The sequence below is a fragment of the Diabrotica virgifera genome, chromosome 2 (genome assembly GCF_917563875.1).
Source record: "Diabrotica virgifera virgifera chromosome 2, PGI_DIABVI_V3a".
NCBI lineage: Eukaryota > Metazoa > Arthropoda > Insecta > Coleoptera > Chrysomelidae > Diabrotica > Diabrotica virgifera.
The window spans coordinates 274967170-275035398 of NC_065444.1; the positions used below are offsets into that span (position 1 = coordinate 274967170).

The 68229-nt window shown below is 31.3% G+C and overlaps 2 protein-coding genes across 2 annotated transcripts; both read right to left on the bottom strand.

Annotated features, from left to right (window-relative positions):
• Positions 1 to 7926: 7926 nt before the first annotated feature.
• Positions 7927 to 31316, bottom strand: LOC114340855 (odorant receptor Or1-like). The gene is made up of 7 exons (XM_028291634.2): positions 31061 to 31316; positions 27391 to 27590; positions 23767 to 23965; positions 20177 to 20276; positions 15256 to 15360; positions 10132 to 10287; positions 7927 to 8066 (listed from the first exon to the last, which is right to left on the bottom strand). The coding sequence occupies exons 1-7, from the start codon at positions 31285 to 31287 to the stop codon at positions 8013 to 8015; spliced, it is 1041 nt and encodes a 346-aa protein (XP_028147435.2). The 5' UTR covers positions 31288 to 31316; the 3' UTR covers positions 7927 to 8012.
• Positions 31317 to 52826: 21510 nt separating this feature from the next.
• On the bottom strand, positions 52827 to 67393 carry LOC126880986 (odorant receptor Or1-like). The gene is made up of 6 exons (XM_050645068.1): positions 67341 to 67393; positions 67001 to 67200; positions 63100 to 63292; positions 59302 to 59401; positions 56929 to 57084; positions 52827 to 52981 (listed from the first exon to the last, which is right to left on the bottom strand). The coding sequence occupies exons 1-6, from the start codon at positions 67391 to 67393 to the stop codon at positions 52928 to 52930; spliced, it is 756 nt and encodes a 251-aa protein (XP_050501025.1). The 3' UTR covers positions 52827 to 52927.
• Positions 67394 to 68229: the final 836 nt, after the last annotated feature.

A 68229-nucleotide genomic window follows, 5' to 3' on the forward strand; every position in this document is an offset into this window, starting at 1 on the left:
AACACATAGGTTTCCCGTGCCTAATACATGCGTTTTACCGCATGCTACGTAGAAATTGCCTCGCTTGCACTTGTAGCTACTCTACCTACTCGTTCGATTTTAAATGAGAAATCATAGAAAACATCACTCACATACTAGGTGTTTACTACAGTTTACAGCTTTGTTTAACAATAAAATAATAAATTTTTAGCAATGCAAATAATCAAAACCGATATAATTTGACTTAAACTTTCAAATGCGGTAAGCAGAATTGCTACTTTATTTTTTAATCAAAAGTTATTCGGGTTTAAAATTTACAATTTTTCGATTTTTTGAAAGTTTAACCGCGGTTATCTCGAAAACTATGCATTCTACGAAAAAACTTGTAGGAATATTTTTTGCTTAAAATGACCCAAAAAATACAAAAAGATGTTTTGTTTTGCGAGAAATCGCTGTTATGTAATTCCTCAAGTTCTTTGTCTATAACAATCTTATCGACATCCGGATCAACTGTTACCCAAAAAATTCGTATTCTGCGGGTCAAAATATATAAAAAAAACTTGGGTAAGTCCATCTGAATTAAGGAGGCCGTTGTACCCCCCCTGGCGACAGGACTATTTATAGCGTTTCAACAATTAATAAAAATCTGATATTTAAAAACTGATGCATTGCAAATCTTTTCTGTAATAATAATAATCGTACTGGGAGATCCTTTCGGATTGTTCCGGCGTCAAATGTATATTTAGTCCTGTTTGAAGTAACTTGTGTCGATTGGAGACCGACGGCTTAATGTATCCTCCGAAGCACGGTGAACGGCTCATATTATTTTAGAAATTAAAATGTCGTTGTTGGTGCCAAGATATTTTCTTTAATTCAATACAAATAGATATGAAAAAATTGACTTAAAAGTGATGGAATTTTTTGTTTCCTATTTTCTGCTCAAAAACTTTTCAGGTGCATGTTTTCTCTCTTTTTATTATTCCGATTAAAGGTTTTGGAGAGCAGACATTTAAAAACTGTTTCATCAGTCATATAAATCATTAACACATTTTATTTGCCATTTCCCAGAGTCGAACATAATGCTTGTCATAGTCATTTAAAGGGGACACTATCGCATGTTCTTTTAAAGTCGACGTATCTTGGTTTCTAGCGGATTTTTACATTAGTTCCGTGCCGCAATATAAGTGGTGTATCGCCGATCTTCCGGCTATAAAACCTGCTTGCTCTTCTGCTTCTATATTTTTTACTCTCTTTCTTCTTTTTCTTATATTAGGCCTCTTGACTTGTTCTTAATGGATTTGAGCTTGTATTCGTAGCTATGATGTTGACTGCCAGCTATCTCGCCACCTTTTAAAGGGCCTTTCTATTGGTATCTTGCTGTTGGCTTTGAATCTCTGGTTATACGGGTTATTCTCTCGCTGTCCATTCTCGTCACATGCTGATTCCACTCTCGTCTTCTTTGTCTTCCCCACAGTACTATGTCTTGTATGTTACATTGATCTGTTATTCTGTCGTTCGGTATTCTGTCTCTTAGTGTTTTCGCAGTTATTGACCTCAAGATTCTAATTTCTGATATTCTCAGTATACTCTTACTTTCTGCTCCATCACATATTGTTTCTATCGCGTACGTCATGATCGATATTACACATAATTTGTATATGCGTACTTTACCTTCCAGCCTCATATCTTTATTTCTCCAGATGATATCCCTCGTAATTGGCCTTATTTGCTTGCTTTCGAACGCTCTCTTTAACATCCTCATAACTGCGTATTTCGACATCCAGATATTCTAATCTCGAGACTTGTTCAATTAGTTCGTTGTGTTAATTACTATTTTGCATCTTATGGGTTCCCTTGACACTACCAGGGATTTGGGCTTAGCTGTTGATATTTTCATGCTGTAGTTCTTCGCCACTCTGTATTGAAAGTTTGTGCCATTCGCTGTAGATGGTACTATTCTACAGCGAATGGTACTCTCTTTGATTATATTTTTCAGTATTGTTCCGTACACCACACAACTTAACTTAATGAGCTTGTGACCGTTACCCCGATAATTTTCACAGTTTTTCTTTTTCTTTGTATACATCGGTGAAATGTAAGATTCTTTCAACTCTGCCGACGTTTTAGCTTTGTTAAAAAGACTAAGGGCCCGGATAGCTCAGGCGGTAGTATGTCTGAATTCCACGCAGGTAGGCCAGGGTTCGAAACCCAGCGCCGCGCCGGCGAGAACATCTAGACATTTTTAAATGTCTTTTGGCCTCAGGACGACTCAGTCTGAGCAAAATAAGTACCTTGGGTAAAACCAGGGGCAATAATATGCGTTTGAAGCGTAGAACTGGCCCTGTTACCTTCCTTGTATACCGTAGGTCATATATATATAACAGACTACCCTGCTATAATCCCAAAGCCGCGTCAGCGGTATAAAACGGGAGGCTATTATTAAAAGGACTATTGTTTTTCTTTTTCTTTTCAGGTGCTTTTCCTGTCTTCAACTTCTTACAAATTTCTGTTACTTCACTCAAAAAATTTAGTTCGTAATATTGATTAACAGTGATTATTGAATAGTATTTCTTTGTAACAACAATTTAATTTTTTGTTTCAACAAACTTTTAGACATTGACGAATGTATTTGGTTATTGTCACAATGATTGAATAATAATTGTGAAAATAACTAGAGTACATTAATCAATAACACTTAATTTATTCAGCCAATAACGTAGTTTCGTATATGTAATAAAAAATAATGTTTATTCTGGCAGCAACTCACTTTCTTGATTTCGTAGATGACAAGCAATTACCTTGGTTTATCGTGACAACGTACAGATTTCATTAAAACAATGTACAAATGTTGTTAATATAGAGTAATATATGATTATTGTATAGATGTAAACTGATTGATGTAACAACGAATGCCTTAATCAATCTACTACTGCGTTTAATAACCACAATCAATGCATTCATGGTGACAATAAACGTAGTTGTTGAGACAATAAATGTTTTGCTTGACCATTTGAAATGTAACGGCTTTTCCTTATCGTGATACCCCTAGCTTCTCTGTGTTACCATTGTTTAAAAAAGAATTCTTTGTTAAACAATGCTGTTACCTCTGCCGAAGTGCCGAATAATAATTTCATTTCGTTTCCATTGTAGTCCGTAGTAGAAGGAAGTTTTCGTGTGTCTATTATCGTGAAATTTGGGTCGAATTCTTTTTAAATTTTTTTCGAATCCTAAGAAAACTTATTAGTATTTTTGAAAATTTTAACGCAGAATAAAATATTACAGTATTATCGAGGGTCTGAAGTCCCTGAGAACTTCTATAATGATATTTTAATAAGTAACAGGGGCGAAAAATGAAAATTTAGTATGATTTTTAATTTCAAATATACCATTCAAACTAAGCTTTTTTTTATTCTAAGGAACTTTCAGCCCTCGGTAATAATGTAATATTTTATTCTGCGTCTAAATTTTTCAAAAATACTTATTAGTTTTCTCAGGATTCCAAAAAAAAATGAATGCGTTTAAAACGAATTCGATCGAAATTTTGCACCTGCGCTCCCAAAAATGATTAACGTGATATACATTTTTGGAATCACTATTTCAAACTCTTTTAAACGAGCTGTCACATGATGTACTTTCCCATTTAAAAAATCAAAGTTATGCCTGTCACCTGAAGAGGGATCGTGTAAAGTTCGAAACATTGATGTTATAATATACTTTGATTATTGTAAAAATCGACCTGTCCGAGCGTTTTGCTTATGTGCTAAAAATAAATAAGTTAATAAGGGGAGGGGGGAGTAACACTTATTCCAGCGCACTGTATAAGTGAAATCATAATATGATTTCTCATATTATGAGAAATCGCACAGTGTAAAGTCCATTAGGTTTAGGACAAAAAAGGTGGATTTAAAAAATTATTATTAATCAATATCATACATTGGGCTAATGCATTCAGTAATTGTTAATATAAAATACGTTCATAGTAGGAATTAACGAAACGGATTGTAAGAATGAATAGAGTTGCTTGTAAGAATAACCGTATTTATTGTGGGAATGAACGGAATTAATTGTAAGAAAAAACGGAAATAATTGTAGAAATAAACGAAATACGTTAGGAGAAATAACACTGTTATTGACACAACGAATAGTCTTCGTCGGTCAATTAACGACGTTGTTGTTTCAATGAATAGTGTTCGTTGATTCAATGAACAGAGTTCGTAATATCAATAAAGTGATATTATGGTATACATAATGAATGTTTATCCCTTCAATAAACGTAATACATTGGCTCAACTAACGAAAATAATGAATTGATGAACATCGCTTTCTTGTTCCAATAAAACCAAGAATTGGACAAATTTAAATATTGCGTTTGTTGTCTGAAATAACATTTTTATTAATATTACGTACCTTTTTCGTTGAGTGTTCTGATTCATGTATCCTTATCGTGGAGGCCAGTATCCGTACATTAATGTGTATGTTTTCAGCATTTTTAAATATGTCTCTGGTTTTAATTAGTAAAGTTTTTAATGACTGGTTGCACCAACAAATCTTAAGCTCCAGCTTAGCCCAGCTCAGTTTATAGATAGGGCCGCTTTAAGTGTCACTTACGTTGCACCATAATTTTCGATTCATGTCTATGCAATGCACGTGGCAATCCATTGTGGCAAGCTGAAAATTGATCTTCAATGGTGCAACGCGTATGCTTCATAAGCTGAGCTTCGAGCACGTCTTAAGCTTAAAATCTGTTGGTGCAACCAGGCATAAGTGCTTTTTCCATTTTTCTCTTCTTTCTGGTGATACGATGTGTCTTCCTTTTTCCATCCGGATGTCTTGTATAATTTTCCAGCCATAAATGCTTCTTCTACCAACAATATATGTATTTTATTTTCTTCCAACTCTTCTTGTGTATGATTCTTGCTTTGTATGCGACCGTATAAAAAATAGCGGTTGTTCTGCATTTTCGGGTATTCAACTTTTTTGTAGAACGGATTAATAGATATTTAGATATTTCATTTTTCACGAAATATAAAATTTTTATTTATTGTATCTTTATTATAATAGTTTGTCTTTCCTTGGGTAAAGAACACAAATATATTTAGTGCCAAGGTTTAGTGCTGTACAAGAACTATGGTCATTCCGTTTTCGAGGGTTGATTATTATTATAAATTTCGATGCTGGGTTCTTAACTAGTGAATTCTGTATTAGAACAGAACTAAAATAAATCTTATAACTCAGATTTTATAATAATCTATAAACCGACGATTTTTAGGCTAATGAAAGTAACTGTTTTAAAATAAACTATTTTTTTTGTCTTTTTCTACATTAGTCTAGGCTGATTATCGGAGAATAGGCCAATTCTATTGCTGGAATCGAATCTTATGATTATATATATTAATAATATAGGTATGCAAAGTCCGCACATAGTGTGCTACTTTTTTTATTAACAAAATGGCGCCTACAAACGTGTTTTAATTTTTTCTCCATAACTCCGAACATTTTAACTTTACACCAAAAACAATCTAATAAAAATTCACCGAAATTAAATTCTGCATAAAGAAATGTTTTTCCCGATCTGCTCCGACGAAAATTTTCCTCGGAAAATGCGGTTTGGGAAATGGGTTTTCCCAAAAAAATTTTTAAATTTCAAATAAAGTTTTAGATAAGTAATTATCTACCAATAATTAAATAACTCGGTGACATAAAAGCTTTCTTGGTTTAGATTATAGTTCCAGAAGCTGGTGAAAATTAAACGAATATATTCCGATGGGTGAGTTGCGGAATTTAATTGAAATAAATGTAATAAAAATAAATAAACAACGAACGGTAATAATATTCTATTTATTGTGTGTAAACAAGCAGTGTGTTGTTGACCGAAATAATACCGACGCTCGAAGGGTGTGCCTTATGCAGACGCTGGTAGAAAACTGACCGGCTCGAAACGAACCCCCAACTGTTATGTTAAATGATCTGCGGTTTCTTAGATAAAACAGAGACAGCCATAAATCGACAAGCTTTATGGATTTTAAGAATTTTTGACATTAAGAGGCTGGGACATCGTAATCAATTAAGAAATGTTTCTTTGAAAGCTTATACAATCTGTTCAACGTTTCGTTTAACGTCTGCCCTGTATTTACATGTGAATTTTGTCATTTCGTTTTGCGAAAGGTTATTAAAAAATAAGAATTAAAATTAGCAGAAAATAGTAATTACAGCGTAATGCTATAAATATTTTAGCAACAATTCCATTATTAGTTAATAATTTACGGTAGCAATAATAACCAAAATAATTATGATACACTGATCAAACTTTGAAATCTTATAAAGATGAAATACTTATTTAATATTTTGTCGACAAAATATAAATTTTTAATTGTTTTGAATAATCTTTAAATGTTTAAAAAAATACTTATAAACAAATTAACGTTTCTCAGAAAGTTTTTATTATATTCTAATTTTAAATAATAGGTAAAATGCGTATTTCAAAGATCTTGAAAATGAATGCTTTAAAACTTTTTTGCAACCATTTGCAAAAAAGTTATGAAATAGCAAAAATAAACATACGATTACTACGTTGTTTATAATTTTTTTTTAATTCTTTCAAAGCGTAAAAGTGAGTTTAAAGTACAAGCTAATTACAAAAAATATCGATTAATAATTTAATGGTTATATTTTAATTAAAGATTATATATATTTTTTTTGTAATTTACACGCGCGAAAGTAGACTAATACAGTACCGTAGCTAAATTTTCACTCGAAGCGACGACCGTCGCGCGACGTAGAGTAAGTATTTGTATGCTGCGTGTCAATCGCTTCGAGTGAACATTTTAGCTCCGGCACTGTATCAAGCCTACTTTCGCGCTAAAAATTACAAAAAAACATTTTTATTCTTTGATTAAAATATACCCATTGAACTAATGTTTGATATTTTTTTGAGAGTAATTAGTTTGTACAATAAACTCATTTTTAAGCTTTGAAACAATTAAAACAAATTATAAACATCGGAGTAATCGTATGTTTACTTTGCTGTTTCATAACTTTTTTTGCAAATAGTTGGAAAAATTTTTTAAAGCATTCATTTTCAAGACCTTTCGAAATGCGCATTTTAAGTATTTTTTAAAATTATAATATAATAAACAATTTCTGAGAAAAGTTAATTTGTTTATAACTATTTTTTTAAACATTTAAAGATTATGCAAAAAAATGAAAAATTCATATTTTGTCGACAAAATATTAAATATGCATCACATCTTTATAATCTTCCTAAATTTGATCAATGTCTCATGATTATTTTGGTTGTTATTGCGACTGTAAATTGTTAATTAACAATTGAATTGTTGCTAAAATATTCGTTTAATTTTCACCGGCTTCTGCAGTTACAATCTATACCAAGAAAGCTTTTATTTCACCAAGTTATTTAATTATTGATAAATAATTACTTGCCCAAAAAATTTATTTGAAAATTCGAGATTTTGTTGGGAACACTCACATTTTCCGAGGAAAATTTTCGTCGGAGCAAATCGGGAGAAACATGCCTCTATGTAGAATTAAATTGGGGTGAATTTTTATTTGAGTGTTTTTGGCGTAAAGTTAAAATCTTCGGAGTTATAGACCAATAATTAAAAAAAGCACGATTTGGGGGCCCATTTTGTTAATAAAAAAAGTAGCACACTATCTGCGGACTTTGCATACCTATATTAGTAATATATACAATCATAAGATTCGATTTCAGCAATAAAATTGCTGGTAAATAACTTTTCCATGAATTTTGCTAATTAGCCCAGAATACATGTGAAAATTAAAAGTAGCTGCCCGCAATAAGTATGTAGGTACACAAAACTTAAACACCACAATAAAAATGAAAACCATCAATGCTAGAATGTGGAATATATTTCATTTCAAATTCGAAACAATGTTGGCCTAATTAAGGTGCGATTTTAGTGATTTTATGATTTTATGTGCATATTGATGTTTGAATAATTTAATGCAGGCAGTCAGCAGTTTCCACTTATTACGATTCTTCAATGATGTCACAGCTAGTTGTTAATACTTCGTAGGACAGCGAAAGATGACCATGCTAACTTTACTATCTGTAAATCATGAATAATCTGATAATTAAAGTTGAATATTACGGCTTGTCAATTTTTATAAAAGGAAAATAATATCTGTACCCATAACTTTACAGTACAGTAAAAATAACATAGAAGGGTAGTATAAGTTGTTGAATTACGAGTTATTTTTAATAATAAAATCAAACATATAAATACAACACTATTTTTCTTTATTTTCAACACAATATGTTGAATAAAGTTGAAGTAAATTGAAATATATTTAAAAACATCAACAAAAGTTATTTGCCTATATACGCGCATTTTTCTTCAATTTTTGTTGCCTATATAAATCCTAGCTCCGGTTATAATTTCAGTTATAATTTATATAGTGATGAGCGCGCTAATAACCGGCAAAATAGCACAAAAGATGGAAAAGATGGATACTAACATATAAATTGAAATTATATTGATTGTTTCCCACCGTTAGACGTATCAAAGGAGTATGTCAAATAAAACTGTCACTGTGACAGTGGCATTTCTCAAAATCGTCCGATACGTCTAAAGTTGGGAAACAATAAATGTATTCCGATGGGTGAGTTGCTGGAATTTAATGAAAAATGAATATAATAAAACAAACGGTAATTTTATTGTTGTAACGAAAATGTGTTTTCGTGTAGGTCTCTCGGAGAGGGTCGAGTCGGTGTGTGTGTGTGTGTGTGTGTGTGTGAATCGTTCGAATGCTGTGTAGTGACTAAAGAAAAAAACCACAAACGATAAATATGTTTGTGTTTCTTTTACTTTGACCAGCTGTCAATAAATCACTAGGTCTGGCGTACACTTTCGCAGTTTTAAGAAAACAATTTCGATGCATTCTTTGTTGGCATAATGGTCTGATATGATAACTAATTTATGTGGGCGAGGAAACAGATGTTGACAGAGTAAAGCCATTTCACTCTTAGCATTTTTGTGTTTAATTTAATGTGAATTTCGAATGACTAAGTTGTTTCGCTTTTGAGAAAAAATATTAAAATTAAAATTAGCGAAATAGTAATTAAAGCGTATCGTTATAAATATAATGTCAATTTGTAAGTCACTATCGCTAAATTTAACACCTCCACTAGGTTCATCTCTTTTTATCTCACAACTTAATATGTTTTCCATCTTTTGCGTTATTTTGCCGGTTATATATAGTTATATATTATGCTGTTTGCCCTTTATAGTAGGTTAATTAACTATTTAGATGGGTAATAAGCCACAATTAAATTGAAAAAAATAATTTTATTAACGTTTCGACGCCCAAATCTTTGGGCGGTAAGTTAGTCTTTTAAGGTAAGTTAAGTACATGCAAAACAACATTTCAAAAATATGACAATTTGAACGGGGCGTAAGGAAATGGGTGAGTCACAAAGTTTCACGAGAAAAAAGCGAATATTCCGGGACATGAACGACAGATCGAAAAACTAAAAAATACGTGCTCAATATTTTTCAAAAATGTATCGAATGATACCAAATACAACTTCCCACGGAGAATGGTGGGAGGAAAATTTAATATTTTAAATACGAATTCCGCGATATTTCGCGATATTTCGCGAAATGAACATCAGATCAAAAAACTGAAAAATACACTTATTCAATATTTTCGAAAAATCTATTAAATGGCACCAAACACGACCCCCCACGAGGTGGGATGGGGGTTACTTTAAAATCTTAAATAGGATCCCCAATTTTTTATTCCAGATTAAGATTTTTTACGTAAAAATAAGTAACTTTTATTCGAGACATTTTTTCGAATTATGGAGAAATAACGCTATAATCGGAATAAACGATTGTAGGAAATGGAAACTAAATTAAAAAATGGAAAGTCCCACTAAAATGAGACATAACTTAACTTTTTTTGGTTTTAGGACCTACTCTTCACAACCCAATAGTTCCTTGTAACGCTCGAGTGATTGCACATTTAGCATACTTTCCAACCGTACTATTACTGTGATTTCATGTTCAACAGTATTTTGAAAACAGCTTTATAGAAATTTTTAAAAAACAATTTACATAAATTAAAAACAAATTAACAAACAGATAACTTATTTAGTAAAAGTATACTTACACCAACAAAACTGCCTAAATTTAGAGTAAAAAGTCTACCAGCTAGAATACTGACTGTGACCTGTGTTCGTGTCATAAAATATATTAGGTGTTTCCTAAATAATCTTGACGAATGTATCCAATGGCTGTGATAGGCAGAATATACTAATTTATTACTCTAAAAATACATAACAAAAATTTATATGTTAAAAAATATTCCATGTATGAAATTTATCTATTACTTAAATATAAATATTGTTACACCGCTAGCACAGTATAAAGAGGGACAGTAAAACCACTTCTCTGTCGGCACTTTGACCTCAAGAAGTAATACCGGCAGTACGTAATTGATAATTCACCAGTGGTGGATGCGGGGTTTTCCTGTTAAAACCTGTACGTTTCTATGCGACTAGCAATGCGAGAGTGGGGCAAAAGCGACTAAGAACATTGTGCGGTCGCCTTGCGCGACTACAGATTTTACTTCCAATTTTTCGGAGAGTGGTTCTACTGTCCCTCTTTATACTCTGCCGCTGGCCCATAAATAAAATCCAGAAGACTTGAATGGATGGGACACCTTAGAAGACATTCTGACCAAAGAAGAGTAAGACTGGTGTGGGAGGAAGTCCCAACTGGAAGGAGACCACGCGGACGCCCTCGACTCCGGTGGCGAGATAATATAGCAAGACACCTAAGCGCGATGGGCGTGGAGAATTGGATGGAGGTTGCTCAAGACAGAAAACAGTGGAGGCATGTTGTCGAGTCGGCTAAAACCCACGAAGGGTTGTAACGCCACGGAGTAAGTAAGTAAGCTAGCCCATACCCGATACTCAGCTGCCGAAAAATCGGTCCCATTGTTCGAACTAGGATCGAGGAACGCGTCAGAATATCTTTACAATTTTGTACCAGCTGAAAATGTATTCGAGGACTTCTGGGGCCGTATTTTCGACATTAATCGAATTTTTTCGTATACGAATGTTAATTCGAATGAAAAATTTCGCATACGAATCTAAATGTGTATTTTTGAATGCCATTCGCATACGAGAAGAATTTACACCGGCAACACTGCAAATTCGAACAACCAAAACTCAAATAAAGAAAGAAAAGAAGAATAAAGAAAAAGAGAAGAATAATTGACAGTTTTACTTAACCTACTCGTATTTTATGGTGATTTTTTCATCTAAAATAATTCGATTCTTGTAAATTAGCTGAAAGGAGCAAAAAAGGGCATGAAATATGGCCGTTCAGTATCGGCCGAACAAAGAAAGAGTTGAGCGAATTTATTGAGACGAATCCAATGTTAAAATGTAAGTTCAATTTAAAAATATTGTATAAAAAACGATTACAACCTATCAGCTGAGATCTTATTTTGACGTAAAAGTCAGATAATGACAATTATTACTTTAATTCGTATACGAGCATAAAATTCGAATGGTTTAGATCCATTCGAGCCGTTGTATACGAAATAATTCGTAAACGAAGTACTCGAAAATAGAATAAACTGGATTTCGAGCGAATTTGTTCTAATTTTTGTATGCGAAATGTGCTCGAATGAATTCGAAAATACCACCCCTGTCTCTTTCCGTGCCATTCGAAAATATAGAACCGTAGCATAATAAATTTCTATCATAGATCTATGCACACGCATGTATATTGACGTTGGTCCTTGTTGTCGAAATAGCTATTTGTATAAAAAGGGAGGAAAGTCCTACTTTTCCTCCCGAGAATGAAGTTTACTGCCAGACGCGTAGCGGAGGGCAGTAATCATTCAAGGGAGGAAAAGGCACTTTACTCCCATGTTATACATATGGTTTTTCCACCTTCCTCAAATTAATAACAAGTTATTTTTCATTTTTACTTAATTTATATATGTAACTATTCTTGTTCTCATGATTATTTTTCAGTGCGTCACAGTTTTTCGATTTCTCTCTAATGCATTAAGTTTGATGAGACGGAAAAAGCGGTAGCTCCGTGATTAAACACAAAAATAATGCAGCATTACAATGGTTATATACATAAGATGTCTATTCCTAACCTACGTTTGATTCGTTGATATTTAGAATGCGCGTTTTTTCTAGCCAATCAAATACACGTATTACGAACATTTGACGAAAACTTCGTCCATTTTGACCACTTTTTAGAAGTGTCAAAGAGTCAAGTGACGGTTATTATTCAGGTCAGTATTTTGTGTACCTGTCATTTTGAAATTTCGAATTCGACTTCCCTTGTGTTTCACAACTTTTTTGTGCATTATTTTGTGTTTTGGTTTAGAATTTAGTTCGTTAAAAGTTAGTTTTGTATTTTGGTTTAGAATTTAATTCGTTAGAAGTTAGTTTATACTCCAGGTCATTATGCAAGAAAAATATCCATAGTAAGGAGACGTAACTCATGGCTGAAGAACCTTAGGAACTGGTTTGGATGTAATAACAATGAATTATTTAGAGCCGCGGTTTCAGAAATAAAGATCGCTCTGATGATTACCAACTTTTTAAGCGGAGACAGCACCTAGAGAAGAAGATAAAAACACAGTTTATGGATAGTTTTGTGTCATTTTTTAATGTTTCCATATTTATAAATTTAATTAACAATATTGTTTACTTTTTAATTTTATTCCCCTTTATAAAAAATACCTACATGTTAATATATTGTGTAAAAATCAAATCTACTAAATTACTAATTAGTTTAATTCCACAAGCTTTTCATCTAAAGTACGATTCTGGCATCTCTCAGATTCGTCAATAATTACATGAAATAAGTCTCGACACACCCAATACAGTATATGACGTCATAATTAATGACGCACTGAAAAATGATCATGAGAACAAGAATAACCAACAAAATTTATTAAAACTAAAACTAACAAGTAGGTACAATATAATTGTCAACTGTCAAATATAAGTCAAATTATTAATGTAAACATTGTTAAATGAAAATAACAATTTACTGTTTTTTACCATCCTGCAAAATACAGGGTGTTTTATAAATAGACGTTTAAATGTATATATACTTACGTAATAGAAAATAGATATTGTACAGGGCGTCAATAAGTTATATTTCATGAATGAAATACCATGACGTCACTTTTACTTTTCCTCCCTAGGGAGGAAAATATTTTTCCTCTCTAGGGAGGAAAAGTACAACTTTGCTCCCTACAATCAGGTCCGGAAAAGTATACTTTCGGTAGAGGTAGGTGGAAAAATGTGTTGTCTATTCTAAGTTTGCTATTCTTATATGCTAGAATTTTGCTTGAAAATGTTTTCAATACCGTGAATTTCAAATAGCAAGGGACGTTCATCACCAATTAATAATCTAAAGTTCTGGTGGTCAAATTTCTTCAAAGGTAGGAATCATATGCCCTACTTCTGTATACAATATTATCACAGACTATTTAAAATAATAATAATAGTCTCCCTTTTATATCGCCAACGCGGTTTTAAGATTATAGCAGGCTAGTCCGCTACCTCTAGGGTCTACGATATACCTGTAAGGGAACAGGGTCAGTGCTAGGCTTCAGCCGCCCATTATTACCCCTCGTTTTACCCAAGGTACCTATTTTTTTTCTCATGAGCATCTTTCAGTGCGTCACAGTTTTTCGATTTCTTTCTAACCCACTAAATTGTATGTGACAGAAAAAAAGGCACGTCTGTGATTAGAGACATTTATAACATTTATTCTAGTTGTCGATAGATGGCGCTATAATCGAAAAAACATTATTTACGAATTATATAATATATCTACGAATATAATCTGTACATTTTATAAGACTATACACATCAAAGAAAATACCATTTTATAAATGCAATAAACACAATTGATTTGTTTTTATGCCAAATTGCAAATAAAATGTGACAACTGTCAAATTATCATATTATCACGGACTTACCTTTTTTTTCTATCATTTGTAACGCACTGAAAAATGCTCATGAAAAGGACTTTACTCATAATATTCAGGCTGAGTTGACCTGGAAATGTATACATTTTTAAAAATATCTAGATGTTCTCGCTGGCGCTGGGATTCGATCCCTGGCTTTCTGCGTGGAGGTCAGATATCCTACCGCCTCACAGTGGTTCCAAATGCCGAAAACGTGGTCATGAACCTTTAAAGCGTATATTGTTTATACATTTCGGAATTACTTTCGTTCTTAGGGGTTTCTGGCATCGCTGATTACGAATATGACATTATTTTTTCTGAAAAACAAAATGGCGGATCCAACATGGCGGAAAGAAATTGAAAGTATCAATCAAAACGCAAATTTTTTTGTCAAATTTGGTAATTTAAGGTCGTTGATTACAAATCTAACATTACTTTTTATTAAAACAAAATGGCGGATCCAATATAGCCGAAAGAATTTCGAAAATTTTATTTTAAATGCATGTGATTAAAAATTTATATTATAAAGGGTTTTTAAAATTGCTGATCACCAATACATTCTGATTATAAAGTACAATATTCAGAATCTATTACTTATGTACAACCACCCATAAATACTCCAGAATCGCCAGAATCATGTAATATGCGTCATTTTCCACTTTTGTATTCAAACAACTGCCAGCAATGCATAGGCAGTTATAGGCAGCTAAACCAAAGTGATTATGTATCTTCTCATTATATATTTTAAGACTAATAAACATTAGTCGCAGAATTATACAGAATTTTGTACTTTTTAAATGTATCTTTACAAAATTTTGATTATTTCAAGTATATTTTCACTATTTATGTAGTGACAAATTTAAGGCATTTATTGTTACTAAAACTTAAGCCAACTTACATCTTACATTACTACATACTTAAAAAAGAAGAATCTGCTTTATAGCGATAAAATTGATAAACCACAAAACGTTTTACAGCGTTTTCAATATACGTGTTCTTTTAGACTTTCTCTGCCGGCCAAAATAACCTCGAACATGGCTCACTTGTTCCTGAGCTGTGAACCACAATACATCCAGTCTGATCCGTATACCTGCGTATTACGACTTTACGATAGTATGAGAAAACAACTGTAAACATGAAAATCCCTAGATAGGGACTTTTTTCTTCGCCTCATGACCACGTTTTGAGCATTTGGAACCACTGTGCGCCTGAGGCATCTTACCCAGATATTTAAATTAATTAGTATTAAGTCAAAATAAATTAAATCTTAATAATTACCTGAATTGTAACTTCATTTCCATAGTAACACATCAGGAATATCTCATAAAGAAAACAAAACTGATAGCCTACCCTTGAAAAGAACTGCACACTACCTAGTTCTGTCTAAAAATTATATAGTAAAAGTAATTTAACTCAAAGGCCTTTGATAATAATAAATGTAATAATATACATAATATATACAATAAGGGTCAGAGACTCAAATTAAGCCCTAAATCGAAATTTTATTAATAGTCCAGTAAATGATGATATTTGGTTCCGAATTTCGTCCTAATATACATCAATTTACTTGATATTTTCAAAGTAAGTAAGGAATTACTTCACGAGACAAAGTCTACCCTATGCCAAAATATTATTTGATCTTGGGGGTGGTTTCCACTCCTTCTCTGGGGAAGATATTTTTTTAGTCAAAGTAACTCCGAGAGTCGTTAGAGGACCACCTAATTCTAAGCAAAAAATGTCATAAAATTCTTTTTTGAAAAATCTCAATAATTATCCACTTAACTTAACAACTAGCCTATGAAGAAACAAAAAAAAAGAGATTCGTTTTTTCAGAAATCTTCTAGATCCGATAAAAAGCGAGATATGGTAGGTGAAAGGAGACTTTCTTGTGCATGCTGGAATCGATGCATTCATGAATCGATTTTATGGATATAGTGATACGAACACTTTTTGTACTGCTTAAAAATACCTTTAAAATGAGTACTGGTACATGTCGATTGCAATTGAATTGAGCCATCATCACTCTTATATTTTAAGAAAAAAATGAGCAGTATATTAAACCACGCATCCACCAGAATTTAAATACATCTAACTCCTTCTACAATACCTTTTATTTTAGTGTTAGTTCTATGCTCAAAAAGTTGGACTGGTTGAAAATGCATGGTTTTTGAAAAAAAAAAAAATCAAATTATAGAGCACTTTTTAAAGTTATCTTAAAAATCTGCCTTTTTCATCGTGTAACTAAAAATGATAAAATATGCGAAAAAAATGATTGGGCACAAAAATGTAAGTTTTCTTTTGACGAAAATTTTGACTTTCTAATTACTGTTGCATAAAAACTGTCAGAGATACATAAAAATTAACTTTACCATTTAAAAATCAAAGATCAATGTGATCTTTTTATTTTTGAATGAATTGGTATCTTTAAAATAAACGCAGTTTTTTTCCAACCAAACAACTTTTTATTTTCAATTTTGGAGCATATACGAATTTTGGAGCAGATGTAAATGGGATCTCGGTATAAAGACTACTCATTTTTCACAGCTGCTGGTGAAAGCTGGAGTTTATATTAAACATGCATGTGGGGGGTTACAATGTGTACAATTCCTATTTGAAAAATTAAAGAAATTTCAAAGAAGGAAAAATGAAAAATACATTTTTATTGTAAATGACAAAAAATTATCAATGTCATGTAAATAAAAAGATAAATAAATGATAATGTTATTATAAGTGTATTTTTTATTTTTCTTTATTTTATAAAGGTCTCTTTAAAAGGTCTCTTTAAATAAAAAGTCTCTTTTTTACACTTGTATTATCAAAGGGGGTGGATTATAAGTAAATAAATGATAATGTTATTATAAGTGTATTTTTTATTTTTCTTTATTTTATAAAGATAGGATTTGTTTTTATGATTGATAAAATTGATTTAAATGAGATAATCAATTAATTAAAAATAATAACAAGTCTCCTTTTTACACATGTATTATCAAAGGGGGTGGATTATAAGGGTTAAATTATCCAGTCAACCAACACTAATGTCTTAAAGTATAAAAAACTTTTATTTAACTTCATCAAACGCTAGTAAAGCCTAACAAGTACTTTGATTGTATTACCATATATCGTCATTGAGTATACTTTGAATTAGGAAGGCTAAAAGTAGAGCCTATTCCCAAAATGTCTTCAAAATACATCTATTAGGATAGAAATCGGAGATAACCTCTTATATTTGCTTTTATTGACTGGCATATAAACCAGCAAATTCCACACAACGACCATAAATGACAATTTTGATTAAAGCATAATTTTGTGATAATAGCTGAAAGCGTTCCATGTTTGTGTAATCAATATACCTGTGTAGATTAGTTAGTGTTTGTTATTTACACAAACTAGATATTTATTAGTTTTTAAAACCAAACGCAGCCACCGATAAATTCAACCGAATTTATGTTATATTTCAATCAAAATTTAGCGTTTGTAACAAAAAGACAAAAATTGACTGTTAGTAATAATTCAACGAGTACGTAATTAAAATTAGAGAATTATAGGAATGTGAATGTATGGGTAATATAAGGAATTCCAAATCCGGGATAAATACAAGTTTATTAATATTAGCAATCATATCATAGAGCCATAGAAAAAATGCTAGTACCTCAGGAAATGAAGCCTGAAGAAAAAGAAGAAACAAAGAAAAATTTCAAAATTTCTGGCCTCAATTCTTCAACTGGAATACCTGAGAAAATTCAACGCGTTATGGTTTTTATTTAATATTTAAGACGATAGGAACAAAATTTCGGCTCCAATGATTTTAAAATGCATTCATTTTTTTCGAATACTCATTAGAAACTTTTAGAAAACTAATAAGTATTTTTAAAAAATGTAAACGCAGAATGAAAGATTTTCTACGTAGTCTAGGGTAATAAGGTTTTTTCCATGACACTTGAACAGTCAGGGTACTGAAGCGTTTTTTCGACAGGTTATACATATAAGAGCAAATTGTAACTATTTCCTGCCTAGGATCTGGCGGACATTTTTATTTATAAACAAGTGTGAAAAAATGACACTTTTCCCTTTTTTTTCAAATCAATGGAAAACAGAGGAACATGTGGTTCTTTTAGTACAAATATCTTCGAGATTATAGAAAAAGCTTAAAAATGACGTAGGTATTACAAAGTTTGATATACTCATTTATTGTTAATATAATTGCGAAAAAAGGTCGGAATTGCAAAAAAGATTATTTTCGCAATAACTGTTGTAAAAATTAGTGTACAGCTTTGAAATTTTTGTCAAATAAGGGTTGTTTGGTGATTAATATGTGATAAAAATTTCAAAGCGATTCATTTAATTGTTTAAATTTTATTCAAATTGTTTATCCCAGGGAGCATTTTTTTGCAATAACATAAGTCAGAAAAAAATGACGTTAGAACCATTTCACAGGTGTCAAATAAAAGAGCATGAGCTATATTTTCAACTTTGTTTAAAAAAAGTGAACAAAATATGCATTTATTAGTAATAAATAATTATGCAAAAGTATCGTAAATCTTTCCTTATAAACTTTTTATTTTGTTATATAAGAAATTATAGGTATATATTTATTACAATTTTTTATCAATTATGATATAAATAACATTACTTGGTAGTTTTACACTTAAAACAGGGTAAAACAGATAATTTTTTTGGAAAAAGTTATTAAAAAATTTATAAAGAAAAATTGACGATACTTTTGCATAATTATTGTTACTAATAAATGCATTTTTATTCACTTTTTTAAACCATGTTGAAAATGTAGGTCATGCTGTTTCATTTGACGCCTGTGGAATGTTTCTAACGTCATTTTTTTTTAACTTATATGACTGAAAAAAAAAATGCTCTCTGGGATAAAAAAATTAAATAAAATTTAAACAATTGAATGAATCGCTTTGAAATTTTTATCATACATTATTAAGCACCAAAGAACCCTCATTTGATAAAAATTTCAAAGCTGTACACTAATTTTTACAACAGTTATTGCAAAAATAATTTTTTTTGCAATTCCGAACTTTTTTCGCAATTATATTACAAGAAATGAGTATATCAAACTTTGTAGTACGTCATTTTAAAGCTTTTTGCATAATCTCGAAGATATTTGTACTAAAAAAATCATAAGTTTCACTGTTTTCCGGTGATTTGAAGAAAAAAGGGAAAATGCCATTTTTTGACAGTTAATTGTTTATAAATAAAAATGGCCGCCAGATCCTACGCAGGAAATAGTTACAATTTGTTCCTATAGGTATTACCTGTCGATACAACGCTTCAGTACTCTGGCTGCTGAAGTGTCACGAACAGGGTATATTTTTGTCTTATTATCCTGGCCTAACGTTATTATGGAGGTCCGAAAGTCCCTGAAAATTTCTATAGTGTTTATTTTAGTTACAGGAATGATAAAGAAAAAAGAAAAATTTAATCTGATTTTTAATTTCAAGTATATCATTCAAAAGAAACTTTTTGTTTATTCTAAAGAACTTTCGGCCCTGGGCAATAATGTAATCTTTCACTTTGCGTTTAAATGGTTCAAAAAACTTAGTTTTCTCAGAATTCGGAAAAATGAATGCGTTTAAAAATTATTGGAGCCGAAATTTTGCGCCTACGCCCTTAAGCAAAAAAAAATTACATTTATCATTAATTTCAGTATCGTGAATAAATTACGCATTGCAGATGAAAACGACCAACAGAAATACTTGCTTTTTGTGATGAGATTTTCTGAATTAAAATGTTTATAAACAAAAAAGGTTTTAAAAAAAATATGTTTTATATGTGAGTTTTTACGTAATTACCATATGTGTACCATATGCGTTATGTCGTCTTAGAGAGGTGGTTCATTTTTAATTCATGAGATATGGTCTCGAAAGGACTGGAGCAAAAGGCGCCAAGGCATAAACAGATCTACAGGCAGAGGAACAGATAAAGTTATCGTAGTCCAATTTAGATCTTACTTCATAAAGAAGTTGCATCGGGACCCCAAATGAAGATGAATAAGGGCTTTAAGAACGTTTAGGCTTTTAAAGTATGTACTTGGGATTAAGTGCACATACATATGTAATTTTACCAATTTAATCTGGAGTCAAAAATCATACCGAGAATTTTACATTCATTAACAACAGATAGTGAGGAATTGTGTTCAAGATTTTTTTAAAACAAACAATTTTTTACTAGTTTAACTTACCTGTGCTAATTCAAACAATCCAACACATATAATATTCACACTACTTACGAATTGGACCAATAGGCAGTAAGTGAACATGTTCTGATATTCATCAAGAAATCTAAAAGATACATTTTTTAAAGAATGAAGTATTAATTTAAATGTGCATTTATGTTTTTCAATGCTCATACAGCTCGGCGAAATAAGATTTCTCTTGGGTTATCGTAAATCCTGGATTAAAATAAAATCGAAATAAGCAAAAAAGACCCTGTTTGGAACCATGATAAATACAGATACATGAAAATTAGTAATTTCAAATACGTAGATTTGTCTCAGTTCTGTGCCGAACAGAGTATTTTTTACTTATTATCCTCTACTATCACTGGTATTAGACAAAAAAAGACTGTGTGTACTTTGTACGCACGTAAGAAGTTATACTTCTATTATTATGATTTCCATAAAATAAAATATATTTAAATAGGTTAATTGTATTTTTATTTAAATATTAAACTAATTTTAATCCGACGCCGTGAAGGGCACTAAGGATTATGAGAAAGAAAGAAGAAAGAGAACTAATTTTAACACTTAAAGTAATACCAAAAATTAAAAAAAGTAAGGCAAGGCAACAATATGAGGTGTTGCCAAGCGGTCCCCCATCCAATGATTAACCTCGCTCGATACTGTTTGACTCGGGTTATCGGGCGACAACCCATGTAGTCAGTGTGCTATGGCCGTAAAATTGATACCAAAATCCACAAGGAAAAGAAAATTTTTTTTCTTGTAGTTGGCTGTATACCATCAATCACAAAAATTGGAAAAAATCCTTTGTAAAAGGAATAAATTTTTTGTATTATGAATCCCTTTAAGGGCTACATCACAACAAAACGTTTTCGATTTTATAAAAAATCATCATCAGTGTAGACAGATTGGGCGCCAGCTGAGCCACCAAAGAAATATTCGGGTAAAAAACCTTTAAATATATTCGGTATTAAATTATTTTGTATTTTGACAACGACACCCGACTTAGCGTCGAAACGTTAATAATATCATTTTTTTGGTAAAATTGTGGCTTATTTCCCATTGAAAATAATTGATCCTTTAAATTTAATATGTACGCATTAAAGGTGCATACTTAAATAAAATGCCTTAGGATGGATACATGGCAACAAGGATAATGCCCATGCCCAACTCAGTTGTCATTATGTCATTGGAATGTAAACAACTCAATTTGCATCCCACGTGTTGAGAAATTCAATACCTTACGTAAGGGCATTATTCTTGTTGCCATGTATCCATCCTAAGGCATTTAATTTAAGTATGCAACTATAATGCATCCATATTACCTTTTAATAGATTTTACCCGAATATTTCTTTCGTGGCTCAGCTGGCATCCAATCTGACTAACACTGATGATGATTTTTTATAAAATCGAAAACGTTTTGTTGTGATGTAGCCCTTAAAGGTATTTTTAATAAAAATTTTTTATACCTTTTACAAAGCATTTTTTCCAATTTATTTTTTGATACCAAAATGAATTATTTTGACAGATTGTACAAATAATATAAAGATTGCTTTTTAGTCTTCTTTTTATAATATTTTAATACTAATTATCCTATTCCCAATGAAGACAAATCCAAATAGACAAAAACTATAATAAATATATTTATCGCCAACCGTCACTAAAATCATTCATTATTGTACTCATTTGACGCCATTTGCGGCAGTAAAGTAACATTTTATTGTACTGAAAGAAGAATTTACTTTATCTGCCGTTATTAATCAAATTAACTTATATTGAATGTAAGCGGTCGATAGTCGATTATTTGAATGAACTTAAAATTTATTTACTTTAATTATTAAAAATATTGTACAAAATTTACGTTATTATTAATTAAATTTATGTCAGAAAGTTAAATTCTGTAGTATTTTGCAATTATATTCATAAAACATAAATCAAAACGTTACAGATTTAGTAATTAGGTACTTATTCAATATTGATTACTTGAACAACTATCGATTAAACATCGAAATCGGCCATCATGCAAAAGTATTCTGTCATCGTCATTACTGTCATAAGAAATTTTTATTTCGTCTAAAATTAATAAAATTCTTAAGTTTTTTAAGTTTTGTATTAATGCAAATATATAATGAAATGGTGTTTTTGTTAATTCGATTATATATAGGACGGTGAGAGATATTAATGATTATTTCATTCATAGGAGATTCTGACCAATAGAAAGCTACCGAAATAAAAATTAAAGTGATAATTTTTGATAATATCCCGTCGGCAAGTATATTACCTCAGATTCCCTTCGTTGTTACGAAAAAATACATTCAGTGACATTAATGACAATAATTGTTTTAAAAATTATAAAAGTGATGAGTGATGACTTTCAACCGTCAAATATTTATAACAACTGTGTGTTTAATTGTACTGATTTGTACTTACATAAATAAATTACAATAAAATTTTCTCTCACTCAATCTCTAAAATTATTATCGAATTTTTGCTCTCGTGACACTTTGACAGTTTTAATTTCACTCCCCTTCGGGTCGTGAACTTAAAACAGTCAAAGTGCCACTCGGGAAAAATTCGATAATTTTAGAGCTCTTGTGCAATTACTACTGATAATTTGTTAGCAAATATATTTATTTAGATTTTCTACTATTCATCAAGGGAAAAGCAAATGCGCTGCGGAAGATTACATTTCATAAACAATAACGTAACTAATAACGGTACTTCTAATTTTTGGTATTTTATGTGTTAAAATTGGTTTAATATTTAAATAAAAATACGATTAAACTGTTTAAAACCTATTTATTTCGTTGAAATCATAATAATAGAAGTATAACGTCTTCCGTGCGTACCAAGTACACACACTCTTTTTTCATTGCACATCAAAGAAACATGAAACGTAAATTACGTTTCATGGAAATAAAACAGTGCTAAACAAATATACGTCCGGCCATTTATGAAACTCTCCGAAAATAAAAATGTGTCATGATCATGAATCACACTCGTTTCATTGGTAGGCGGACTTTGAGATTTGTTTAGCAGTGTTTTATTTTCATGAAACATGTTTCACGTTTCATGTTTCATGTTTTTCATTTCACGTTCTTTGGTGTGCGGTTTGCCTTAAGATGTAATTAAGTAAGTGTTAAATAAGTGTTAATGTTTTTATGATTTTTTTTTTCGATAAAATTTTGTATGCACCACGTCAGTAAAGACTCTTTATCGAACTCGTCTGTTACTCGCCTCGCTCGCTTCGCTCCCTCTGCTCGTAATATCAGACTCGCTCGATAAAGAGTCACTTTACTGACTTGATACATAAATAACTATTACTAAAAACACGAATATATTTTTTTTCACACTTTACTTGCATTGATAAATAATTAAGTTGAAAGATTTAGTACCTAACTAACTTCACTTTGTCCTGGCCGCTTACTTGATACTGCAATTTTTATAAAAATTCACTCTCAACAATTTTCCCAATCGCGTATAAAGAAGTATAACTTAATGACATTCGTCTCAAACGTGAAGATAGCATTTAGAAGTTTTCATACATAAGTTGCTTAAAAATATGATATGTGTTAAAAATGAATATACTTACGCAATAATAATTCTATGGTGTTCTATACACTCTTTAAACTTCTGATCCATTATTTCTTGTAATTCCGGAAAAATTTCATCCTTATCTCTACAATTAATACTTTTTCCACTGGATTTTAATTCCTCTTCTGAGAAGTATCGGATATTTTCCAGCGAATCATTAAGAATTTCAAATTGGGCTGCTCCTATCATCATTGAAGCTAAAATATTATTCAATTTTATTCTGTGCAGTATGAATTGCATTTTACTATTCAACATAATGAGTGGTATGGATTTTTCATAAGGATTTTTCAGTGCGTCACAAATGATGGAAAAAAAGTCCGTGATAATATACATTTATAACATTTATTCTAACATGACATTTTAGTTAAATCTGTTTAGTAATTACCAAAGTAATTCACCGACGTGCCTTTTTTGAAGTTATACTTCTTTACGGGCGTAATGACGGTGAATTTTTATATGGTAAAACCTAGCGACCGGGCGCATGCGCATTATAACTTTGTTCTGATTGGATGTTCAAATGACATGACAAAAATTATCCAATATGGCAGCTGTGGCACAGCTGTGGGACTGTGGTTTAATTATAATGTATGGTTGTTGCGTTTTAAAATTTGTAGGAAGAGAAACAACAAACAAAAAGTTAACTAATGGTTATACTGCCTTTTTAAATAGTTTTCATATTATATTTTTGGACTTATTTACATAGAAGAGATGATTGTTGCATGCCAATGTGAAAGCCCATCAAACTGTGACTAGTATGAGTGCCGCAGATCTCGCTTATTCAAAGCTAAAGAATCTTACACTGGTAAGTGTTTTATAAATAGTTGATCAAATTTTGTTATGATATTTGAACATAGCCACTTTGCACGATGCAAGTGATTGCGAAACTTATTAGTCGTTATTGGGACCGTGCAAGTTCGGCAAAGCGATCTCTATTTCTACCCTCTGTACTTTTATTCGCACTTTTAATTATATTGGCCAATTATATTAGTCCTGGTTGCTGGATAATTGTCAAGGCCATAGTCCAAAAAAATAATAAGAAAAAAAAATAAGATGCAGCTATGTTATGCAAACATAAACAATTGTATGTAGTAAATAAAATTAGTTATTAAAATGCAGTCCTGCAAGCAAAATACAATTAATTAAATTTACTTTTATATAATAATTGCATATCATATCAATATTGTGGAGCAATATATAATTTTTCTGCTTCAATGACAGAAGGTATGAAATATACGTCAATTTGACAATTTCAATTGACAATATGAATTTTAATTATTTAAGATAGTTGCAATATTTCTCCGCGACTCGCGCACGGTCGTTTCTCGTTTCCCTTCCAAGTACTTGCACACCGCGAATACGGGCTCCGATACCTACCTATTTGAACCTACCAAAATACATAAGTAGTATGTAATACTTTTATTTACATAATTTGATTACCATCAAAATTGCTATCAATATTCACCTAATATATTGTTTTCTTACTCTATGTTTTGTTGTATTTTTTCAATTCTAAATCATTTCAATTCAAAATCAAAATAATTTGATTTACGTAAGTTAAAAATGTCAAAAGTTTAATCCGTTTAGTTAGTCGATCTTCGCACATAATGACACACTATCTCTGTGGCGAAGCTTTTAATGCGAGTGAACCCCAATACAACGCAAATACCAGCCGCGTGGTAAGTTGGTTCGAATCCCAATAGAAACTTTTATTTTTTTATTTTTTTTATACATTTTATGATTGTAATTATATTTATTATATAATTTTATTTTCAGAAAATACGTATTTAGTTAAAAAATTTTCCGACAATTAATGTTCAGAAATCATTTGTGGCATTTTTAATGTGTTTGTGTGTGTTTTATTCTTTTATTATTTTAATTTTTGGCACTGTTTTAATAAAAATGTTTGAGAAGTAGTAAGTATAAATTAGTTTAATATTTAAATAAAATATAAATAAAAAGTATATTAATTTCGTTTATAATCATATAATCATATAATAGAAGTATAACTTCTTACGTGCGTACAAAGTACACACACATTCTTGTTTCTGTCATATACAATTTAATGTGTTAGAAAGAAATCGAAAAACTGTGACGCACTGAAAAATGCTCATGAGGAAAACCATAGTGAATTTTTACCATTATAACGTATGTGCGTAGCGTTCCCCAGGCCTTCTGTACACATGTTCACGAGCAACATGCAATCATTGGCTTCTCTGGTCTCTGGTCAATAATGGGCCAGTAAGTGCCCCTCCAGGGCGTAGGTCGTTTTCGGCAAGTCTTCTTCTTCTTCTTTTTGTATGTTTGTTTTGTATGTCTGTCTGCTTTTTCAATGTGCCTCTAGTAAGTTATCGTTCCATCGTTTTCGTGATCTTCCCACTGATCGTCTTCCTATTCTTCTTATTGTATTTTGGCTTATTATAAAGTTATAACGATCCAAAAATTCATTTTGCAGAGAAGAACTGGTAACAAAGCTTTGTCTCAGTGTACGAAGTGTCAAAAACCGGTCCTGACTAGGAGTTGTAACTCTTCTACGGCCTTGACCGGGTCTTCTTGAGTTACTTTCAGTAACAGAAAAACGTCTAGTAACGTTAAAACATTCAGCGATGTGTACTGGACTCTATCGTTCTTCACGAAGAGTAACGATTCTAAACAGTCACTTTCTAACAAATTTTGATTTTCTTGCTGCTGGTGGTTCATTTCAAAGGAAAAAACACTTAATAAACTTAAAAAACGCCTTTAAACGTTCAGCACAACCTAGTCCAGCCAAACTAAATTCGAATTAAAATTAAGCACAACTAGCATGATTTTAATATTTTTTGCAAAAAATGTGTTGATAAATTGTGTCGATAAATTTTACAATACACCGGAGGTAACAATAATATATTATCACAAAAATTGAAACATTAAAATTATTTGATTTACCAGGGTTTTTAAAATTATGCGTTAATTTTGGCGATGAGTGTAATAGCTATTTGTATAACAAGGGAGGAAAGTGCTACTTTTCCTCCCGAGAATGAAGTTTACTGCACGACGCGTAGCGGAGGGCAGTAATCATTCAAGGGAGGAAAAGGCACTTTACTCCCATGTTATACATATGATTTTTCCATCTTCCTCAAATAACAAGTCATATTTTCATTTTTACTTAATTTATTTATGTATCTAACCAACAAAATTTATTAGAACTAAAACTAACAAGTAGGTACAATATAACTGTCAACTGTCAAATATAAGTCAAATTATTAATGTAAACATTGGTAAATCAGAATAACAATTTACTGTTTTTTACCATTCTGCAAAATAGAGAGTGTTTTTAAATAAACGTTAAATGTATAGATACTTACGTAATAGAAAATAGATATTGTACAGGGCGTCAATAAGTTATATTTCATGAATGACATACCATGACGTCACTTTTACTTTTCCTCCCTAGGGAGGAAAAATATTTTCCTCCCTAGGGAGGAAAAGTACAACTTTGCTCCCTACAATTAGGTCCGGAAAAGTATACTTTCGGTAGAGGTAGGTGGAAAAATATATTATGTTGCAATTGATAAAATTTGTGGTTTGATTTAAGTTCTACACTAGAATGTCCCATGTATTTACTTGTGAACATGATAAAACTTACCTGAGAGTAAAGTGTCAATACACATATTGATAATGCCATTAGTAAAAGTAGCAAACATTACAAATGCATATGCAATATAAAAATTTGTAGTATTTTTTAAATCAAAGGGAAACCATATTTCTATGGGCAATTTGGGTTCTTCCTCCAATAAGGGAAATATTATCCAAGTAGCAACAGTAAAAACTCCAGCTAACCAAAATCTGTAATTTTATTACTACTCATTAGAATTTTCACAATTTATTATATCTTTTATATATTTTGTAATTTTTTCAAAAATGCCGATTAGAAAATAGACAGATCATACAGATTGGACGATAATGTGATAAAAGATCGATTTTGCTAAAAAAAACTAGAAATCTTAACTAATTTTCTTCTTTTCCTTTAAACGCTCTCTCCTCAATGGATGTTACCTACTAATTACAAACCCTTCTCTGTCATGAGCTGTTCTTATTAGCTGTTCAAAATTTAGCCCTGTCCAGTGTCAGATGTTTTTCCCTTCCTTCCTAGTCATCTCATTCTCTCGATCTCTCCTTTAACTATTAGTTGAACATATTGGTATTTATAATTTCTCAGTATATTAACACATAGATTTTCTCTTTAGGAATTTTTCTCATAGTTTTAGGAACAATGATTGGCAACAAAAGTTATTTTAAATATGAAGAGACTCAATAGGGCTTTTCATCGATTGTCATTTGTTTCGAGCTTCTGTCATGTGTCACATAATATTAATATATCTACGTCATACGTCTTTAGACATATTAGTATTATGTGACACATGACAGAAGCTCGAAACAAATGACTGTGGATGAAAAGCCCTATAAGAACACAATGATATTTGCAATCATTTAGTTTTTTTGTTGATTACCTGGATATAGTTCCTTTTAGAACCAGGTAACAAATATGTCTTTATTGAATAGTAGATTTTTTTAGAGGTCTAGGCAAAAATGTTGTGATGTCGAAGATTCTGGTTCCATTTTTAAGCGGCGTCCTCATTGAGTCGACGATGCCGATCGACTGTGTTTATCGACACTCTCGACTGAGTGTGTACGCGGTAATCGACTTTGTCGATCGACAAAAGATGTCGATCGACGTGTCGACTGGTTTTCCATGCTCTGTCGGTAAAATCAAAGGGTAGTCGAATCGAATCCGAAGTGTGGACGTGCATTCGACCTTCGACCTTCGACATTTAAAAATACAGTAAAAATAATTCAGCGTGCGGCGTAGTCTGTCATCTAAAGTCTCGTGTTTTGTACTTGTCGGCAAAATGGAATGGGGAAAAGAAAAATGATTGCATTTATTAAAGCTTACAAATTAAAAACAAATCTATGGAACACTAGAAGCAAATATTCTAAAGACCGAAACATGAGACACGATGCTTTGTTGGAAATTGCCAGTGAATTTAATATAGAAAAGCAGGTGGTAGAACAAAAAATAAAAACTATTTAAAGTCAGTTAGCAAGAGAAATAAAAAACAAAGGATGGCAAAAAATCTGGCAGTGGCACGGAGGATGTGTACAAAAGTAAATGGTTTGCTTATGAAAGTTTAAGATCTTTACGTGACAAAAATAAGACCAGGTCTACATTTGGTGTCTTGCTTACAAATTTTTGGCCAGATTTTTTGCAACAAATATTCAAATTTACTTTCCGACATTCGAAAAAAATTTCTGAAACCTCCGTTACATCTGTATTCAAGGTTCAATATATCGATATCATCATTTTTCAAAATAAGACAAAAATAAGACCAGGTCTACATTTGGTGTCTTGCTTACAAATTTTTGGCCAGATTTTTTGCAACAAATATTCAAATTCACTTTCCGACATTCGAAAAAAATTTCTGAAACCTCCGTTACATCTGTATTCAAGGTTCAATATATCGATATCATCATTTTTCAAATCTTCCATCAGATTACTACCGCTATACCGATTTCTACTTTGAAGACTTTTTTTTTGAAAACGTTTTTTAGTTGGAATAATAACAAATGCGGCACAAATAATAATGGCGCCATCTTCGTCACACATTTTCGTTTAGTCTGTCGACAAATATTGTGCCTACCTGGTGTGGACATCGAAGCTTTTTCGATTTGTCGGTCGACAGTGTCGATAGACAGAGTCGATCGACAATGTCAACTCAATGAGGACGCCGCTTAACAAATGGTTTTAACTGCTTCGTTTGAGCGAGTCTACACTTTCTGAAAAATTTCAGAGTGAAGGTTGGACGCGTTTCCTCATCCCGCGTCATTAACATTATTTACGTTGTCGGACTAACGAAACGCGGCTGTAAAGTTGTCGGACAAGAGATCGACAATTTTTATCAATTAACTATAATTTAAATTGAAAGTTAAGAGTTTTGTAATAACAAAATCGTAGAGTCCGACACCCGCAAAATGTCACTCTAGCGCGGTAGTTTTGTTATTCAACTCTTAATTTTTAATTTAAAGTACTTATATTTAAAAAAAAAGACTATTTTTTAAGATTTTTTTTACTTATATTTAATTAATAAAGATTGCCTATCTCTTGTCCGACAAATTTACAGCCGCGTTTTGTTAGTCCGACAACGTAAATATGTTAATGACGCGGCTGCACTCCAAGCTGCACACTAAAATTTTTCAGAGAGTGGTAGACTCGCTCAAACAAAGCAGTTCAGACCATTTTTAAGACTTTTGTAATCATCTTCCAAAAAGGACGAAGTACTGTGGACTAATACTGTTGTAGGGATGGCGGTTTTTGACAAAACACCGGTTTTCGGTTATACCGTTTTTTTTGCTTACGGTTTAACCTGGCGGTAGAAAAACCGGTTTTCGTTTTTTTTTAATCTAATAGGTTACAAAGTTACATTTACAATACACTTTAGTTTGCGATACTCGATTCGACTCGATATCAATATGATCAAAATTAGTACTATCGAAAGAACATGTATTACTTTTAACACGTTTGTATATTTGTAGAATAGGTACATTTTAACTCATTAAATACTTCCTGTATGAGTGTATCGTTTTGAAAACGTAGCGAAATTCTTGGAGATTCGTATTTGTAATCAGCAATTCGATATTCATAGTCAGAGCATTATTTTTGGTAATCAGAAAAAGTCATTCACCCACTTTCAATGTCAAGAGTTAAGTGTGAAAAATATATGATGCTTGCGTCTAATTCAACCAGATCACTTCTTATATAAATATTATGATTACAAATACCTTTTCAAGGAAATATTATAATAAAACTTAATAATTGTTTTTGGCTGATGTGGGATTGCACTTTCAGTTTGCTTCTGTATTTTATAAAATAAAATAAAATTTGAATTATGGTTTTGTTTGGAATAATTACTTGAGAATAATAATTATGATTGGGATCCAAAATAATACCTAACCTAATCCTTATCACCGTAAAAAGCCTAATAACCAGTTTTTACTTTAAAAAGAAAAAACCAGTTATAACCGGGACAGGAAAACAACCGGTAAAAGCGGTTATTGCGAAGTAAAAAAACCGGTTTTAGGTTTAAACCGGTAGGTTTTTCCCATCACTAGCGTACAGCACAATAAGAAAAATTGGATGGTTCAAGCCAATTTTGCACTATCCCGTCAATATCTTTGTGGACTTTATAATTTTGACATTAAATGTCTTCATTTTGGAAAATATATAAAAAATGATAGAGATTAATTCAAATTCTACTTACGCCGCTAACATAATTCTTGATCTTAATATATAAGACCACAAGATTTTGGTTTGATAGTCAGATTTCGGCTGAAACTCTGGCCGATTTATCGATTGCAATAAATCCTCAATGCCTCTCATGTTTATGTAGAGAAATATTAATTTTATAATTTGAACGCCAGTTACCAATGTCATGAAAAATGCACCTACTATATCGGTGACACTGTTTTCCAAGTAAAAGAAATTCATAAATTCTAAAGTGAACTGTAAGACCAGGACGCCACCTGAAAAAAATACATATTATACAGGGTGTTTCATTAATAATTGTCCATGTGGTAACTGGAGAAACCTTAGCACAAAATACGAAGATTTAACCTAAAACACTTAAATAAAATGTTGTTCTTTACTGAGTTACAGGGTGTTTTATCTAAAAATTTAAACACTATTGTTGCTCAGCATTTTAAAACTATTCGACGTATCCTTTTCATACTTGGCAGGCAGCATAGGTACTGTACAAACTACTAAATTATGTTAAAAAAACTGTTAAAAAAACGTTTGTTGCTATTACCAGAGGCGTACGATGGGAGAAAGTGAATGGTTGACCCTTTCCAAATTCTACGCCACTGGCGAAATTGCTATTTTAGTCCAATATTTGGATTCTCCAATACTTTCTATGAAAATAATATACTTTTCATTCGTAACGATAAAGTCATTAGTTTTCGAGATCTTTGAAGTTAAAAATGAAACGACACGGTTATTTTGATTAATGTATTGTGTCGCTTAATTTTTTTATTTCAAATATCTCGAAAACTAATCATTTTATCGTTACGAATGAAGAGTATATTATTTACATAAAAAGTATTGCAAAATCAAAAAATTACACTATAATAGCAATTTCATCAGTGGCGTAGAATTTGGGAAGGGTCAACCAGCCACTATCCCCTGTCGTACGCCTCTGGTAGTAGTTAGAAACGTTTATTTATCTTAATTTAGTAAGGTGTGCAGTACCTATACTTTCTGCCAAGTATGATAAGGATACGCCACCTAGTTTTAAAGTACTGGGTACAAATAATTTTTAAATTTTAATCATATGAATCATATTATAAATTAATCAAAATAATTGTGTCATTTCATATTTAACTTCAAATATCTCGAAAACTAATGACTTAATCGTTGCCAATGAAGAGTATATTATTTACGTAAAAAGTATTGGAGAATCTAAAAATGGCACTAAAATAGTAATTCCTCCAGTAGCGTAGAATTTGAGAAGGGTCAACTATTCACCATCCCCTGTCGTACGCCTCTGGTAGTAGCTAGAAACGTTTGTTTATCACAATTAGGGTGTCTAGTATTCGCACTTTCTGCCAAGTATGAAACGGATATCTCGAATAGTTTTAAAATGCTGAGCAAAAATAATTTTTAATATTTTAGATAAAACACCCTGTAGCTCAGTAAGGAACCACATTTTATTTAAGTGTTTTAGGTTAAATATTCGTATTTTGTGCTAAGGTTTCTCCAGTTACTATATGGACAATTATTAATGAAACACCCTGTATGAACATCAATAATATCATAGTTTGCATAATCTTAACTCAACTTTGAAAAAAAAAATGTGATGCTCCAACTTCTTTAATCCGTCTGAAAAATACTTTTTCTCGAGGTAGGTTTTTCAAAGATCTTCAAGTTAGGTAGGAAGTAGGTTTTTTGGCGGCGATGAATTCCTAATTCCACTTGTCATGCAGGGCCAAATCTGGAGAACACAGTGGATGGGAGAGCAGTTCATCGCCCAATTCGGCCACAGCGACATTGGAGGTGAGAGTGTGTGCGTTTTATTGGTGAAAAAGCACTGCTTTCTTCTCTAAATGTGGTTGTTTTTTTGTATAATTTGGCATTTAATCTGCCCAATGATCTGGAATAGTGAAAATTTTGCTCTTTGCCAGGTAGTTGGTGTTGTAGCCTACACCTTGTGAATTACAGAAAAACAGCGGCCATCACTTTCCAGCCGATAGGACAGGGCCTTCGTCTTCTGTGGGTTCGCAGATTCTGCGTTCGCCGGGTGAATTTCACCATTTTGACTGTTCTTTTCTCTCTGGTGTATACAAGTGGATCCACTTTTCTTTAAAGGCCACGAAAAAATCCAGAAAATTCTTTGGTGTACACTTAAACAGCGGCAAACACTTGTCTGAATTGGTCTTACGGTTGAGCTTGTTCGGTGAACACACGGTGGGGTTTGTTGTTCTGCGAGAAATCGTGGCACCCATTGCAAAAACTTCTTCTTCTTTAACTTTAAGTAATCTAAATTTGGGCATAAGCTTCCCCTAATTCAATCCAGTATTGTCTATTTTGCGCCAGCTGTTTCCAGTTGTGTCCTCCAATCTTTTTAATGTCATCAGCCCACCTCATTTGTGGCCTTCCTCTGCTTCTCATTCCTAACCATGGTCTCCATTGTTGTATTTCGTGGTTCCATCTTTTATCTATCAGTTGGGAATTGTGTCCTGCAAAGCTCCATTTTAATTTGGAAGCATGTTCTCCTTCCTCTTTTATTTTGGTTTTGTTTCTAATTTCATTTGTTTGTTTTTCGTCTATAAATCTCACCCCGAGCATTGATCTTTCCATCGCTCTCTGTGCCTTTACTATTTTATCCATATTGGACTTGGTGAGTCTTCAAGTCTGTGAATCATACGCGTAAGTATAGGGAGGATACACTGATCGTAAACTCTGGTTTTAAAATATTGTTCTATTTTAGTATTTTTCAAGATCCAACTCAGTTTTCCAAATCCTGCCCCCGCTAACATTATTCTTCTAGTAATTTCGGCAGTTTGATTTTCTTTGTTAAGTTTTATTTGCTTAATGTTTCTAAATTTATATTTCAACGTTATTTTTATAATGTTCAGTGTATTAGGCACTATTTTTTCCCAGTTAAGACCTACTTTTTCCAAAGCTTGAAAGTGTTGCGTCATCATGGTCTGTAATTATTCGAAGCTTGTAGCTAATATTACAGTGTCGTCAGCATATCTCAAATTACTCAATTTTCTTCCATTAAATTTATTCCTTTATCTGCCCAGTTAGTGTCTTTGAACGGGTGATCGTAAATTGGGTCCCGGCAGAGAGCAGATTAAATTAAAAACTTTCTACCCTTTTGTCAATGAGTAAAATTCGGTCCTAACCATCTTAACTGCTAAGGTTTTTACAATGCTTGGCTGCTTAATTGATTTCGTGGAAAGAAGTAATTAGGATTATTACGGGTGGAAATTACCGACATTTTTGCCTCCCATAAATATGCAACATTTCCCTATTTTAATTCATTTCTGTTGTGAATTCGAATTGACCTAATCAGCGTTTTGGGTGTGTGTTGTTTATCATTTATCACTTATCATTAATAAACTAGTCCCGGCCGGTTGCCGAGACCGGCAGAAAAACTTGAAACTTGAATCTCGAGAGCGATATGGGTACGTGTTTACTGCTCGGAATTCAAATACGAACTGGGTGTGTGTGTGTGTGTTGTTTAAAAGAATATTTTAGATTTGCGATGGATCTTAAAATTATTTTAAGCTAAATAGGGGAGTGCATTTAGATTTTCACTTCGGAAAAAATCAAACAAGATAAAACTTTTTGTAATTTTATTAAGAAATGTTTAATAAACAACATATCAAAAAGTTCTACTCGAGAAGTGGGTGCTTCATTTTTTATTAAACAAATTAACTGCGAAATTAGATGTTTTTTTAAATAACTACAAAAATATAATTTTTAGAAAAAAACTGACTTGACCATTGAAAAATTCAGAAAATTTTACAAAAAAAACCTTATATACAGATTTTTCTAAAATTAAATCTCTAGCTTCTGTAATTTTTTATTTATAACGCTAAAGTCACCCTTCTCACACACATTGGCGCAGTGTAAATTAGCGTTGGAAGAATTGCACGGTTGAGTTTTTTTAACGTAATTCTTTAACTAATGGACCAAAGGAAATTTTACAAATTGGACATGAAAGAAGATGAAATAAGCTATCTTATGGTTGTAATATAAAGAAATAAAATCTATGGACATAAGTACGGTGTGGGCGGAAAGTGAGCCTTACATGAATTTTGTTTAAAAATGATTTAAAAATGTGTAACTAATACAATTTTACTTATAAAACTCTCAAATTTGCAAAACTTACCTCTCAATAATCTTACTAAACGATGTTTTATCCAAAAAAAAATCTCAAAAATATAATTCAAATAATACGATGTCTCAAAAAATGTAATTTTTGAAAACTTCGTAGTTTTACAGAATTCCCACCACTTTAAGACGGTATTACTCAAGTTTGAATAAATTTAATAAAATTTTTTTGCTCTTTTTTTAAAGCTTGAGATGTAATCTTTAAAAATCACTAAATTATTTTAGTTTAAAAGTGAAATAAACAATTTCTTTTTGAGAAAACTAAGAAAGATAACAAAAATGTAATACAAAAACCGAAAATTACCAGCTGAAAAAATGTATATACAGAGTGATCAAAACTTTTTTCTGTAAAACTTACCTAAAATACATTTAATAATAAGCTTCAACAATAATAAATATTCAACAAAAAAATTTTTCTTTAGCTCTTATACAGTATGTCTGCGTAACTTGGAACCTATTGATAACTTTTTTAATATCAGTTTTAGGAAAAAAAGTTATTCTTTATAAAATACTCTGCTTCGTATATAACATAAGATGCAACCATCAAGTATCAAATTTTGTTAATTTTGTACGAGGTATGTCAAAAAATGTGAATTTCACTCAAGAGTAAAGTACCTTTATATTTCACAATATCGAAAATTTTTATAAAGAAAAGTTGTTTGGAATTAAAAACTATGTTCCAATATGTAATTATATCGTTCTAATCGAAAATTTGTTTTTTTTAAATATTCTTTCTAATACATTTTAATTTTTAATATTATTGTGAAAATTATTTGTTTATCTTTTTTTTTTAAGAATGAAATTCCATATTTGTTTGATTTTACTCTACTTATTTTTCATTTAAATATCCGCTATTTGGGATACGCCATTTTGAAATTTAAATTTTTAATCTTTAATTCAGATTCAACAACCTTTTAAAAATAAAGACAATAAATGTTTTAGAAAAATGTTCTTTTTTATGTTCTTTTTAGAAAATCCGCATTTTTGATCCGCCATTTTATAGTTTATAATGTTAACATTTAAGTTAGGTTTATCAAAGCTCTCAAAAATAAATATATGTAGAAATAAATACATTTTGTAAAAAAATTATGATTTTACAACTATTTTTTCAGTTATCCGCCATTTTTTACCTGCCATTTTATAATTTAAATTATCAAAATTTGATTCAGGTTCAGAAATCTCTCAAGAATATCCACATATATGTAAACAAACACGTTTTATAAAAAAAATTCGGATTTTACAACTACTTTTTAAGGATTTTTAGGAAAAATCCGCCATTTTTAATCCGCCATTTTGAATTTGCAAATTGTATTGTCAGATTCGGGTTCAGCATAATCAAAACTAAAATAAAAACATTTTTTATCAAAATAAAATATTGAATTCACCCATATTCTTAACATTATTTATACAAAACAATTGTTATTGTTTAAACAATTAATAAACAATTAGCGGCGAAATTGGTGAGTAGAACTTTTTACTTTAACATATTTATAAACTAACAAAAAAAGTTTAAGAAAAATATAACCTTGTTTGATTTTTTCCGAAACATTGTATCTTTTCATTCTAATTGCACTCCCCTAAAAAGGGAAAGCCCTTAGCAGTTATAAATATCTATAAGTATAGTTTTCAAAAAAGCTTGAAAAGTGGGGAAAAACGGTGAATTTGTACTAACAAAAGTAAATGTAAAGGATTGTAGGAATTAGGTAATGTAATAATTTTAATGTACAGATACACTAATTTTAACTTTATGTAATATATCAGAAATTATTCAATACCTAACAAGATGTTATTATTTACTGAACCCCTTATAAAATAATTTACTGGGGACCGAATTTACATATGCAGTGTCAGGTAGAAACATAGTTTGGGACCCAATTTACTCGTTATTTTGGGCGTAATCTTCCTTGAGGCCGAATTTACGTATTCCCCTTTGAACACCTCTTCCAGTCCCAGTGTGAATGGTAAAGAATCGCGAAGACAGATTTCTCATTTCCAAAATTCTAATATAACGAGAAGTATATAGAAATAATATAATCTCCAGTTACAGACATTTTGTGGTACACATAAGAAAATACTAGAGCATGGAAAGTACCAAGGAAGTACCCAATTATATTTTCTACTACTGATTGCAGTCATTCCGAAGCTTACAATCGTCCCAAAGTTCACTTTTTTGATACTGAAGGTATATGGGATGACATGAATTTTCTTCTCCATGAAGAAAGGAAGAATAGCTATTTGTATAACAAGGGAGGAAAGTGCCACTTTTCCTCCCGAGAATGAAGTTTACTGCTCGACGCGTAGCGGAGGGCAGTAATCATTCAAGGGAGGAAAAGGCACTTTACTCCTATGTTATACATATGGTTTTTCCCCCTTCCTCAAATTAATAACAAGTCATTTTTTATTTTTACTTAATTTATTTATGTAACTAACCAACAAAATTTATTAAAACTAAAACTAACAAGTAGGTACAATATAACTGTCAACTGTCAAAAATAAGTCAAATTATTAATGTAAACATTGTTAAATCAAAATAACAATTTACTGTTTTTTACCATTCTGAAAAATACTGGGTGTTTTATAAATAAACGATAAAATGTATAGATACTTACGTAATAGAAAATATATATTGTACAGAGCGACAAACGAGAGTTGGCGGCTGACCTTCTCGTATTCTGCATTTGTCGCTGTGTATTTTCACTCAAGATCACGCGCCAGCACTGGCTTGTCAGCTTGTACAGGGCCTCAATAAGTTATATTTCATGAATGACGCCACTTTTACTTTTCCTCCCTAGGGAGGAAAAGTATAACTTTGCTCCCTACAATCAGGTCCGGAAAAGTATACTTTCGGTAGAGGTAGGTGGAAAAATGAATTTTCTTCCTTTCTTCCTTACGCCTTAAAACATGAAGTGTTAAGGCATAAGGTTTAAATTTATGGTGTTTTATTAAGTAAAATTAAGCTAAGAGGTAATTTTCATCTTATTTTTAGAGTAATCACCAAAAACAAATTTTACAGTAATATTACTTACAAATATATCCAAGTTTTGGTAAATACCATAAAAAATCCATGCAGTTTCTAAACGGGCGTAACATGTAGCCAAATTTATACAGGACAAAGAGATTCCAACTAATAATAGCTTTAAAATTCATAAATTCTGGTTTTTCCCATTGACCTCTTAACTTTGAAGCTTCCGTCATACAGTCTTCTACGTCCATTTTAAATATTTTTTCTATCTAAAAATCAGAAATCAGTTTGCAATAAATACTAACTCCTATGGATACTTAATTAAGCCAAAAATATTATGCGGTAACATTTTTGGATACTAATGGATTTATACGTCCATTTGCTTTAGTACTAATTACTTACTAACTAATTACTTAAATCCTAAAGTTTCCAACCCAGTGGGATTCAATTCCAGATTTCCGCGCACGCCAAAGAAAAATGATGTTACTTTAACTAGGGAGACGTAAATGTAAAAAAATTAATAGATGGTAATTATGTTAGTCGTAAAAAATATTGGAAAAGAGATACTCGAAAATTTCAAGCAAATATTGTAAAAATAATAGATATATTGTAATAGTATATTATCCAATAATCTTATAATGATGAATATTATCCACCAGAGTGGAGTTCATTTTGCTTAATTTTTATCAAATTTCAGCAATCCAGAACTGTTCAGAAAAATACATGAAGATGAAAACCGTACAATCTGTATGTACAGGGCTATTTAGAAAAAATAAAGGATAGGGAATAACCTGTTTTAGGCACAAAAGCTTGTCAGTACAAGATCTTCCTGCACGGAGTCACTTTGCTTCTCCTCTTCAGTAACTTGACTCTTTTCTTTCTTTTAAAACCTTGCCTAAAGACTTGTTTACACGGGTAGAGTTTTGAGGATAGTAGACTCTACTCGCTACTCTACCAAAAATGGCTTGATACCGTTCACACGAGGAGAGTACAAGTATAGTACTGATGCTAGTATAGTGAACCCGATTTTTTTGATTTTTCTATTTTTAAACACTCTTGATTATAAGTGCACCTTAAATTCTTAATTTTTTGCTTGAGCTCGTTTACTCCAAAGCCCCCCTTTGCCATTCTTTCGATGATTTTATCCTCCGCAGCTTGCCTCATACTTTTATTTCTGTAGTGTACACTACCCAAATTCCATAAACACTGGTATTCGTATTCGCCATACCGCTCTACAAGTTTTAAAGTTTCCTCTTCTGTGAACTTCATTTTCACTATAATTTACACAAAACACAATTCCAGCCGGAATGACAGCGTCCCTATGTACTCTCCTACCTACTCTACTCTACCAGAATTGAGCGCGTTCCATGGGTAGAGTGCGAAGGCGAGTGGAAATTTTGGCGGTGGTGGTGGTAGTAGAGTAGAGTTACTTTGCCACATGTTGCTAGTCACTCTACTTTACCACCTACTATACACTCTACTTGCTACTCTACTGTGCTGAGCGTTTTTACGGGTAGAGTTACTCTACTCTATCAAGTACTTGCATCATTACTCTACCCGTGTAAACAAGTCTTAACAATCTAGAAATAGAGTTTTTTAAACTTATACCTCTGTATAGTTGCAACACTTTCTTCGGTCATCTATTTTATGGATGTTTGATACGAAGGCTGTTTTCCATTTGAGTGGTGGTTCTTCGCCTATCCAAAAGAAATGAAACATAAAAGCCAGTAGCTTCAGTACAGACTCCGGTCACTACTTTAAAAGTTCAATGGGGAGACCTGTAGCTGTAGGGCCAGAAGCTCGTCCATTTTTCATTATTATTATAATTTTCGTTACTTCAGTTGGAGGTATTGAGTTTTCTTCTATAAAAATGTCTCTTACCAAAGCTTATCTAAATACAGAACTAGATCTGGAGATTTCTTCTTATTTAATTAAGTGCCCTCTCCACGACGGAGGTCGGCAATCATCATACTATTCGGATTTTAGAGACGGCTGCTCTGGAAAGTGCATTTGACGTACATCCATACCATTCTTTCAGGTTGCGCCTCGTCCATACCATTCTTTTTCTTCGAATCTTTCCCTGCATAATCAATTGGAGCAAGCTGTATCTCTCTCCACGTGGAATATGTCTGAGATATTTAAATTTTTTTTAAACGGTAGGATTTCAAATTGTAAATTATCTGTAAATAATGAAATAAATCATCAAGGAAGGGGCATATCCTAAGAATGTCGAAGGTGTTGATATACATATTTATACCATTTTATCTCATTTTACTGTAAAGTTGTCCATGGTGAATATACGTAGACTTGACAAAAGAGAAAATTAGAAAATCATGATTTTCTGTCCACATCTGGTGAAAGAATAGAATACATTTTTGTGCGAAGTAGACATATTAGATTGTCTCATTGGAAGATACCAAATTAATTTTCAGACAAAGAACTGGTGCCAAGATGGATTTTCTCCATCTTGTAGATATGTCCTTGAGGCGTTACATTTACCATTTCATTGATTTTTTTAATTTTTCGAAATGAAAAACCATACTATTTTAAATAAACTCTAACATCGAAGTAAAACAACTTCTAATTAGTAGGTATAATTTAATAAAATGCTAAAAAATCCCAATGGATTTCATAAAATGTGTTCATATCGAACGTTTTCGGGCCTATCAGTTCATCATCAGTGAACTCGAATACTTGCTAACTAGCTCCAGAACCAAACAATGGTTATAATAATTATTATAATTCAATCTACATTCTAAAGTAGTAAAATTGAAATGGCTTAACGCCGATATTGGTGGATCCCTTCCGGGAACATGGCGAAACCCTATAGGGATCTTGGGCCACGAATGTCTGCCAAGTGCCATAAGTTCATAGGGAAGTACCTACTTGAAGTCTACTAGACGAATATTCTATTTTAACTTATAACTAATAATGAACAAATTTTTTCCCTTAAATCTAGACTGAAAAAGTTTAAATTTTTTACAATAAGTAATTTTATTATCCCAATCGTAAAAATAAATTTGAATAAAGAAAATACTAGAAATAAAGCTCTTAAAAAGCTTATAAAACTAATTAACTGATTCTATTTTTGCAAAATGCGTTTGAAATGTTAACAAAATCAGCGTGCATTATAAAAAAAAATCGACGTAACAAAGTTTTAGAAATTTTGAAATTTAAATTATTTTTGCAAAGATCCCGACGGGATTCGAACAGAATAAACGCAAGAAACCCTAGTGATAAAATCAAAAATATTGTTAAATAATTATTTCACTTACCTTTTTAAACATTTTGATATTGATCTGGTTTAAACTAAATTCAAACCAAATGCTTGTTTGTTACGATTCTCTGCTAAATGGTCAATTAATTTACGGTTGAGATATTTATATTTATTCATTTCTGTTAATTAATACTGATCTAATAATAGGCTTATTTCAATCTGAAATAAATATTGAGTAGATAGCATATAATTAAAAGAGCTTTGGATTTTAGATGTTATTTTCTCTCGGGCGTGGTTTTGAAACGATATTGTTTTACAACAGACATAATTTTAAATAAGGGATGTATAGACAATAATATATAATAATGATGTTATTTCATCATTTAATCCTTATCATGTGTGCCAAATTCGAAAGAATGTTTATAGTCCGAAAATATAGTTAATAGTCCGAAAATGCTTCTTAACCTTTAACTACCCGCGCATCAAGTTATAAGATAACTACACGCGTGGCGTACTTTATACGCCACAAGAAAGTACGCTTAAAAACAGCGGATTTGTTATTTTTTTTTTGAAAAAATACACTTACTTGTTTGTTATAAACCTTATTCGGCATCAGTGAATACTTGGAGTTCCTTCTCAGTAAGCCAATTGGGATTTATAACTGGAATTACGGAATAACTGGATTCTATGGTAAATAAAATAACTAATCAATTTTTTTTGAAATGTGATTTTTTACAGGAGAAAAAGTATTGTTTATAAAGAAAAATATATTTTGTGCCATAATGACTAAAAAACAATTGAAATATGTACTTATATTACGACTTATATTAATATAATCGTGGCGTATATTGTCCACCACCGGAAACAACAAATAATAAACTGTAAATTATTACGATCTTCCCAGAACGCTGATTATAACAAAACTAAAACCAAATTGTAAATCACATTCCAGTGATAGGTAGGAGAGGTAAACAAGGTCAAAAATTAAATTTTTACATATATTTGCAGTAGAATTCTTATACCTCGCGTACAAAATACGCCAGCGCGTGTAGTTAAAGGTTAAGGGAGCTAGAGCTATTTGAAGATGGCGTCTTGTAATTATTTGTTCTTAAATACCTCCACAAAGCTTCTATTTAGAAGAACGAAAATTGGTAAGCATATTTATCTTCCAGAGATAAATCGATTCTATCTATTACTTTTTTTCGTATATAATTTTTAAGCATTTTTGACTCTGGATTATTAATAGTCTAAGAGCTAGTGAACCCTCCGACTAACGGTCGTCCTGTAAGGCTAAAAATTTTTCTAGTGATAATTCATAGCACACCAAGGTTAAAAACCATGACCTGGCAGGCGTCAGCGGTGCACGTGTATCTACCAGGTGAATCGAAAAGTGCAAATTTAGGGGGTAAAATAAACTTTCTCCTGTAAGGTTTAAATTTAAGTATGTGTTTGAGTAATTCATTTAGAATAAATGTGTACAATGACAGGCGATTCTGAAGAGCATAAGACCTTGCCAGGCGAGGGGAAAGCTTAGGGGTTTTTCCTAAAATTATTCTTTTTGCATCGAACAAATTCTTTTTAGATTTTTTGAATCATTTCAAACAGAAAACGTCTTTTGTGATTTTTCTCTTAAGTTAATAGTTTTTGTTATATGAGCGATTGAATATTTTGAAAATTGAGAAATCGGCCATTTTTAACCCTAAATCGGACATTTATCTAAAAATCTCAATGTTGCCAAGGTACGTAGATATTCTTTAAACATTGATTGATGAAATCCCGAAGAGTTTTTTGCAGTAAAATATTGAAAACCTCTTTGTTTTTTTAATTGCTTATCAAGCGTGTGCGACACTGTAGTATAAGTGAGGACGTTTGAGTTTGCATAAATTCATTATCTCGAGAATGGGCAAATTTCAAGAGAAATCCTCAGACAGGTCGATTTTTATTTTTGAATTAGGACTTTTTGGCATATATATAATACTAGTGACGTCATCCATCTGGGCGTGATGACGTAATCGATGATTTTTTTAAATAAGAGTAGGGGTTGTATGATAGCTCATTTGAAAGGTTATTTAATTATCTATTCAGCAAAATATGAACATTAACATAATTATTTATACAGGGTGTACAAAAAAAAATTTTCTTCTATTTGTCAAATTTAATCGAAGTTAATTTAATAAAAAAATTTTTTGTACACCCTGTATAAATAATTATGTTAATTTTTATATTAGTGAATAGAAAATTCAATAACCTTTCAAATGAGATATCACACAACTCCTACTCTCATTTAAAAAAATCATCGATTACGTCATCACGCTCAGATGGATGACGTCACTAGTATTATATATATGCCAAAAAGTCCTAATTTAAAAATAAAAATCGACCTGTCTGAGGATTTCTCTTGAAATTTGCCCATTCTCGAGATAATGAATTTATGCAAACTCAAACGTCCTCTACTACATTGTCGCACCTGCTTGATTAGCAATTAAAAAAACAAAGGGGTTTTCGATATTTTATTGCAAAAAACTCTTCGGGATTTATCAATCAATGTTTATAGAATGTCTACGTATCTTGGCAACATTGAAATTTTTAGATAAATATCCGATTTAGGGTTAAAAATGGCCGATTTCGCAATTTTCAAAATTTTCAATCGCTTATATAACAAAAACTATTAACTTGAGAGAAAAATCACTAAAGACGTTTTCTGTTTGGAATGATTCAAAAAAGCTAAAGAAAAATTTTTCTATGCAAAAAGAATAATTTTAGGAAAAACCCCTAAGCTTTCCCCTCGCCTGGCAAGGTCTTATGCTCTTCAGAATCGCCTGTCATTGTACACATTTCTTCTGAATGACTTACTCAAACACATACTTAAATTTAAACCTTGCAGGAGAAAGTTTATTTTACCCCCTAAATTTGCACTTTTCGATTCACCTGGTAGATACACGTGCACCACTGAGGCCTGCCAGGTCATGGTTTTTAACCTTGGTGTGCTATGAATTATCACTAGAAAAATTTTTAGCCTTACAGGACGACCGTTAGTCGGAGGGTTCACTAGCTCTTAGACTATAAATTGTTAGGTATTCTAATACTAAAAGGGACACTTGCTTTAAGCCGATTCGATACACTGTTTTCTAGAAAAATCAATTTGAAAATTTTTCGTTTTGTGAATTTGAAAAAAAAAAAATAAAAAAAAAACTATTTAGAAAAACGAAAACTGGTACGGTTATTTATATTCCAGAGATGAATCGATTTCATTAATTGCGAATTTCTAGTATCGGCCATATGCGTCCGTTTTGGATAGGTCAACGGTTATTTTATCGCATGACTTTTTTGTCTTTAATTTTTAAGCATTTTTGACGCTAGTATATTAAATTATGAGGTATTTTAGTACTTAAAGTTACTTTTGCTTTAAGTTGGTTAAATACACCGTTTTTTTTTGAAAAATTTTCCAATTTTTTTTTAATTCAAAAAACAAAAAAATTTTTAAATCGATTTTTCTAGAAAACGGTGTATCCTGCCGACTTAAAGCAAGAGTACCTTTTAGTAGTAGAATATATCAGAATTTAATAATCCATAGCCAGAAGAGATTAAAAGTTAAAGACAAAAAAGAATGTGTGTGTGTACTTTGTACGCACGTAAGAAGTTATACTTCTATTATATAATTTCAACCAAATAAATAATATACTTAACAGGTTAGTTGTACTTTATTTAAATATTAAACTAACTTTCTTACCTATCACTTTCAAAATTTTTTTATTAAAACAACCAAAAATTAAAAAAAAATGTGAATCATCCGGGATTGGAACCCGGGACCTCTCGATCTCTGGTCCAATGCTCTACTAACCAAGCTATCGAGCCCCTTGTAAGCGACATAATATAATATCTCGGATATAATTACACAACACGGTGACAAATAGATAATAATGTGGAGTATAAAAATGTTATACCTAGATATTTTATTATCTTACTACCGAGGAAGACAAATCCAAAGACACAAAAATTATAATAAATAATACATTTATTATTAATTATTTATATGGGAAATAAGCCACAATTAAAATGAAAAAAATAATTTTATTAACGTTTCGACGCCCAAATCGGGTGCCGTTGTCAAAATACAAAATATTACTAAAATAAACTAAAGTGTTGTTGCTAAGCAAAAAAAATCTTCTAATAATTTATTTAATCTCACTCATTTATATTGGCAATTCAGACATATATTATACATTTTAAAGTAGAAGACTTTAACATGATATTGCCAATATTTATGAGTTGCGTTCCTAGACGACTTACTGAAAGATAGTTCATTCGATTACATGAAATTAACCCCAACTCAAGAATATCCGTCATAAAAAATTATAGCATGTGATATGTCTTTAAAAAGACAACCAAATGCAACGACAGTAAAATTCTCGCGTTAGAGACTTCATAGTAAATCACAAGGGAAAACCAGGAAAAACCCTGTGATACTATCCCGACATCGTAAGTATTTGGTCTTACATTAATTTACTCTCAAAAAATAATACCAAATTCCGACTTGTAACATGTTTAAATTATAAATATTATTAATAATACTAGATATATAAGTAATACTAAAATATAAAATATGTACTAGCTCGATATTATTGACTTACTAATCTTGGTATTTTCTTTCTATTGACTTCCTCTTTCAGTATGGGTAACCACATCCTACTGCATTCTACCGAGGAATTTGCGACACAATTGGTTTCATTTAGCATAATTAGAGCCGCTTCTTTGATTTTTCTCTTTTTACTATCTGATTCTTTCAGGACTATACTTGAATCTCTCCACTGAACTCTATGTTCATTATCCCATGCGTGTTGACATATTTGAGATCTCTCAAATTCTCTATTTTTAATATAAGATTGATGTTCACTTATTCTAACGTCTAATGGTCTTGATGTCTCACCTAAATAAAATTGTTCGCATTCACAAGGTATTTTATAAATGCAATTTTTTGTTCTTTCTTGATCATTGTTAGGTTTAGTTTTAGATAGAATAGATCTCAATGTGTTTGTTGTTTTGAATGTTGTTGAAATGTTGAATTTATTTCCTATTGTTTTAAGTTTCTCGGATAGTCCTTTTATATATGGTATTGATATTTTCCTCGTATTATTTCTGGTGAATGTTGTAGGATCCCGTTCTAAGTTGTTCTGTTCCATTCGATCCAATCTTGACAATTCCTTATTTATAAACGATAAAGGATAATCATTTTTTAATAAAACAGATTAAATTAACTTAATTTAATAATTAAATTAACTTGAGGTTACGGCCAGCATACTCAAGCAGAAGACTCCAAAATATTCTACATAGAGCCAGTTTGTCGATGATCCGGGAAAGGTTGCAATTTCACAGGTCAAATTTATTTTTTATCGAACAAGACATCGTAAGTATTGAAGATTTACTTTTCGGAATGATATCAAATTCTGATTTTGATCGAATTATTTTTAGTTTACATATAATTTATGAAAATTCATATCAGAAACAAAGAAATATACATTTAAATAAATTTAATAATCTTTTAGAACAAAATAGTTTACATACTTTTGATAACCTAAATAGAAATAATGACATATTAACGACAGTTGTCAATCTATCAAATAGACATTTAAATGCAACGGAAAATTTGGTATTGTCAAAAGGTTTAAACTATGCTGTTACTCATCCATCTATTCCAAAATTAGACATAATCAGCTCAGTGGAGAAAATATCCCAGTGTCTACCAACTCATGAAAAAGAACAATATAGAGTACTATGTAAACTTGAATTGGAAAAGTCTAATCAAATTGAACAGAACATCAGCAAAGAGGAAATGAAGGCTTTAAAAACTTTAAGAAATGATGACTCCATAACAATCCTACCAGCGGATAAAGGCAATGCAACTGTAATAATGAATAAAATACAATATGAGGACAAAATTACAGATCTAATTACAAATGGACCTTATAGCAAATTAACGAAGGATCCAACGAAGACACTGGAAAACAAAATATATAGAGCTTTATTCAAATTTAAAAATGATCTAACATACTATCAAAGAAAATTAATGACACCTCACTACAGTAAGACACCACATTTTTATGGAGTGCCGAAAATTCATAAAGCGAACATACCACTTAGACCCATTTGTAGTACCATCAATTCTCCTTGTAGTGAACTATCAAAATTCTTATTAAACATTCTAAAACCATTTGCTAATAATGATGACACTTTTATAAAAAATACAAAACATTTTTTAAACAAATTATCAACTATTGAATTTAATCCAAATAATATTTTAGTAAGTTTTGACATAAACAGTTTATTTACAAATGTACCATTAGATAAAACTTTAAACATAATCAAAACGAAATTAGAGAATGATAATACATTGGCAACTAGGACAAGACTAAATGTATCAGCTATAATGGAGTTATTGACATTATGTACCCATAATACCTATTTTCAACTAAACAATGAATTCTATAAACAAAATTTTGGTCTAGCAATGGGCTCTTCTTTATCTCCATTATTGGCTAATATATTTATGGAGGATTTCGAAACTAATATTATTTCTAAACAAAATTTAAAACCCACAGTATGGTGGAGATATGTAGATGATGTGTTTTCAATATGGCCTCATGGATCAGAATTGTTGGATACATTCCTGAATATTATAAACGATCAAGAAGAGACAATAAAATTTACAATGGAAAAGGAATACAATAACAGCCTACCTTTCCTCGATGTTTTGATCTCAAAGAAGGATATTGGATATGAGACTCAAGTGTATAGAAAACCAACACACACCAACAGATATCTCAATTACAAGTCAAATCACAACATCAACGTTAAAAAGGGAATCATTAAATCCTTATATGATAGAGCCAAAATTACTTGTTCTAACGAAAATTCCTTTTTAGCAGAAAAACAATTGTTAACATCTGTTTTATTAAAAAATGATTATCCTTTATCGTTTATAAATAAGGAATTGTCAAGATTGGATCGAATGGAACAGAACAACTTAGAACGGGATCCTACAACATTCACCAGAAATAATACGAGGAAAATATCAATACCATATATAAAAGGACTATCCGAGAAACTTAAAACAATAGGAAATAAATTCAACATTTCAACAACATTCAAAACAACAAACACATTGAGATCTATTCTATCTAAAACTAAACCTAACAATGATCAAGAAAGAACAAAAAATTGCATTTATAAAATACCTTGTGAATGCGAACAATTTTATTTAGGTGAGACATCAAGACCATTAGACGTTAGAATAAGTGAACATCAATCTTATATTAAAAATAGAGAATTTGAGAGATCTCAAATATGTCAACACGCATGGGATAATGAACATAGAGTTCAGTGGAGAGATTCAAGTATAGTCCTGAAAGAATCAGATAGTAAAAAGAGAAAAATCAAAGAAGCGGCTCTAATTATGCTAAATGAAACCAATTGTGTCGCAAATTCCTCGGTAGAATGCAGTAGGATGTGGTTACCCATACTGAAAGAGGAAGTCAATAGAAAGAAAATACCAAGATTAGTAAGTCAATAATATCGAGCTAGTACATATTTTATATTTTAGTATTACTTATATATCTAGTATTATTAATAATATTTATAATTTAAACATGTTACAAGTCGGAATTTGGTATTATTTTTTGAGAGTAAATTAATGTAAGACCAAATACTTACGATGTCGGGATAGTATCACAGGGTTTTTCCTGGTTTTCCCTTGTGATTTACTATGAAGTCTCTAACGCGAGAATTTTACTGTCGTTGCATTTGGTTGTCTTTTTAAAGACATATCACATGCTATAATTTTTTATGACGGATATTCTTGAGTTGGGGTTAATTTCATGTAATCGAATGAACTATCTTTCAGTAAGTCGTCCCAGGAACGCAACTCATAAATATTGGCAATATCATGTTAAAGTCTTCTACTTTAAAATGTATAATATATGTCTGAATTGCCAATATAAATGAGTGAGATTAAATAAATTATTAGAAGATTTTTTTTGCTTAGCAACAACACTTTAGTTTATTTTAGTAATATTTTGTATTTTGACAACGGCACCCGATTTGGGCGTCGAAACGTTAATAAAATTATTTTTTTCATTTTAATTGTGGCTTATTTCCCATATAAATAATTAATCATAAAAATGCCACAAGGAAATAGCTTCAGAACAACAATACATTTATTAAAAACACTAATATATTCTTTTAATGACTTATTTGCGCTGATATATACATACCTATCTTGAAAGATTAGCAACGAACTACATACTGTCTATTCGCGCATGCGCCAGGGACTTATAAAATTTCACTTTCGATCGTAAAGAAGTATAACTTCAAAAAGTAATGAGATAAAATAACCGTAGCCCTACCTACCCTAACCGACGCCTATTACCGGTACTAGAAATTCGCAATAGATATAATCGATTAATCTCTGGAAGATAAATATGAATACCAATTTTCGTTTTTCTAACTAGAACCGTTCTGGAGAGAATTAAGAAAAACTAATTACAAGACGCCATCCTCAAAGAGCTCTAGCTCCCTTAGGAAGCATTTTCGGACTAAATGAATTGGGTCAATTGTCTTAAAATTATCTGAGGAATCTCCTGTCGTCGTTTGGCGGTAGAGTTTCTGGACACCCTGTATAATGAAGATATATCTATAGTATTTTCTGTACAACCGTTTTATTTTGAATTTTAAAAATAATGTTGTTGTAAATTATCGTTGAGGGCCTACGCCCACTTGGAAAATCCCATTGAAAATCTGAAAATCGTTTATTTATATACATACTAAATATTTACTTTAAATCAACATAACCCTATTATTGTCATTGAGTGTAATGATTAGTTAACAGAAACATAATAATACAATTACTATATTGATAATAATTAAAATGAACATTTTGGAGAAAAGTTGTATTCAACAAAATTTCAAATTTAATTTTGAATAAGACAATGAATTTCAAATGTATACAAAAGTAAGTTAAATATAGCATAGGGCTTCAACAAATTCTTCTTCGTGTATCACTACAACCCGGGGTTGATCTTGGCTGACTCATCTCGAACTCAAATTGTTCTAAAATCTGATCATACGTTATCTCTCCATCGGATTTGTCGACGTCCTAAAAAGACCTAATCTCTTTTTCCCAAATTAACTTGGTAAGACTGTTATTAGAGCGTCTATGAACATGGTCGGTCCATCTTAGACGTTGGAGTTTGATCTCTTGGACTACGTCACTAGCTCTATACATATGTTTGACCATGGCATTTAATCTCATTCTATTGGGTCCGAAGATCCTTCTAAGGATTTTTTCCTCAAATGATCTGACTACTATTTTCATTGCTTTTGTCACCGTCTACCTCTTACACCCATACATAAGCACCAGATAGTTTTTCTATAGTGATATAAAATCTGGTAATTGTATTTTATTTTTTCAACGAAATCTTTTCGTTTATAAATTCGTAAAGTCTGTGTGTTATTGCGTTGCCGCTCCTGCACTACTTAGAGCAGATTTATTGATGGATTCTTATGTAGTTTTGTCTTCTGAATCCAAATCTGAAAACGGCATTACCATATCTCTAACTGTCTTTCGAGATAATCGACCTCAAGTCTAAAATGTGACCTCACAATCCTTTTATTTTCTGCTGGCAAACTAAACGTCAGCTGAAATCGTTGCTAGCAAGTAGACTAGTTTTTTAATCTGAATTTGTTAAGCAAAGCATAGGTTATTTACATTTGAATTTGACACTTCGTGAATGTCAAACTAAATTTTAAATTAAGTATTAATAAAATATCAATGACATTTGATATAGTGAATTTAATTATTATATAAAATAAATAAGATGTCCAAAAATACAATTTGAGTATATTTTAAAAGCAATAATTTATTAACAATTTTAAAAAGGTTTATACGAGTATACGGCCTCCCCTCTAATGGGAGTACCTAATGATAAATGGACTGTTCCATTTGTTATGAAATGAAAATTGTTATTATAGTCGGTTCGCTAAACTCAGACACAACTGGCTAGTGATTTTAGTAGGTAATTTTTTTGTTTTTTACCAATTTTGCCAAAATTGGCAAAATTACTAATTATTTAGTAATTTTTGCTTTTGCCAAATTGGCAAATTTACTGAATAAAATCACTAGCCAGTTGTGTTTGAGTTTAGCGAACCGACTACCTATATGAAATGTTGTTTAAAATAAAAAAATATGGTCTGATATTTGCAATTAAATTCTTCTAATAGAAAAAAATATTTAAAGATTTTTCTCAAATTATGGATACCAACAACATTTTCATTTTATTTTTAATTTGACGAAGAAAAGTTATTCTTTATAAAAAGCTCTTCATGGTCTAAGATTTATGATGCAACCATCATATATCAAATTTTATTTATTTTATACGAAGTATATAAAAAATATGAATTTCGATCAAGAGTAAAGTACCTATTTAGTTCACAATATTTAAATTAGAATGATATATTTGCACATTAAAAAATAATTTTTAATTCTATACAACTTTTCTTAATAGCAATTTTTCATATTATGAATTAAAATACGCAAATAAACAAAGTTTTCGTTATTATAATGCTCGTATTTTCAGCTTGTTTTATCTGGATAGAAATATTTTTTTTGTTATGGAGTTTATAGTTAACAGTTTTGTATATTAACCCTTAAACGCCCAAGGGTGGGTAAAAAATGTCCACCTAATGCGTACTCCCTTGTAACATATTTATTACGTTTTTAAATTTTTTTCAAAAATTACTAATTGTTAAAAAGACGGCCCTTTATCGAATGTTAATTTGGCCCTACCGATAGTGTTTTTAAAAATAAAAGTAATATCTTGAGTTAAATATGGGTGGGCATAAAAATACACCCTTGGTAAAACTTGTTACTAAAGGTTTCTATATAATTTCTCGTTGGTAGGAACATAATCCATAGAATTATCGACGTATAATTACATAATCGACATAATTATCCGCCAATGAGGAAGCTTAAAGGAAGAATGTGGAGAAAATCGACAAATATGAATTACTGGCTTTTACTGGTATGTTAATTTTAATGTACATTGTAATTTTGTTGTAAGGTTTGTAAATTGTTTATATTAATATTTTAAAAGATGCTGTGTTTAATGAGCATAAGATTCTTAAGTTTATTCCATTTCCAACAACTCTCAATAAATATATTAGCTATTTTCGAGGTGGACATTTTTTACCCAACCTTGGGCGTACATGGAACCTAAAAAAGGTTGGGCGATTAAGGGTTAACCCCGTTTTCATCATTATTCATCTCAGTTTCAATAGATTCCATAGTGTAAATTGTATTTAAATGGAAAAAGACTTAACATTTTTTATAATAATAATAATCCTATGTATATAGTTTTCTCACTTTATTTGCAGGTAAAGTATTAAAGGCGTGTACAAAATAAATTATTAAACTGTTACAAGATTCTGTTAACAAGCAAAATTAAAAAAGAAATGTTTTGAGAATCTTAACAAATTCTACATCTTCTGTTTCTTCGATTTCAATTATTAATGCTTCTGAGAACGGCAAAATAGGACCACGAAGATTTTATTATCTGAAAACAAAGTAACAATTATTTACAGGTATTTAAGTCAAATTTTATTTAATAATTTAGTTACTCAACTGTTAATTTGTAAATATGTATATAAAATTTTTTTTTTGTTAAAATTTAATTTTTACCATATACAGTATGTCCCTGTAAGTTGTATTCATATGGAAAACTTTTTTATTATTAATTTTACGAAAAAAACTTATTCTTTATAAAAAGCTCTGCATGGTCCAAAACCTAAGATTTAACCATCAAATATCAAATTTTTTGAATATTATACGGGGTATGTCAAAAAGTTTGAATTTCACTCAAGAGTAAAGTAGCTTTATTTTTCACAATATTGAAAATTGCTATTATGAAAAGTTGTTTGGAATTAAAAACTATATTCTAGTATCCAATTACATCCTTCTAATTGAAATTTTTTTTTTGAAAAGTTATGGATAACTAACATTATTTTCAGTTATTTTAATTCAGATAACTTTTATTATTAATTTTACGAAAAAAAGTGATTCTTAATAAAAAGTTCTGCATGGTCTAAAATCTAAAATACAATAATCTTTTGTCACATTTTATCAATTTTATACGAGGTATGTCAAAAAATATGAATTTCGCTCAAGAGTAAAATACGTTTATTTTTCACAATATCGAAAATTGTTATTATGAAAAGTTATTTAGAAATAAAAATTATGTTTCAGTATGTAATTACATCCTTCTAATTGAAATATTCTGAACTATAACGGTACTTTACTTTTGATCTAAATTTATCTATTTTGACATACCTCGTATAAAATTGATAAAATTTGATATAAGATGGTTGTATTTTAAGTTTTAGACCATCCAGAATTTTTTATTAGGAATCACTTTTTTTCGTAAAATTAATAATAAAAGGGTTATCACAATTGAAATAACGAAAAAATAATGGTAGTTATCCATAACTTCCCAAAAAAAAATTTTTCAATTAGAAGGATGTAATTGCGTATTAGAATATAGTTTTTAATTCCAAACAACTTTTCATAATAGCAATTTCCAATATTACGAAAAATAAAGCTACTTTACTCTTGAGTGAAATTCAAACTTTTTGACATACCTCGTATAATATTCAAAAAATTTGATATTTGATGGTTAAATCTTAGGTTTTGGACCATGCAGAGCTTTTTATAAAGAATAACTTTTTTTCGTAAAATTAATAATAAAAAAGTTTTCCATATGGATACAACTTACAGGGACATACTGTATATTTTATATATTCTATAACATTTTTGTCCACTATCGTAAATATTCCGAGCTATAATAATATTGTTTTATTTTTTTTTTCAAATTCCTAATAGCTATAGAAAACGTATAATATTTTCTTTCTGTAAGGTTTAAAACAAAAGGCCATATTATGTAAAAAACTTCCATTTATGTGACAGCGAATGTCAGATAAAACATGATATTATAAGACGTGACAGCTTGAGAGTACGTTGGTAGAAATTTAATATTTTTCAATTCTGATATTTAAGTTATAGGATCCTTTAAGTGTTGTGTTTTTGTAGATTCTTATAGTAGAGCCATATTTAAAATATGATATGTAAATGTTAATGACAAAAAAAAGTAATTTTGATCTGTAGGTGAATTTGAGTTGTATTTTTTAGGAGTCGGTAACATTGCAATAACTTTCAAGTCGGTCAACACTACAAAAAAAATATTTTTTTGTTTTTATCTTTGAATCTTTTAATCATTGAATTGAATTAATTAAAATAAAAAATTATAACAAATTGGATACATGATAGGAACGTAGGTATGCAAAAACAATGAGAACGTCTTAACAATAAAATACTTAATTTAAAATTCATTAAAATAAAAGATTTTGGTTTTCTTGGATTAAACCAGTCTTAGTTTTTAATAAAAGTGTTGTCCCATGTTATACAGTTAGACCAAGGCGCATCTGTAAAAATATTAGTACATTTGGACGTTGATAGGTAACTCATATTTTTTTCAGAAATTGCTTGAAAATAACTCAAATTCCTTCAAATAGAATAATATTTGAAGGAAAAATGTCAAAAAATGAAGGATAAATTCGATTTTTTTCTTCGTTTTTTGATTATAACTTTGAAAGTATTTATTTCTAAGAAAAGTTGTACTAACATAAAAGTTGCACAATTAAATTTTCTACAATATAGAATTCGTTAAAAATTTAAACTTGTAAAAAAATTTAAAATTGTTACCCTTGTTGCAAAATAGCAATAATTGCGAAAAAACGATAAAAAATAAGTATTCGCATTTTACGTTTTTCAACCATTTATGCTACACTTAGGACCTTCATATTTCACCCAGAAAAACTATATGATATAAGAAAACAATACTGTGAATTTCAATAAGATCGGTTAAATAGATTTTGCAAAATAAATTTTGGAGTCCAGCTTCCGTAAAAAAAATTTATTTTTTCAAAATCATGCAGGACTGAATATAAAGCAGGCAGCAAGTTTATTTTTTTTACTATAGAAGAATACCGTACCTTTCATTTGCAATTTGCAAAATTAAAATCGGTTAACAACTACGGCGTCAGGAATTTTTTTAAATACACATTTTTTTTGGTGCTAAGCGCAGGACAGCGGATAGTTTGCTCTGATTGGGCATTCCAATGACCTTTGATAATGATTGTCAAATTTTAATTTTTAGTACATTTCGATATAAATAAATCAATTTATTTATTGCAAAATAAAAACACATACTCTGTCCTTGGAAATAACACTTTTTTGGCAAAAACTTTCTCTGTTCATATATTTTAAGTTAGAGAATAAAAGTTTATTATTTTTAAACATATATTTTAAACTGTTTAAACAATATTTCACAAACAATAATCAAATTAGTTTGATTCTTGTGGAATTAAAATATTAAAATACAACAAAATATAGAGTAAGAAAATAATATATTAGATAAAGATTGGAAGAAATTTTGGTGGAAATCAACTTGTGTGAATCGAACACCGCTGTCCTGCGCGTAGCACCAAAAATGAATGTTGATTAAAAAAAATTACTGACGGCGTGGTAGTTAATGGATTTTAATTTTAAAAGTTGCAAATGAAAGGTACGATATTTTTCTATACGTAAAAAAATTTCAACTTCCTATCTGCTTTATTTCAGTCCTGCAACGGTTTCAAAAAATGATTTTTTTTTTGCAAAAAGTGGGTTGCAAAATTTATTTTGCAAAATCTATTGCACCGATATTAATGAAATCTACAGTATTGTTTTACCATATTATATAGTTTTCTTGGGTAAAATATGAAGGTCCTAAGTGTAGAATAAATGATTGAAAAACGTTAAATGCAAATACTTGTTTTTTATGGTTTTTTTCGCAATTAGTGCTATTTTTCGGTCACATCATGAGGAACAGTGAAAGATATGGACTGCTGCAACTGGTCTTACAGGGAAAAGTAGAGGGAAAGCGAGGACCAGGAAGGCGAAGGATTTCGAAAATCTACGTACGTGGAGGATGAAAAATCTACGTACGTGGTTCAACACAACCACTACAAATCTTTTCAGAGCAGCAGTGTGCAAAGTGCGGATTGCCATGATGGTCGCCAACATCCGAAACGGATAGGCACTACAAGAAGAAGAAGTGCTATGTTGCAACAAGGTTGACAATTTTTAAAATTTCTAACCAATCCTATATTATAGGAAATTTAATTACGCAACTTTTATATCAGTACAACTTTTTTCGAAAGTGAATACTTTGAAAGTTATAATCAAAAAACGAAGAAAATAATCGAAATTTTCCTTAATTTTTTGACATTTTGATTATTTAAACAAAGTTCCGGACATTTTTGAGTGGGAGGATAACCCAATTATCATTATAGGAGTTAATTCCAAGAAATTTCTGCAAAAAAATATAAGTCACCTCTCAACGTCCATCTCAAAACAGATGCGCCCTGGACTAAGTTTCGTCCAATATAGTGAAATTCTCATACTTACTGTTACAAAACAGGATAAGTTCAGAGTAAAAATGCTTCCGGCGAGAATTTTGATGTCCACCTGACTTCGTGTCATAAAATATAATAAATTTTTCTTAAATTCTTCAGACGAATTTTCCCAAGAACAATGATAGGCTGAGTAAGTTAATTTAGTGCTCTAAAAAATGTAAATATTTGTCTCAATATTAAAACTGACAGAGAAAACTAATAGGTCTGGATCCCGCGTATGAAAAAAAAGTTGATTAATAGCAAGCTGAAAATTTGTTAATAGCTTAAGGGTGTCTAGTCGGATAAACTTTGATATATGGGAACACTGTAACAGGGGCAGTTTTTCTTGTGGAACAGGTTAAAAATTTGGAACGGTCAGACCACGAAAACGGCACATTTATTTATTTTGTCATACAGAACAGACTTAAACTCTCCGAACAGAGATTAAACTCTCATGCAAAAATCAGACTGCTACTTATCACCTGTCATAATTCCTGTCATTTAACATATTCTACATGTTCCATTCATTAAAACGCCCATTTGGTGATAAATAGTAGTCTGATTTTTGCATGAGAGTTTAATCTCTGTTCGGAGAGTTTAAGTCTGTTCTGTCGGACAAAATACATGTGCCGTTTTCGTGGTCTGACCGTTCCAAATTTTTAACCTGTTCCACAATTAAAACTTCCCCTGTTACAGTGTTCCCATATATCAAAGTTTGTCCGACTAGAGACCCTTAAGCTATTAACAAATTTTCAGGTTGCTATTGATCAACTTTTTTTTCAGACGCGGGATCCAGGCCTATATTGATATTATATGAAAACGTGAAAACGGTAAATGAATGTTAAACTAAAGGATAGAATTTCAGCAACTATTGGTGTGATCATCATTAACTCTTTGTTTGTTCACTGCTGGACATAATATATCTCTCTCTTCCAACGTGTTTGAGAACGACATCTGCTTCGGTAGGCATCATCTCTTGGTCTCCTTACCAGTATCCGTTTTGTCCATCTATCCTATCAGCTATTAGCACAATATCGTCTACAAACCTCAGATGGCAAAGTTTTTCTCCGTTTATGTTTATGACCCAAGATAGAATTGTGTGGAGAAATGCAATTAGGGAAGCCGAACTTGCATAGGAATAAGGCAAAGAGAATGATGATGATGATGTTTATGCCCATTGTCGGTCAGTTTTGCCGTTCTACTTATACAGTGCGTTCATAAAGTGTGGTAACGTCTATAATCTCATGACTTAACTATTTTCAGAGTTAAAGATTCGATAGGTCGATTTTTTTTAAATTATGATTTTTTGACGTATATCCCATAATAGTGACGTTACCGATTCGGGCGTGATGACGTCACCGATGATTTTTTTAAATGGGAATAGGTGTCGTGTGGTAGCTTATTTCAAAGGTTATTTAATTCTGTATTCAGTGATATGAACATTAACATCATTATTTATACAAAATGGCCAAAAAAAATAATTTTTTAATTAAATTAATTGCTGCAGAAAGAAGAATATAATATTATGTAATTTATTTAACTCAAAATACATTTTACTGCTGCCAAAAAAGAGAAAAAAATGTTTATTTGATCAATAAACATTGCTTTTAGCTTAAATTTAATGTTCAAACTGCCAAGAGGGAGGTGTGTGGCTGTTTGACATTTAATTTAAGCGAAAAGCAATATTCATTTATGAAATAAAAATTTTTGTATATTTTCTGGCATCAGTAAAATGTATTTTGAGTTAAATAAATTACATGCATTCTTCTTTTTGCGTCAACTAATTTAATACAAAAATAATTTGTTGGCCACCCAGTATAAATAATGATGTTATTGTTTATATTACTGAATAGAGAATTTAATCACCTTTCAAATGAGCTACCAAAGGACCCCTATTCCCATTTAAAAAAATCATCAATTACGTCATCACGCCCAAATCGATGACGTCACTATTATGGGATATACGTCAAAAAATCATAATTTAAAAAAATAAAAATCGACCTGCTGGAGCTTTAACTCTGAAAATAATTAAGTCATGATATAATAGACCGTTTTCACACTTTATGAAAGCACTGTATATTCCTAAATTATATTTTACTATTTCTGCGAAATGGTATATCAATAAAAAAAGTAAATAGATTTTATAACATTTTTTTATAGCCATTTTAGAGTTAATATAAATATCGCAATTAATACATATCGTTAGTTACCATGAAAGTTTACCTGCAACATAACTTCGTTTCCATAATAACAAACTAGATATACTTCAAGAAGCATGCAACATTGGTAGCCAGACATTGAGAAAAAGTGAACACTACCAACTGATGCCTACAAAAGTCATCATATTCTTATTTTGCGGTTTATTGTTTTTAAAAAAATAACTCACCAAGGCCATCTCAAACATGGTGATACATATAAGAACCACGCTGCCGACAAACTGCGCTAAGACAACGTTTGAAAACACATTTTGATATTCGTAATTAAATCTGTAATAAATAAATTATTAAAAAGAGCGATTAGTTTAAAACAAAAAACATATTTTATATTCAAACTGCGCTAACACCATTTAAAAACATATTTTGGTTTTAGTCATGTTAATAAAAAACTATGTAAAGGTAGAGCATTCACATGTTGCTGGAGGCAGTCCATTGCCATCGACTATGTCACACTATTTTATTGAATAAAGGAAATGAAAATGTAGTATGTCAAAGTGTGTAAATAATTTATTTCTTTAGCTGAGCGCTTTCGACATAAACGTCATCATCGGAGCTAATGCTAAAATAAAAAAAGAGATCTTGTAAGAAAAGGAAGTACAAAACTCTTTTTTTACTTACGTCAAATAGTAAAGTACCGCCACATTGAGGTGTAATAATGTTCATCTTATGAATAGGACTTTTTATCGATTGTCATTTGTTTCGAGCTCCTGTCATATGTTGTATAATCTGTGTATACTATTAATATACACGGATTATACGACATATGACAGAAGCTCGAAACCAATGACTGTGAATGAAAAGCCCTATATAAATATGATTTTTGATTGCAAATGCTAACTGCTTTGTCCTCCGTACAACACCAAACAGTAAAAAACAGAAAAAGCGGCCACGTACACGTTGCATAAACACATAATAGCTATTTGTATAACAAGGGAGGAAAGTGCTACTTTTCCTCCCGAGAATGAAGTTTACTGTTTACAGTAATCATTCAAGGGAGGAAAAGGCACTTTACTCCCATGTTATACATATGGTTTTTCCACCTTCCTCAAATAAAAAGTCATTTTTTCATTTTTACTTAATTTATTTATGTAACTAAGGTACAATATAACTGTCAACTGTCAAATATAAGTCAAATTATTAATGTAAACATTGTTAAATCAAAATAACAATTTACTGTTTTTTACCATTCTGCAAAATACAGGGTGTTTTATAAATAAACGTTAAAATGTATAGATACTTACGTAATAGAAAATAGATATTCTACAGGGCGTCAATAAGTTACATTTCATAAATAAAATACCATGACGTCACTTTTACTTTTCCTCCCTAGGGAGGAAAATTACAACTTTGCTCCCTACAATCAGGTCCGGAAAAGTATACTTTCGGTAGAGGTAGGTGGAAAAAACTTTTTTCATGGTATGGGTGTAGGTATCACCCATTCATTCTTGGCCTAGTAGAGACAGCTGACTGACAAAGTCGGATATTCAAATCTGCTTTTATCTGTTCTGCGTTGACGTTTGACAGCTGACGTTAAAATATAAATATTTTTAACATATTGAAAGGAAAAATTGAAAATTTTTACAATGAAATTGATAAGGAAATGTACCTTAGATGTTTATACTAATCAACTTTCATGTTATCAATTAATTTATTAGTTGATTAGTACAAACATCTAAGGTACATTTGGAGAGAGACATGAGGTATACAAGGTACAAGGAAATGTACCTTAGATGTTTGTACTAATCAACTTTCATGTTATCAATTAATTTACTAGTTGATTAGTACAGCATCTAAGGTACATTTCCTTATCAATTTCATTGGAAAAATTTTCAATTTTTCCGTTAAATATGTTAAAAATATTCATATTTTAACGTCAGCTGTCAAACGTCAACGCAGAACAGATAAAATCAGATTTGAATATCCGACTTTGTCAGTCAGCTGTCTCTACTAGGCCAATAATGGATGGGTGATACCTACACCCATACCATGAAAAAAGTTTTTATGTGTTTGTGCAACGTGTATGTGGCCGTTTTTTCTGTTTTTTACTGTTTATTGGTGTTGTATCATTATAAATTATAATATGTTATTAAAAATCATATTTATATTCATAAGATGCACATGATTACACCTCAATGTGGCGGTAATACTTTTTTACTATTTGCCGTAAGTAAAAAAAAAGAGTTTTGTGCTTCTTTTTCTTACAAAATCTCTTTTTTTATTTTAGCATTAGCTCCGATGATGACGTTTATGTCGAAAGCGCTCAGCTAAAGAAATAAATTATTTACACACTTTGACATACTACATTTTCATTTTCTTTATTCATTCAAGTGTGTACAAACTTATCAGTCTTTCAACTACTATTTTACTGTATTTATTATGTAGTTCGAACATTTAACCCAATCAATGTTTAGCATTGTGGCTATTTTGCAAGGACACGGGTTCACTGATGATGGACTGATAAATCCGAAAACTTTTTGAACAATGAATGTACTCCTTTTTGATTTTTTAGAATTTAAATTCTTCATTAAAAAACTTTTATACCAACTACACCAGGGAGTTTTTACTTCACGTTAAGTTATTTAACTAGTTGGCACACAGCTAACGTTCGGGAACTGTCCCGTTTTATTTAGTCATTAGATTTACAATAAATAAAATAATAAAACCTTATCAGTTTAATCGTCATCATCATCATCTAGCCGTTATTGCCCACTGCTAAACATAGACTTCCTCCAAGTTTGTCCATCTCTCCCTGTCTTGAGCTACCATCATCCTGTTCCCGGCAGTTCTCTTTACATCGTCACTTAAGCGCATTGGTGGTCGACCTCTGTTGAGTTTGTCCGAACGCGCTTGACCACCTGTCTTTCGGTGTTCTTGCCACATGGGCTGCCCGTCTCTATTTCTACTGTCTTTGTCTCCTTGTGATTCTTAGCATGGCTCCCTCTATGACCCTCTGGGTCACTCTTAGATTTTCTTTATTGTTAGAGCCTTTGCTCCGTATGCTATCACTGGAAATACGCACTGTTCATACAATTTTCTCTTCAGACATATAGGCATCTATTTTTTACGTATTTTCCCTAGCTTACCAAACGCTGCCCAGCCTAAAACTCTTCTGCGCTTTATCTCGTGTATTTGGTTCTTATTTCCAATTTGTATCTCGTGTCCAAGGTATTTATACCAACGAACTGTCAACACTGATGGAATGGCCTCGTCCCATTCAAACAGTGAAGCGAGATTGACTGCAATTAGCAACATACAAGAGAGAGACCCTAGAGAGACAGATAATTTTTCAGATAAAATTTGCTATAACTACCACCAGAGTTGCCAGATGTGATTTTATAAAAACCCCACTTAGAAACTGAAATTCCCTCAAATCACCCAAATTATAATTTTTGTCGCATTTTAATAAATTAGTAATCAAATGTAGAGAACAGTAAACCAAAATTATACTACTTATCAACAGAGGGCCCTGGAAATAGTTCATAGGTCCTATCTTCTTCGATTATATGAGAGTATAATATACAGTTCTATGTGTACATTCGCAAATTTAATTTCCCATGACCCCTTAAAATCTTCCATAATTTTCACCCCAAAAAATCTCCCAACCATTTCTGCTTAGAGAAGTTCCCCTATACGCTTTCAAATTACCCCAAAATTGTGGGAAAATACCACAATCTGGCATCCCTGACGTACCTGACTAGCAGTGTTAATTTGTTTGTTTACGAAAGATGGCGATTATCTTCCCTTCTTTACCTGAGTATCTCTATCTCATCCTGAAGTCATTAAGTTCGATTTTTGGCGATTCCGTCAGTATTGACAGTTCGTTGATTTATACACATGTTTCTATTATGTCGACGTCGTCTATTCTGATGTTTTGTGCAACCACTAAATTCGTCATTGTTTACTGCTCGTGATACATTTTCTAATAAAAATTAAAGTAAAATAATTAAATTAGAAGGATATTATCTTACCTTAGAATATTCCTGTGTTGCACTATGCAGTCGATTAATTTTTGATTCATTATCTTTTGTAAGTCCGGGGAAACTTCACCTTTATCGCCAAAATTTTTAAAGGTTACTCCCAATTCTGCTTCTGAAAAGTTTCGAATATTTTCTAAAGAATCATTCAGGATTGTGAGCTCTGCAGCCACTACCATTATTAAAGCTAAAACAAAGACAAGCATTATTTGAAGAGCGTAGGTGCAAAATTTAGGACTGAAACAGAAATCTTGAAAAAACTAATAATTATTTTTGAAAAATTTAAACGCAGGATGAAAGATTACATTATTATTAAGTGCCGAAAGTCCCTTAGAATAAACAAGAAGGTTCTTTTGAGTGAAATATTTGAAATTAAAAATCACACTCAATTTTCTCGGCTCTTGGTAATAATTTAATTACCTATATTATTCTGCGTTTAAATTTTTCAAATATACATATTAGTTTTCTCAGGATTGGAAAAAAGAATGAATGCATTTAAAAAGCATTTGCCTGAAATTTTGCGCCTACTCTCTTAATGTTAATTTGACAAATAGTTTTTAATATTTAACTCCAGCTTACATGAATTTCGTGTATTTTGATATAAGAATTAACCAAAAATTTAAAAAGACCACGGAATGTGTGAATACGATTTATAGGTATAATTAAAAAATCATTAATTTGTATGGTTAAATATTACGTAATATACAGGGTGCAACAAAAATACAGGTCATAAATTAAACCACATATTCTGGGACCAAAAATAGTTCGAATGAACCTAACTTACCTTAGTACAAATATGCACACAAAAAAAGTTACAGCCCTTTGAAGTTACAAAATGAAAATCGATTTTTTCGAATATATCGAAAACTATTAGAAATTTTTTGTTGAAAATGGACAAGTGACATTCTTATGGCAAGAACATCTTAAAGAAAAATTATAGTGAAATTTGTACACCCCATAAAAATTTTATGGGGGTTTTGTTCCCTTAAACCCCCCCAAACTTTTGTGTCCGTTTCAAATAAATTATTATTCTGGTGCCATTAGTTAAATTAAATATTTTTAAAACTTTTTTGCCTCTTAGTATTGTTTTGATAAGGCAGTTTTTATCGAGTTGCGGCTTCTTTTTTATATGTTTACATAAAAATTGTATGAGGGTTTTGTTCCTTTAAACCCCCCAAATGTTTGTATACGTTCCAATTAAACTATTACTGCGGTACCATTAGTTAAACACAGTGTTTTTAAAACTTTTTTGCCTCTTTGTATTTTTTTGATAAAGCATCTTTTATCGAGATGTGGCTTCTTTTTTAATATGGTTCAAAATATACCTGAAAATGTAAATCATAAATAAATTTTCATATTATTACAAAGTCTCCATAATCGTACTTTACCATATACAAATATGTGGTGGATTTGAAAAATATTTAAATACCTCGATAAAAACTGACTTTTGGAAAAAGTACTAAAAGACAAAAAAGTTTTTAAAAACTTGTGTTTAACTAATGGCGCTACAATAATAATTAAATTGAAACGTACACAAAAGTTTGGGGGGGTTTAAAGGAACCAAACCCCCATAAAATTTTTATGGGGTGTCCAAATTTCATTATAATTTTTTTTTTAAATACTACCGCCATAACAATACCACATGTCCATTTTTAATAAAAAATCTCTAATAGTTTTCGATATATTGGAAAAAATCGATTTTCATTTTGTAACTTCAAAGGGCTGTAACTTTTTTTCCGTGCACATTTGTACTAAGGTAAGTTATGTTCAATCAAACTATTTTAGGTCCCAGAATACGCGATTAAATTTATGACCTGTATTTTTGTTACACCCTGTATAAAGCGTAACAGAAGAAATCACTAATAAAACGGATTTATTAAATCATAAGGCATCCATGTAAAATAAAACACTTTTGCGAGCAGGTCAAATGGATCGTGTGATTTGAACCTCGTCAAGATACTTATTAACTCCGAACAGTGTGGGATCGTCATTATCATGCATAAATGTTGCGTCGTCTCCAAGAATAACCTCATCATCATCAACTTGGTGCTACAGCCCATAGAGTGCCGCGACCTTCTCAAGCTTTCTACGCCATTATGATCTGTCCCTTGTTTGCATTTTCCAGTTGCCGACTCCTATCTTCTCGGAATCTTGTGTTACCCCGTCCATCCACCTCAACTTTGGTCTACCCCGTCTTCTCAATCCCACGGGTTGAGCTGTTAGAATCTTTTTATCATGTTCGATTCAGGGACCCGGGCTACATGTCCTGCCCACAGGCGGTTTAGCTTAATTACAGTGATAATATCTCTTCCACCATACGTATGCTTGTAGATATTTTGCAGTTCAAAGTTATATCTACGCCTCCATATTCCGTTCTTAGAGACTGCTCCGAATATCTTGCGTAGCACTTTTCTTTCAAAAATCGATAGAGCGGATTCATCTGTTTTACTTAGCGTCCATGCCTCTGATCCATATGTGAGAACGGGGACTATCAATGTTCTATACAGCCTTATACAGAGTTTTTTGAGACAGACGTATGTTAGCTAAGTACTTTGATAGACTATGATAACACCTGTTTGCAATTCTTATTCGTCTTTTTATTTCCCGTGATGTGTTATTATTGGGGTTAACCGATGTCCCTAGATATATGAACTCTGACCGCTTCGAAGTTTTGGTCATTGGTGATTAGATCTGCGTAAACATTTCCAACTCTTGTGTTTGTGTTTTGTTTTGATTTATATGTAACCCCATTTGTTCTGCTGCTGCTACTAGATCGGTTATGATTTCCGCATTTCTCGCCCTGGTTCTTGTTATAATGTCCACGTCGTCTGCATATGCTAGAATTTGGACTGATCTATTAAATATTGTTCCCTGCTATCTAAATTAACGTCTCATACAACTTTTTCTAAGGCAACAATAAAAAGCTGACACGCCAGCGCATCTCCCTGCATTAACCCCCTATGTATTTCAAATGGGGTTGACGAGTCGTTTTCAATTTTTACTGCTGATAGCATCATTGCCATTGTCACTTTTATTAAACATATGAGTTTTTTTTTGGAATTCCTAACTCATTCATAGCGTTATAAAGACTTGGTCTGAAGACACTGTCATATTATGCCGTTTTAATATCGACAAAGATATGGACATAGATATGGAATACTGCCTGATATTCTCGTAGAAAAGTAGGTGTTCACGGGAAAGCATCGGTCCAGTTACTCTAGTACAAGAAGTTAAAATAGCAGCATATAGTCGTCTCCTAACTGTCCATTCAACGTTTAGATTTTTCATTTCTTGCAGATGGTTTCAGGTTTTTTACAAGTCAGACATTTATTCTCCCAATTCTTTAAAGGTGCTGGTATTTAAAAGAAAGGTTTTCAAAATAATATTTGGCAGTCACAAAGACGAAATAAGAGGAAATTAGAGAAGACGAAGCAATGCTGAATTGGTGCTGTATGATAGTGAAAACATGCTCAGAAATATAACAGCTAACTGGATAAGATCCGAAGGTGATCTGGTAAGATCAGAGGACAAAATAGTTCTTTTACAGAGAGCGGATGGTAGATGATCAGAAGATCGTCCCAAGGAATACAGATTTATATAGATTGTGCTAATCGAAGCACAACATCATAGAATATATGATATGGAGCATCTGTGGACACGGCTCAGATTCACCCCGAGATCTGAGGCCAGTCAAGAATATGACGCCTTTGTTTATAGTTTATTATTATCTCGTGGTTTAAATTCTACAACTTATCATATTTTACTTCAATTTTATTAAAGCAATAAAAATTTCTGAACAAAAAAAAAGAAGAATGGAGAACTCATGGGGAGGCCTTTGTCCAGAAGTAGATGCAAAGAGGCTGAAAAAGAAGAAGACTAATAAAAATTTACTTACCTGAAAGCAGTGTATCTACAGCGATATTGCAAATACCGTTAAACCAAGCCCCTATAATCAAAAATATGTAAGCAATGGCAAAATTAATTTTATTTGATAAATCAAAAGGGAACCATCCTGCTAGTGGTAATCTTATTTCCTCCTCTAATAAAGGATATATACCCCAACACCAACAGGTAAGCGTGCACATGCTCCAAAATCTGCAAAACAATATTTAAATTACAATGTAATATTTTTCTATACACCCCCAACTCGAATGATTACAGTTTTTTCATTGATGCCACATTCAAAGTCCAAGCTTCCATTCCGTAAAACAAAGTCTAGAAAACGTAGCTCCTACCCAACCTTAATCTTAGCTCTAACTTGATCTTTTGTGCAAAGCACTTTTCTCATTCTGTTAAAATTCGCTCTAACTTTTTCTATTCTGATTTTAATTTCCTGAATCTTTTGTGAAGTTGATCATTGTTTCAAGATACTATGCATATTGGTCTACTCGTTCGACATTGGTTTCGTTTATGAGGAGATTATTTGGGTTTTAGATATTCTCATAAATGTTGTCTTCTTGTTGTTGTCTCTGAAAATCTTCAATATGTTCGGCTAAGATGACGGTGTCATCCGCATATCTAATATTGTTAGTGGGATCTCCATTTACCTTTATTCCAGCTGCTTCACCCTTAAGAGGATTTTTAGGATCTGTTCCGAATTGGCATTAGAAAGAACTGGTGAGAGTACGCATCTTTGTCACCCCACGCCTAATTTAATTTTCTCTGACAGCTGTTCGTGCGAAATCTGGTGCCCTTAAAGAAAAGGGGTAGACTAATGTTAAGCTAGTAGTTAGTAGGTTGCTTCTTTAAAATCCAAAAAGTCTTTTATTATTTCGGCAGTTTATGCTATTTTATGTCAGAGGTTTTTTCTTTCAGTTGACTAGTTTGACTCTAGCACTAATCGAGTAACGAGTATACATGAATATAATTATTCCAAGTACAGTGGAACCCCGATAAGTCGGTCTTCGATAACCCGGAAGTCCGGCTAACCCGGACCGATTTTCATCAGACAAAGCAAACATTTTTTCACTTTGACTGAGTTTTTTAGCAAGAAATAAACAATACTGTATACAACTGTACGTAATTTGGACGTACTGTGCATATGTACAGTGTCCGCCAAAATAAACAGTACCGAATATCGAAAAATATATTTATGAATTGATTTTTATAATACACTCTGGGCCA

Coding starts and splice junctions, on each gene's coding strand:
- LOC114340855 (XM_028291634.2), bottom strand. CDS start 31,287: ATGAATTTCTTTTACTTGGAAAACAGTGTCACCGATATAGTAGGTGCA. Junction 23,966..27,390: donor TATTGACACTTTACTCTCAG/GTAAGTTTTATC, acceptor ATAATATTTTAG/CTTCAATGATGATAGGAGCA. Junction 8,067..10,131: donor ATTTAGGCAGTTTTGTTGGT/GTAAGTATACTT, acceptor CATGATTTACAG/ATAGTAAAGTTAGCATGGTC.
- LOC126880986 (XM_050645068.1), bottom strand. CDS start 67,393: ATGAGAAAAGTGCTTTGCACAAAAGATCAAGTTAGAGCTAAGATTAAG. Junction 63,293..67,000: donor TGTAGATACACTGCTTTCAG/GTAAGTAAATTT, acceptor TCTTTGTTTTAG/CTTTAATAATGGTAGTGGCT. Junction 52,982..56,928: donor ACTTATCCTGTTTTGTAACA/GTAAGTATGAGA, acceptor CTTTGTTTTCAG/ATAATAAAATCTTCGTGGTC.